Genomic DNA, 72,089 nt, shown 5'->3' with positions numbered 1-72,089 from the left:
CGTCCAGACAGAACGCCAAATCAAAACCAGCTGATTAGCCGCCATTTCTAGTTCTGGATTTGGTGTAGCGAGTCGCGGCTGACTATGGAAGTTGTATTCCCTGGTTCGATCCTCGCACCGTTTTTTTTTGTGTGTGTGGCCGTGGTTAGCGTTTTGAATTAGCAAAACTTCATTCCTGCTTTACAAATTATGCGATGAGAGCAGTCAGTCTTGGTTTTTTACTCAAGCGGCCAAACCGCTCCCGCTCGCTGGAGCCTAGGCCGACGTAGCCATTGCCATTTACGCCCCATCTCCTCCAATTATTACCAGTGATTAATAATTAACAGTGACTCTGGCCCGTCAGTGAGCAGAAGCGGTTTGGACGGCTAGGTAAAAATCAAAAGCGACTGCTCTCGCTGACATATTGTGAAGCGGGAGTCGGGTGGTGGTTTGGAGATGCGTCCGGATTGAGCTAGAGTTAGTCCGATTATCTGTTTATTAATAATGATTAATAATTATCAGTTATTCTGGCTAGTCAGTTACCGGTAGCGGTTTGGCCAGTTGGGTAAAAATCAAGAGAGGCTGCTCTCAAGGCGAGTTGTGTTTCCTCTGGATGGAACTTTAGTGACAGGTGCCGTTCCGTCTCGACGGAACGCTAGACACAGCCTAACAATTATGCTGAAGGAGGCTGGAAAGGCTATGTGATGAACTGCTGCACGAAAATGCAAGTGAAGGAATTTTTTTGTTTTTGAAGTCTCTTCTAGGTGATTGCAGCTTAAATCAGGTTCAATTCTCCTTCACACGCAGTGCTTGAAGTCCACATGATGTGTCGGTGCATGCTTTCAACTGGTACCGTCAATATTATGGCAACATTTTTTTTCCTTCATAACATGCAATTTATTTATTAAGGCCTTAATAATTGCCGCGATGTTTTAGGGAAGCATAGGGAACGAGATTTAAGGTTGTGGTCACATTGACATTAAACCCATTCAAACGACTTTCAAAAATGACAGTTTGGTATAGGCCGCAAAATGTGAAACATGACAATAATGCATTTGTGCCAATAATGACAATAGCCTGTGCTTAAAAAATTATTGCGATGCGAAAGAGGTTATCCTCTACTGAAAAATTAAAAAAAAATTTCAGTGTGATATAACCCTCTAAAAAAGGCTGTCCTCTCATCTATTCTCTAGCGGTATATTTTCTAGAACTATATTTATTTACATCAAGTCATGTGTTTTTACAAAGAGTGTACTTGCTGCGCAATGATGCACACAAGCTACTAGAAAGAGACCTTCGGCCTTAACCAGTCCAGAGGAGACCCACTTTTTTTTGAAGCACTTGCTCTTGTGGGGGGTGCACTCATCCGCAGAATCAGAGCCCAATACAAAATTTAACTGAGCAACACGCGTGGCCGCGAATTATTCGGAGACGGTAGTGAATATTGCAGTGCTTAAACGCTCCACATGCGCGGCCAGCATTGCTTATGCCTCTGCACCAGACGCACAATTCGCATGTAGTTTCGACGTCGCAGCAAATTCCGGTTGAATGTGCGTTTTTGGTGCTACTGATACACATGCACAAACATATATGCCATTATCGAATGATTGAAACACCAAAACATTCACTGCACATGCGGGGCTTGCGAGTGTTCTTCCAATTTCAGCCATCGTACCCTCAATCTCAACACAGAGAGCCTTCTTTGTATCAGTGCACTTTACAGAGTGACCGCTTTGAAAAATGACAATCCCTGCAGTGTAGTGTAGACTGCTATGTGCCTCGGTTTAAAGTTACCTAAAGCGTACCACTTCAGTCCAGGTACGACAAATGATGCGAAGTACAATATCGCAATTCCTTAAAAAGAACTACCCACAAAAAAAACGTGTTGCGAACTCAACCTGGAGCGATCGACCGCGCGTATTAGCGATTGGTTGTTACGAGCAACAAACCGTTTAGCCAACGTAGCAGTATAATACTACTTCGCTCAACAAAAAGCCTACAAACAGCCCAAACACCAGGGCCCTTCGATTTACAGACTCGAATTCAACACGGATATTCCGCGGGAGTCCGATGATTCTCCCGAAGCCATAAGGATACTCAAGAAAATCGAATGACTGACTGCTTTCAGGGAATCTGCCGTGACTACGGGACTGTAAATCGAACAGTCCTACTGTTGCTCCTCCCGCACGCAATATCCCCGGTCGAAAGGCTGATCTACGTTACCCTCAAAATCAGTCACTTTCAAAAAAGATTAGTGCTAACCAGCGGCGCAAACGTTTAACACAAAACGGAACAGCCCTGCCCTGTTAAATACAAAAGTTCGAAAAGTAGACTAGTCCCTTTCCTTTAATCACAGGCGGCATATCTTCGTCAAAACAATATCCCAATGTCTTCAAAACAGCCACAAGAAAGCACTCGACAAGCGTGTATAACTCCACCGACTCGGCGGCTAGGAGGAGGAAAGGACGATGGCGTGGCGATGTTGCTGGATGGAGCAGCGGAGTACTGAGGCCGGGGTTTTGGTTTCGGCTGTGCCATTGTTTTTTCGTAACGCAGTTTATAAAAGTCGCAAAATGAACAAAATGCGTCGAAAGAAACTCTGGCTTGAACATAGACACATAAATCAATGTAATAGAAAGGTCAGGTTGCCATACCCAGCAAAAAGTTCAGTTTGTTGGGCTATCCTGTATATGAGCAAGTTGTTGAATAAACCTCCAACACCACTCGGGGGAAATCACCTCTGGTTAGAAACTACCAAGAACAGGCATATTTTCCGTTTAAAGAAAAATCATATCGCGCTGTCGGCGTAAAAAAAAGAAATAGAAACAGCCCCACTGAGGATCGAACGACCAACCTTTGCAACAAAAAGCAAACGTGTTACCACTGCACCACCGCCACGAACGGAAAAGGTGTCCGAACAAGCGGCATTTATTTCGTTTCTCAAACTAAATCACCAATTATTGCACAAATATTGTGCGTTATGTTTACTTCTTCTAGTATATAACCCATTCCGGCAGTCTTCAACTTCTTGGGCACGCAGCGGTCTCCAAAACGAGGCTCACCTTAAACTGTGTAGCCAGCTATATCAACCTAAAAGAGATATCACACATCCCCGTCTCCCCGACGAAAACCAACGTAGCTAGGAGTGAAATGGCATACGCGCCCAGAATGAAAATTATGTTGTGTAATAATACCGTGGTTGGATCGGTCTCAATGGAGGTGATGACAACTAAGGCGGATCGGTAAAGCGCTAGACCCGTAGTCTGCCGCGGACAATTAAGCCATGCAACGGACGGTTTTGTCTGCGGGCTCAGCACAGCGAAAATGAACGCGCATGGTTTGACCTTGTCACAGCGAAAAAAAGCTGCCCATGTTTTCAATGTAAAGGTCGGCACTGCGCCCCTTACACCAAAAACGGCGAATAAAGGGCATACAGTTTCATACCAGCCCTCCAAGTTCTGGCTTAAAAACAAGAAGCGCTAATCAAAGTAACTTTTCTCTCATCTGCCAAGTTTTCAGCAGCAGCTGATCAAAAAGGCAGTTATTGTTTTTTTTTCTCGAAAATTCCCAATGCCACCGCTATGTTTCTGTTATTATATCAGTCCTTCGCTATCAAATAAATTTTGGCTTGCTGCCAGCATTCGTTCGGAAAATGCCTTTCCATTATCAATACAGCAGTGACGCTTGCCGTCAAACCAACATCTGCCCGTCATTGCACAGCGTGTCTGCCAAGTTTTCGGCAACACCTTTTCAGAAAGGCAGCTTTTGTAATTTTCTCGCGACGGTCAATGCCTCCGCTATGTTTCTGTTATTACCAGCGCTTCGCTCTCGTATAAATTTTGTCTTTCTGCCTTCATTCATTCAGAAAATGCATTTCCATCATCAATTCAGCAGTGAAGCTTGCCGTCACGCCAACATCTACGGCATTGCGCCGCAAACGTGGCAGCATGGGGAAAGGTGCTGGAAGGCACTGGAAAGTGCTGGCAGGCATGCCAGCATGCATGCCATCACCTCTTAGCGTTTCCTTCCAGCAGATTTTATTCCAGTTTCTTACTTGCATCAAGCTTTCCGAGGCGAGCATCAAACGCAATCAAACTTTCCAGGAATGAATCTTGATGGTTGGTTGATGAAATTTTCAACAGGGATATGTGTGTCCAACTATCTATCAGACCCATCAAACATTTCGGCATCTCCGGCACTACGGCGTGAAGCGTGCGATTTCGTTATTCATGGTGATGTTCTGTATAGGCTTATTTACCAGCCCGACGGGTCACAAATGGCTGCTGGTAATTCCCCGCCATCCGCGCTCCGAAATGTGCTACCATATTCATCGTCAACCGCAGTGTGCTCACGCCGGCGTACTAAAGATGTACCAACGCCTGCGACTGTGCTATCGCTGGAGAGACATGTACGGCTTCGATCGCCGATACGTACGCTCTTGCCCAGATTGTCAAGGCCACAAACCGCCTCCTTACGGTATTTCTGTGGCGATGCAGCCATTGCCTAGCCCGATTCGACCTTTCGATCATATGGGGATCGATCTGTATGGTCGCTTCCCTTAAACTATGGATGAAAATCGTTGGGCGTCGTAGCTGTCGACCATTTGGGGCAGTACGCAGAAAACAGTGCCGAAGGGGATGGTACAGCAGACGACGTAGCAACGTTTCTCCGTAATTGCGTCATCCTGTGCAATGGCTCACCACGTGAGCTGCTAGGTTACCGCGGGTGTGTCTTTCTCTCTGACACAATGGAACAGCTGCTCATGACATGTAGAATCCTATACCTCCCGACTACTATCAATCGTCCAAAGATGAATTGATTAACAGAACGTTTCAATCGCACAATCGAGGATGTGCTGGCCATGGATGTGTCATCCCACCATTTCAATTGGAACCGTCCCTCCTTTCGTGACTTACGCATTCCCCACCCCCATGCAGGCCACCACAGGTTACTCTTCCTTGTTTCTTGTGTACGGACGAGAACCGTCGTGTATGCTGCAAACCATTACCTCTTAGAGTCGCTACATCTCAGACTGCACTTTTTTTCCGACAATTTATGACGTGCTGAAAAGTGTCGGCAACTGGCTCGTTCATTCACGTCCCTCGAACTAGCACGGCAAAAATTACGTCACGACGCATCTTAACCTGACCTGGTGTTTTCTACGCACGATCACGTTTGGCTCTGGGTTCCAACCCCACCACCGGGATTTTCAAGTAAGATTCAGTCAAAGTACCATGGCCCTTAGCGTATTATAGAACGCACATCAACCGTGAATTATGTCGTAGAGCCTCTAAATCCTCCCATTGGGATGGTGAATGGACGTTCGTCCCGCTTTTGTGTGCTTTCGGACGAGAAAGGAGGCGACGCAAACGTTGCGAAAAGGGAAAAGGAAACTAGCAAGTTTATCTCACCCACAAGTCGTGAGTTACAGGATGGAGAAAACAAAGTACATCGTCATTTTGCGTCAGTCTCACATGACAAGTGACCGCAAAATACAGTTCGGCAATTCCCGAGCTACTGTCGGCTCTACCCCATACCAGCGTCCCTCGTGAGTAGGGTTCGGGAATATTAAAGCGTCGTCTCACGGACAAATCCCGACGCCTTCTCAGGTCTGTCGCAGTTGATGTGGCCGTCGTAGCGAGCGAGGGCAGGGGTAGCATGACTGCTGCAACTGGATTGTCGCTGGCACACGGCTGCTCTACCGTGTGTGGCGCTTTCCACGGGACAGCACGCCGATGTCTGTTCCTAGCTCAGCTCACGAGATCACGTCCTACGAACGACCCCGGAGATGAGCACGCCACTAGCATCGGCCAAGGCCCGCATTCGGCCACTGCACCCTGGCAGGAGCCGCTCCAGAGGCCGCCCCTCGGTCCTGGGACAGGCCACCAGGACGGATGAGGTAGGCACGCCCTGGCCGAAGGCCGCGGAAGGAACGGCGGCAGGAGCTCTTCCTCTAGAACGTCGCACAGCCCGTGGTTACGTGGCACGAGCCCCTTCACACGTTCCTCCTAGCCCTTGCGGCTTCGTTCTCCTTTTATTTTCTTGTTTTTTGCCCAGCTGCCGTGGCACCAGCCCACCGCCCGTCGTCTTCTCTTCCGGTTTTCACTGGTATCTAGACTCCACTCACGGCCCATGTCACAGTGTAATAATACAAAAGAAAAACACAACACAAAGGAAAAAAAACTAAACTTGTGTCTTTTCCTCACACCCGTAAAAACGTTGCCGTGATCTAGAGACTGTGCACGTAGAACGCCTCCAGCGTTCCTTCGAACCCGTCGTCGAGTCTTGGCCATGAATCACCAGGATTGCGCCTATTCGACCCGGGGAGATTGTAGTGAGGATGAACGGTGTCAATGTAGTTACAGCCGAACCGCTGTGCGCCCTGAGCAGTGGCTGCGTAAGCGGCATCGCGAGTGTTAGTTCAACTACCAGCGTGGACGACGACGACGATGAGCATCAGTCCACAGCTTCGCTAGCCACAATTGCACTAGATTAAATCGGTTCCGTCTTGAATCGCGAATCCCGCCTCTCCTCTTATATTTCAGCTTTAGCAACCCACCTTTTATAATTTGACTAACCTTAAATCATAAATACTTTGGAAAGTACATACCCACGTGTTGAGAAGTTGTATTTAGATTTTGGAAAATTTTCACTAACTGGAAGAGAATGCGCGGTATTGAATGCCGGTGATGCTGTGTTTTTTACAAACAATTAACAATATCTGCTAAGCTTTGTTAATGTCTTGTTTTATTTCAATAGGATAGGAAATCGGTGAGTTATAAAACTACCTACCGGGTGTAGTACCGAACGCTAAATCCCTTGCTTGGTCCAGGAAGGTTCTGGTGATATGAAGCAATATGTCCACACGCTCCGTACAATGTTAAAACGGAAGCTGATGTCGGTTATGGGCCTTTTATAAATGTTGCATTTTCACTAACCTAGGACCTGCAGTAATTCGTTTCTTGCCTTCGCCAAAAGGCACAATCTTAATGCATGGTTCTGTTACACTTCTTTATTTCAGGTTACTTCATTATATGTATTTAGGTTGCGTAGCACGCACGCTGAATTTGCTTGCATTAGATGTAGTTTATTGACAGATAACCCTTTGCCAGCCACGGTACCTTATAGTTTTGCATTATGAATTTTACTGTCACTCAATGGAAGGGGCGACTATGTTTAGAACTGCTGGAAACCGATGGCCGTTCTAATTTATCATTCTCTTTTTTATGTTCGTGTTTTGCTTTCTGAAACTTGCACAAAAATATTTCTCCTGTATTTTTTGTGTTAGAAGGCTCTACATTGCGATAGTGTTCCACTTCAATATGTTTGGTTTACATTCCTTCCTACTTTTCAAGTTATTAGTATATCGAAGTACGAATATTCATATCAGCACTTGTATATTTTAAACTCTTATTACCATGGGAAAGTTTATTTTCATAATCATCTTTAGTGCGTATTTTTTGGTGCTTTCTCAGTGAACTTTCTCCCTTTGTTTTTTCTCCTTTCTCTCCTTTCCTTTTTTATAATGCTAACACAATGTCTGTTGGTTTTGCGTATGTAATCCCCGAATATCTACCTTTCATGAGGGCCTCAAGGCTATCGACAATAAATAAATAAATATATAAATAAATAAACAATAAATAAATAAATAAATAAATATATAAATAAATAAATAAATAATAAATAAATAAATAAATAAATGGGGAAATAACTAAATAAATGAATAAAGGCCATTGGATGATTTGAAATGATACCACCTTAAGGAAGTTAAATCTTTTCCGGTGGGACAATTTTATACACAAATTGGGCTTTTAACACGTTTGAATACAGCCACTTACTAATTTGTGTAATGTGCTTTCTTCTGTACATTTTGCGTGGTTCTTGTAATAGTGAATAGGTATACGCCTTTTCAATCCCCTCTTTTTCGGATTTTGGAGGTGTATGCCCCTATAAAACTGCTCCATGATTTCTTATCAAAGTACTCTAAAATACACAAGCTCCTCCCCTTTACAACATCAAGAAAACTTCACATCCTTGCGGGGTAGCGTTGCATTCCCCTTGGAAGATAGAAAGGACAGGGCAGTCAACACTATTACAGTTCTTAAGCGTGTTCCATGCCAAGTATCCCAGCCACTGGTATTATTGTCACGAAGGCAAAGATGAGGTAGTCGTCTTGAGGGGAAAGCAGGTTTATTGGAGCAAACTTCCGCTCCCCTAAGAACTTAAAAAGTACACAGGCAGCGAAGCAGCAGTCAACAAAGGGACGTGCGTCGGGGAGCGTCGGATAGTAGAATGCATGCCACGATGTCATATCTGCACGATTTTACCTTTCGGTGCGAGTGTTTCTGGAACTGTCGATTTAAATCCAGGATATTGTAAATAAGAGAATATTATTCCAGGCAAGTTGACGGTAGGGCAAAACGCTCCCCTTATTCGAATGAGATAACCCGTTCTGCATAAAAATAAAGGATAAAACTTGAGCTTAGCTTGGGACACTGACAACACCGCCGGTCGCAGCTGGGAAGTAAAAACTAACCATAAATAAACAAACCCAATGCATGGTTTCCGGTTATACCCCCGTCTAAGAGTTCATCGACCTGATGCTAAAAAACTACAGTCCGAACAAGCAAGAACCACAAAAAGTCTATCATCTTGCACAGTAAGATTTGAGACGAACCACGTGGAGGACTTCGGGCTGCGTGCGTCATCGTGATGTGCCGGAAGCACCATCGGTAACCACCTTGTAAGTAAGTTGGCCATCACGTCGTACAATCCGGTAGGGTCCGAAATGTTGTCGGACCCTACTGCGAAAAAACCCACTCACGTTCCCCGGGGTGGTACTCGGCGTGTCGGCGTCCGAGATTGTAGCGTCTGGCATCCACCAGCTGCTTGTCCGTTATACGAACTCGAGTGAGACGGCGGGCTTCCTCCGCACGCTGAAGGTATCCTTGGACGTCGGCGTTGAGGTCGTCGTTTTCTACTTGTGTAAACATCGTGTCAAGCATCCCATTCAGCCGTCTTCCGGAAACAAGTTCGAACGATGTCATCGGCGTAGTTTCTTAGGTCGCTCTATTGTACGCACACGTGACATATGGAAAGACTTCATCCAAAGTTCAACATCAATGTACATAGACAGCATGTCCAAGATCGCCTTGTTGAGACATTCCGTTAGTGCTTTCGTTTGCGGGTGGTACGGTATCGTTCTTCTGTGATTGGTGCTGCTGTAGAGTAAGATTCCTTGCATGAGCTCCGGAGTAAAGCCCGTTACGTGGTCCGTGATTACCACTTGAGGGCTACATGCCGCAGCGCAACTTAGTTCATGAAGTACTTTGCGACCTCTGGTGCAGTCCCCTCGGAAGAGTGGTGGTTTCTGCGTAGTGCGTCATGTAATCTGTCACAAAGAGCATCCATTTGTTCTCGGATCGGGACATAGAAAACGGGCCCAGGAGGTCCATTTCAATCTGTTGGAATGGCTTCGATGGGACGGCGATTGGCTGAAGAAGTTCGGCGGGATTCATCGGCGGCGTTTTTCATCGCCGGCAGTAACGCAGCTCCGTACATAGTTGGTGGCGGCGTAAGTAAGGCGGTGCAGTAGTACTTTGCCATGATTTTTCCAATTGTGCGAGCTGTGCCGAGATGTCCGGAAGACGGGTATTCGTGGCACGCTTCCAGAATGTCGTCACGAAGGTCTGCGGGGATGACAAGAAGATAATTCGTTATGGATCCGAGGCTGAAATTCTTCTTCACTAGGACGGAGGGTTTCAGGCTGAATGCTGATCGGTTGTCTTTGAAGGTTCTAGGAACGACGGTGTTGCATCCTTCGAGGTAGTCAATTATGGCGCGTAAGTCGGCGTCAGCGTGCTGCAGGGTGGAAAGTTGGCTCTCCATCACTATTCCGAAAAACGCGCTCTCTTCATCAGAGAATTGTGGTTGTGGATCGGTGGGGCGCCTGACAGGCCGTCAGCGTCGAAGTGTTTCCTGCATAATTTATATACGATCGTAACATTGAAGTCCTGTATGGTCAAGCTCCCCGGCCCAACCCGGCAAGAGCGCTCCTTCAAATTGTCGAGCTAACACAGCGCATGGTGGTCTGTCACAACCTTGAATGGTCTACCATACACGTATGGGGAAATTTTGAAATTACCGTTGTGATAGTCAGGCATTCTTTCTCAGAGGCGGAGCAGTTTTCTCCTCCTTCAACAGACCACGGCTGGCATAGGCGATTAGCTTGCGGAAACGCTTTGCTTTTGCACGAGGACGTCACCCAAGCCTATACGTTCGCTCCAAAAAAACCTTCCGTGTTCGCTCCAATAAACGTGCTTTTCCTTCCAGAAGACTGCCCCATTTTGCAATGCTTCAGTTGGCACAGAGCTGTTGAACCCTTAGGACCCAGCTCTAAGAGATCATACTACTGCAGCTAGGGCGACTGAATTTGGGGTAGGCTCTTTTTGCATTTGGAGGCCTCTGACTGGGTGGCAGGCTCTCCACCACAGGATAGGAAGACTATCTCGCATAATTTAAATGCCGGTCCCTGTACCAGGAACACTTTTGCTCTAGTTTTTTTTAAACTGTTTTAAATACTTATGTATATCTATGAGTAAACCGAATTTTCTGCTATATAAAGAGGCTATAAGAATCCAAACGAACGCGATATAATGAAAACTGGTTGAGGTAAAACGTATTATTTATACAGAACGTGCTTATCTTGTTCCCTTCTTTTTTTCAAATGATGGTATGTTTGTCACTCGAGACAAAATCACTGACCCTGAGTCAGTCATGAATCCACCAGGCCACTATGTTTTATGATTGCTTGCAACAAGGAGCGATCTGGTAAAATTGGAGAAAGATGTTTTTTGGCACCTGGAATGCAGTAAACGTATAAAAGTTTAAATCAGGCGTTTAAAAAATGGGAAAATGGGGTTCACGTGCGGGATTTCCCGGTACCGATGAGTAACGAATGATTCTCATAGATTGGGACGATTGTGGGCGTATTTAAAAAAGACCGTCGAGAGATACGAATAATGCTGAGTTTACACGAAAGATATCTGCCCAAATTTCTGTTTTCTTGTGCGGTGTTTTAAATCTGTGTTGGAGCCCGTTTAAAAAGATTACTGAATGTACTGAGGACGGACGTCCTTGCCCACCAGTATTTTGGGGCCAGGTTCAGTCCTGGTGACCTAGGATTCATGGCAGCAATGACAATTACAGGTTATTGTGACACCCTCAGTAAGCACCATATCTCATTATTTTAGATGCAAAGCATCTCTTGCTCGGTGCTATGTGCGGCGGCCATCCGTTGTCCGCACCTCTCGCCCTACACTATAAAAAAAGAAATAGTTAGTGGCGCCAGGTTTCGATCCCACGACTCTCTGGCCGCAACGGGAGGCGAGCGGCCCTCTTTTCACTGCGCTACAAATTCTTTTTTTTTCTTTAATGCCGGTCTTCGACACAACACGGAAAAACAAAACAAACTTATTCACATGAGTAACTCGAGCGACAAGCCACCACTCTATGAAGGCTGATGTCTTTCTAAAATTCCCTAAGCGTAGTGAAGGGTTCTATCCTCTACAGCAACTCAGGAGCGCATGCCTTGCGCTTCTGGGCTTCTACGTACTGGGATATAGACTTAAGAAAACACTTCCGCGTAGGGCGGGCGTCCACATCACCGTGGAGCCAGGTCATGCGCGAGCGCCAAATGGTATGCAAGGCCACCAACATAACGAGGTCAATGGGTGCCCCCTCCTCGTTTTCTACCGGTAGATAGCGTATGCCATGAAGGCTCAGCGGAAAATCTTTATGAAGGGCCCTATGGAGGACATCCCAGAAACATACAGCAGCCCAACAATGCAGAAAAACGTGCTCTATCGTTTCTGGGTGTTTACAAATTGAACACTGAGTTCCCCATGGCACAGATATCCCTCTAGCCTGCATCCAGGTTCCAACAGACAAGGTGCCTTTGTGTAATTTGAAAAAAAAAAAAAAAACGTTTTCCCACCAGGGTAAACCTACATTCTATTGACGCGCTTTTGCACATTTTGGCTTGGCCCGGCACGGTAACTATATCTATATATAGGGACGGGGAAAACAACATCGTAAATGTCCTTATACAGTTTTTGCTTGACACAGAGGACAGGTAACCGCCAGAAAAACGTGCGAATAGATAACAGGCCGTCATAACTATTTCCATAAAATACTTATACACGCCACCTGGCATGTACCATGTTGATACTACCTATTCCGGCATAGCACGTGCCAGCCGTACTTGCCTGACACTCTGCAAGAACGGGTCATGAACATCCCTCCAAAACAAAAACCGGTTTACAAGCTGTCGCACATACAAGTGCGCCAGCCCCAAGCCACCATCTGAGTCCCTCCGAAACAGGTTTGTTCTGATGCACCTCTCCCATATTGAGCCCCAAACGAACGCCGCAAATACCCGGCGAAGCCCTTGGACGTTGATTCGAGAACAATGGAGTACCTGCATGATATGCCAGATCTTCTTTACAAAGAATAAGTTACATGCCATGGCCCTTGCAAAAATTTACATCCTTGCGCCCTTCCATTTCCCGGCCTTCTCCCTCAACGCCTGTTTCTGGCTACGCCAGTATGGTTCACTACCCCTGTAATATTCCAATTCAACGCCCAAGTACTTCACTAGATTGGTGACTCAACTAATATAGGCTCCGTGCAGTCAAGTTTGCCGAGCGGGCGTAGCGCCATCTACCGCGCCTCCGCGCAACACTGGGTAGGCCGAGCCGCACCGTCCTGGCCGGCCGCCTGCTTTAGGCACTGTGCGCGCGCCCTTGCAAAGGCTTCTATCAAGTGGTTAGGTGCGCTTAAGCGGCTCAAGTTTGCAGAATACGCTGCAACGGCGACAGGATGGAGTGTTATCGACGGAGAGTCTTTAAAAAGAAACAAAGCGCAGAAGGAAAGCTACCGCCTTCGCTGCCCTGAATCGTCCGAGTTGGGAAGGCTGGTCACAGCCTCACAGGCGACACAACTCCGTGAAAATACTTTTTAGAAAATACAACGGCGATGACTACCAAGCAGATTACATGCTAATGTCAAAGTAAAGTATATCGGTTTGCCAGCTGTTAATACTCGTGAGCTTACAATAAATTTCCCCTCTTAGCAAATACCGCGCGCATTGGCAGTATTTGCACGAAGGTTGGTTTTTCTGCTTTGTGCATGTCTTCCGCGGCGTTTATAGTGAAAATTCATGCGGCACGTAACACTCAGCTGCCGTTTTAACGGGGCTCACAACAGCAACTTCAGAGAACAATAAAAAATAAACGGAGTTTATGATGATTCTAATATTTGGAGGCCCTGCTTACCCCGTAAAAAGGAAGAGGTAGCCTTGCAGCGAAACCCGTGTACATTGTGAATGCATTCACGGAAAAGGAGACAGAAGGCACAGAGGTTGTAGTCTTTCGCTCCTGAGGCGACAATTGACTTTATGCACGGAGCAAGAAAGCGTGCTCGCTCCGTGTTCTTGGGGTGGGACGAACTGGCACCAGCCGGAACGAACTGTCAGGGGCGAGGAGCAAGGCGCATTCTGGGAATGTTTGGCGATAATTCAAGCCGTGAAATCGAAAATCGTCGTCAGGTTCGTTTCCCGGCCGCAGCGGCCGCTTTTCCGAAAGAGGCGAAAAGCGAAAACGTCCTCGTGTTCGAGATTCTGGCCACGGTGAAAGATCCCCAGGTGGTCAAAATTAATCCCGATTCCTCGAAGAAGAAGCTTCAAGAGAACAGGCGTGTCTCATATGAGGTCCTCGGATTTCTTCGCAAGTGGACGGAAATTCCCAGTTTTCGGCAGCGAAGACAAGGAGGTTTTCGCGAAGCGGCAAGGATCACGCAGAAGCAATTCTGAAGTTCGTGAGTGCATTATTTGCCGTTTAACAACGATTTGAAAATCCGAAGCGGACGCCGCCGCGCTAACCCTAGCCCCCGTGGTCGGCGCTTACCACGGGTATGGAGCGCGGAGCGGCGACGGGCGCGACAGCAGAAGCTGTTAGCTCTATCCCCGGCGAAGACAGGACCCAAGACGACGAGATGGAGACGCAAGACCGCTGCGACGGAGGAGAGAATTCCAATTACGATGAAAGGTGGGATAAGTGGATACAAGTAATGAGCAAGTCGGCGAGACGACGAAACAAGGCGAACACATCGGCTGCTGAGCAACCGCTGGACTCAATACTAAAGAAGTCAACCTTGAAACCACGGCGGGAAGAGTCTAGACCTAAGCCGCCGCCACTGCCGGAAGAAGACTACAAGCTGGTGATGCGACCAAAGAACGGGCTCGGACTCGGCTCGGTCAGTCCGGCACTTCTGGCCGAGAGCATCCTCAACGCGGCCCGCCTGTCATGGAGGGACGCTGAAATCCGTGTCCGCATTGACGCGATGCAGAACATCCTCACCGTCAGCACGCCACACGAACAAGCAGCGAGAGCCCTCAGCCAAATTACTCAGCTTAACGTCCAAGGAAAGGTCCACCCGGTGAGTCTCTACGGACTCTCACCTTACGACTCGTGCAAAGGAGTTATTCATGGAATCCCGACGCATTACACGATGGAGCAAGTGTTGGAGGACATTTGGCTCCCAGGATATGAATTCCTAAGCTGCCGCCGCCTGGGAATGTCAGGCTCTGTTCTCGTTACGATACAAGGTCACAAGGTACCCTTCTACATTTATTATAAGGGTGTTGAGATGAAATGTTTCATCTATAAGAAGACCATCCCATACTGCACCAACTGCCACTGTACGGGACACAGGGCGGACGTCTGCGTGAACGTCGGAATCCGCGCCTGTGAGAAGTGCGGCGTGAGAGACCCAGCGCCAGACCATCCATGCGATCCGAAATGCGATCTCTGCAATGGCAAGCACATCACGGCGTGTAGAGAATGCCCAAAACGTTTTCGGGAACCGTACATCATCCGCCGCAAGGCTTGGGAAAAAAGTAAAGAACACTCAAGTGGCACAAGAGAACCATCCAGGGACAGATTGAACCGCTCGGCTGAACACTTGACCTCGTGGGACGACGGGTCAAGACGAAAACGATCATCTCGCTCCAATTCCTGCAGCCGCTGGCCGTCTCTACAGAGATGTACGGGGGCAGCTAAGAGGCGATCCAGGTCCCGCTCCAGATCGCGAACCGACTTGAGACCTAATGGCTCCGATTCGGAAGCCAAATGAGAAACCCGAGCTCGTTCCAGGTCCCGCTCCTGACCCAGATACCGGTCCGGTCTAGGTGCGGACGCCAGCAGCGGCGGAGGCAAAGTGAGGACCCCGTCTTCCGGGGCGCCACAGGTGAGCTGGTCTCAAGTTCTCCTTCCCACTGCTCAACCCCCTAAATCCCAATGCGAGGAATGCAACAAGCTACAATCGCAGATCGAAGACCTAAAGAAAGAAATGGCCCTTCTGAGATCTACAATCGCGCAGGTTGCCTCGAAGGCTAAGCTAAACCCTCCGCAAACGAACGGGGGAACAGAGAAACGGCGTAAAATAAACGATACAAATGAGCAGACTGACTCCCCAAGGCGTACTGAGGCCCTAGAGACGCGGACAAAGGAGGCAGAGGACAAGCTGACGGAACAGCTAAATGCAATGGCGCAAAACATGACGGCTGGCATAGCTCAACTCCAACAGTCTGTCACCCTTATGTTAGGCAGACTAGATGCACTCGAAAGCCAAAATGCGGCAGTTGGCAGAACACCACGTAGGGACAAGCCATACCTTCGGCCGTCCTCGCTAGATAACCACGACCAGGCAGACCCCACCCGAGCTAACCATGGCTAGCCGCCGGGGAAAGCAAGAGAAAAAGCTAATAGTGTGGCAATGGAACGCAAGAAGTATCAAAGGGAAACTTGGGTCACTCTCACAATATATTGATTCGTGCACGGACAAACCGGATGTACTCGCGCTACAGGAGGTAAACTCCTATGCACGACTACCTGGCTACATCACACACGGTGACGCGGAATGCGGAGACACTACCACGCTCATCAGCAAGAGAGTAACAGCAGTGCAACACACGCTACAGCTACCGAGAACAGAAGGGACCCTCACAGAGCTGATACCTCGGAAACCTGGGAAAGGAAAGAGCGTTTTTATCCTTAACGTGTACTGCAGGCCTAAGAGGAAGCAGTCGGAATTAAGGAGTCTGATACAGCAAGCAGTACAGGTGGCTGATGCCTGTCCCTTGCTAGTGTTGGGTGATTTCAATGCGGCTCACCCCGTATGGGGATACCACTACTCAAATAAGCGCGGAAACGAACTAATAGCCTCCTCTGAAGAGCACGAGCTCACGCTCCTCACCGACTGGACTGCACCTACCAGAATGGGAAATAGTGTTTCCAGAGACACGTGCCCGGATCTCACGTTTGGGCGAAACGTCTCTCAAGCCACGTGGGAAAACACCGGGGAATACCTAGGTAGCGACCACGCAATTATAGCTACCACTATCGTTGGGGAGGAGTACAGAGCACGTAATGGCGTAGCCCGCATCGTGGACTGGGCTAAGTTCCGAGAGCAGCGAGAGATCCAATCCGCCTCAGAAATCAACGACATTAGTGACTGGGCTTCCACGATACTAACAGACATTAAGTCGGCAACACAAGAAGTCAAGACCACTGTTCAGACTCCAAGTGTCGATCCCAAGCTGTTACACCTGTGGGAGGCTCGCCGCAGCCTCGTCAGGAGGTGGAAGCGTCAGCGCCACAACAGAAAACTCAAGAAAAGAATAGCCAAACTCTCTGAACAGGCCGCAAAATACGCAGCGGAGCTATGCAGTAAGAACTGGCTGCAGCTCTGCGACGGGCTCTGCGGTACCCTCAGCGCATCCAAAACATGGAAACTGCTCAGATACCTCATTGATCCGACAAATTACAAAAGCGCAGCCTGCAAGAAAATTAACACCATTATTCACAAGTTTGAGGGTTCCCAAGAGGATCTGCTCAAAAAACTGCAGCAGAAATACCTGCCCATACACCCACCTTATGCGGCCCCTGACTACAAGGGAGATCCAAACCCGCAATTGGATGCACCCATTACCACGGCTGAGGTGAAAGCTGCGCTTCAGAAGATCCGCCGAAATACCGCGCCAGGTCAGGACCAAATCACAAACAAAGCATTGGCCAACCTCGACGAACCCTCTATAGCATCCCTCACAGCCTACTACAATCAGTGCTGGGAGAGAGGAGCCATCCCACTTGAATGGAAATCTGCTGAGGTGCGCCTAATACCTAAACCAAACAAACATCTCGGCATCGAAAACCTACGGCCAATATCCCTCACGTCGTGTATCGGGAAGCTGCTCGAACACGTCGTGCACAACCGCCTGCAGAACTTCCTCGAAGACACAAAGCAGTTCCCACCGACCATGTACGGGTTCCGACAGCACCTGTCGACGCAAGATGTGTTGCTGCAACTGAAGGAGGACATCATAGAACGGGCCAACACCCACACACCTAAGGCCATCCTGGCTCTAGACTTAAAAGGAGCCTTTGACAACGTCAGCCATGAAGCCATACTCACTAATCTGAACGAGCTCGGGTGTGGTAGTCGCACATACACCTACGTCAGAGACTTTCTCTCCGGGCGCCAAGCTACCCTCAAGATTGGAGACATTCAGACACAACCGACTCGCACCGGCGGACGCGGCACGCCACAAGGAGCGGTCCTGTCCCCCTCCTATTCAACATTGCCCTCATCGGCCTGCCTAAACAACTGGCGTCGATTCCGGGCTTACACCACGGTCTTTACGCCGATGATATCACGGTGTGGACCGGTATGGGCTCGGTCGGGGAGATGCAGGACCGTCTCCAAATGGCGGCTGATACCGTGAATGAGTATGCTAAGAACTGTGGACTCTCGTGCGCCCCAGAAAAATCTGAGCTGCTTCTAGTGCGCAGAAAGGGCGGTAGGCAAACAGATGTCCCTTCGATGGAGATCACGCTGGACGGTGCTACCATCACCCCGTCTCCGCAAGTGAAGATTCTAGGTATGGTAATTCAAGCTGATTGCGCAAACACCACGATGATAAGGAAATTGGAACACACGACTTGTCAGATTGCCCACATGCTCCGTCGGATCACGACCAAGGGAAGAGGCATGAAGGAGGCGGATACGCTTCGCCTCGTTCAGGCGTTCGTCGTATCGAGAATCTGCTATGTGACGCCCTATGCACTACTAAACAAGGCAGAGAAGAACAAGTTAGATACGCTCTTGCGAAAGGCGTATAAACAAGCCCTGGGTCTGCCTCCCTACACCTCCACGGATCGTCTCCTCAAGCTTGGGGTGCACAACACTGTGGACGAGCTGATTGAGGGCCACCTGCTCAGTCAACGTTACCGGCTAGCAGGGACGGATGCAGGCAGGGCCCTTCTGCTAAGACTGGGCATAAACATCCCTGATCGCCCTCTGGAAACCACAGTAGACATCCCTCGCGAACTACGCCAAAACATCAGAGTGGCCCCGCTGCCCAGAAACATGCACCCGCAGTTCCACGAGGGTCGGAGAGAGGCGCGAGTTAGAGCCCTGGAGAAAAACTACGGCTCAAACGATATGGTTTATTATACGGACGCCGCAGATTATGCCAGACGAGGAGCCATGGTAGCGACTGTGACGAAGAAAGATAGCCACGCCTCGAGCCTCACTATCAACAACGTCTCGACGCTACAGGCCGAAGAGGTAGCTATTGCGCTGGCAATAACGCAGACCCCAGCGGAAGTGATAATCACAGATTCACAGTCAGCGTGTAGGAGCTACCTCCAAGGCCGCATCTCGTGCATCGCCATGAAGATCCTCGGCCAGAACCCTCCGAGGAAAAGGGTGTCGATTGTCTGGACACCAGCTCACGCTTCCCTCTGCGGTAATGTCTTTGCTCATGAGACTGCTCGAGGTCTGACCAACCGAGCGCCGCGAGAAAGTTGGCTTGAGACAGCGATCCCTGTAACGTCATACCAGGAGGTGACCCAATTCTACAGGCTCACCAGGCTTATGCTACCCGCCGGCCACCCCTCCCTCAGCAAGGCAGAGGAGCGCTCCTGGCGTCTCCTCCAAACCAACACGTTCCCCCACCCGACCAAACTCCACTTATTCTGGCCAACAATATACTACTCACAGTGCCAATTCTGCAACGCGCCCTGCACCTTGTATCACATGGTGTGGGAGTGCCAGCTTAACCCCTCACTTTCCCCGATATCTAATCCCTCGATTGAGCAGTGGGAGGAAGTGCTGGCCAGCTCTAGCCTCGAAGACCAGCTTCGGCTGATCCACCGAGCTGAGGCGGCTGGACGCTCCAACGGGGTCCTGAACTGAGGAAACCGCCCGCTTGACTCCTCTCATTAAATAAAGTTCATTCTCTCTCTCTCCCGATTCCTCCGCTACGGCGCGCCTCATAGCCTGTCTGGCGTCGGCGAGTTGAACCGCACAATCAATCGAAAATCTCCCCCAGTTGGTGCGCACTTCCCGATGCTTCCCACCCGCATGATCCACACTGGAGCCCGCGTATTTAAGGTAATTTTACTTGCTTTGAAGTCAATGCTACTAGCACGTAGCGCAGCGTTCAGACCGCACTACACCCAAACAATCGATCCTGTGAGACGGGCACCGTACCCGCGAAACCACGGCGGTTCGATTTCAAGTATGCGAACAAAACGGCTTCTTCCCAATGCTGTGAGCAGCTAATTAATTTGTGCTTTCTAGTGGAAACACAAATTCACTGAAAAAACTATGTGGAAACGTGAAAACGTGCGCACGAAAGGCTCCACCTGCGTTCTGGCTATGCATGGCAAAGTCAATATCGCTTGCTTTCCTCCCCCGTACGCGTAGTCAACAGCTCCCTCCTTCAGTCTATTCCTACCCCGGTGCGGTAGAATTACAGTACTATGTTTTAATTAATATAAAACTTAAAAATTGCGTATACTACATTTGATCCGGTGCCGCCAAGCAGGAGCGCAACCGAAACCCGAGCACGCTGGCGAGCGGTGGCCGACCCAGTGTTTTTCTTATTCCCCGATGGCGGCGCTGGGTGCCGCGGCTCAGTGTCGCCCTCTGTTCACTGCACGGCGCCTATTAGCGAAAGTTGGCGGTGTTGATGACCATTCCCCATGCCACATTTTTGACAGTGTCAACTACCAACTGAACGCTTTCTTCGTTCATACAAAAAACGGCCACGTCGTCTGCGTAAGCCAGAAGTTTAACTTACGACTCATGCAGTCGGAAGCCTTCGATGCCACTATTTGTGATTATACTCATACAGAGGGCTTCGATGTATATGCAAAACAAAAGGGGGCTGAGGGGGCAGCCCTGGCGCACCGAACGCTGCACTTGAATTGGGGCTCCAAACGTTTTGTTTACGATCAGCCGCGTAGTGCAATTGCGGAACTCCTGGGCGACTCCCTCTTGAATTACAGACCCAACGTTCACATAGCCCAAAATACAAAACAATATCTCGTGTGACACACAATCAATGGCTTTTTCCAAGTCAGTCTACAGAGCTTCCACCCCCGTGTGCAGGGCGTCGCAGCACTTGAGGACACACCTTGCTTTCTGGATATTTGTAAAAATATTGTGGCCCTCAATTCCGCACGTCTGATGAGGCCCTGCTATTTGTTGGACAACACTTTGAAGCCTTTGTGCCACAACTTTTATAAAGAATTTGTAGTCGACGTTTGTTAATAATATTGGCCGGTACGACTTGACAAATTTAAATTTCTCCGCTTCATCTGTTTTAGGAATGAGGACTGTGTGGGACGTGGAATATGATGTGGGCAGTGTGTAATATCATATGCTGCATTAAACATCTTCGTTAGCACGGGTACCATTTCGTATTTAAACATCGTATAAACAGCAGCGCTTAACCCATCTGGTCCCGGCGACTTTCCCGGGTTCAGGCTTTCAATGAAAGCACATTTCGCTTCGTCTTCCGAAATAGGTAGTGGAAGCCAGTCCATCATATCGTCTTCCAAACGAGGCAGCCCATCAATAAAATACAGATTGTAGCTTTCTGCGTCCACCGCCTTAAGAGCGAACAGTTCTTGGTAATATTCATAAAAAGCGTCCTTGATTTCGCTTTTTTCACTCGTTACTTTACCCATGTAAGTTACCTCCTTGATCTGATTGCGTCGTGCATGTGCTTTTTCTGTTCCGAGCGCAGGCTTTGTGGGCGCCTCACCTACTGGCTATTGAGCTGTTCTCGCGCGTTCTAGGGCACCGCGATAGCGTTCTTCGTCGATAAGTTCAAGCTTAGGCTTTATCTGTGCAATATCGTCCTTAAACACACCGGGCATTCTGCCCTCCTCTAGCGTTAATTTTAGTAGGTTGTTTCTAAGCATTCTTTTCTTTTTGGTTTCTTCATATTTAATACAGCTACAGCGTTGTATGGCTTTTAGTTTTATCTCTTGCTTGCTTAACTCCCACAGCGCCCTGCTGTCACTACGTGTTCTTTAAAGTTCGGCGGTTTTTTGTATAACAAACGCCGTAAATGTTTCGTCATCCAAAAGTTTACAGTTTAATTTACATAGGTACCATGTAAAGGGGGACTCTTCTTTCTTGCACCCAATCCTGCACGTTACCAAACAATGATTGGAAAAGGAAACCGCGTGCACATTATAGCTTTGACATTCTGTATTAAATCCAGCGAAACGTAAATCCTATCCAGCCTCGCGTGGCTGAAATCTTGAAAGTGGGTGAATGAGACGTCTTTTTCCCCGTCTAGACATTGCCGACATCCTCAACAATTTTGTCCATTGTCCAATTTTTGTCCAATTTTTGTCTATTGACAAAATTGTCCAACAATGTTTTCAATAGACATTGTCCGACATCCGCAATAATTTCGGATAACAAATTAGTACTGGCATTTCCATGCGCGTTGTCACTTGTTTTATACCGGGCAGAAAGCACACAGTTCAAATCGCCTATTTTAATGAGCATTCTGTCTGTATCGACGTGTTGGCTGAGAGTCGAAGAATGTTTTTCCTCTCTATTACATTATTTGAAGCGTATACACAGACAATTCGAAAGTTCACATTACCAAGGCTGCAATCACGCGCAACCAGCCTGCCCGAATGGCACTACGTCACACCCTCCACAACCAGGCTCGGCAGCTTCTTGAGTCAAAATACACATCTCACGGCAGTCTCCAAAGCATGAATTACGCAAGCATAGTACCCCGACTTGAAACGACGCACCATGGCTTCGGTCTCCTCCTCCTACTCGACTAACGTCTCCTGAACGGCTACAACGTCAATGTCCTGCTCTGTGAACCGACGGTAAACCTGACTTTGCTTTGGACGTGTCGGCAGCCCCCCCGGACATTTATTGTTGCTACGCTCTTGGAACCACTAATTGCCGTTCACTTATGAAGGATACAGACCGGGCCCATGGTGCTTACCTGACACGTGAGGACTACGCTACGCGTTCTTAAACGCCGCGAAAGCATCTGGCGAAAGTTGCTTCACCGGCGGCGTCTCTCGAGGCCCCCGACCGCGATGGACGTTCGTTCCAGGCTAGGATAACAGCCGTCAGCCCTGGATTGTTTTCAGTGGCGGCTCCTCGCTGCTGGTTGCGGCTTCGTGGCCGCCCCCTTCACCCGACTTATAAAGGCTGCGCTTGAATGCCCCTCCTGTAGCACCTAGCGTCTCTGTGGGCTGGTGCTCGGCGTCCCTCGTTGGCGGATGAGACGCTGCTGAGGCCGGTTGCTCGGCGTCCCCCGTTGACGGCTGAGATGCCGCTGCGGCCGGTTGCTCGGATTCTCCCCGTTGGTGGCTGATACACCGGTTGGCCTTGGTCCTCCTGGGTCCTAGGCTCCAAGCTCTCAGAGAAATCCGTTGTGCTTGTAGTCTCTTCCGCAGTCGACTGGTGTCCCGTGCCTTCTGCGGCCGCTTCCGCCTCGACCATGTCCATGAGGTGCTCGTCAAGTTCCTCGCGTTGCACAGTCCCCGGGACCGCCGCGTAAGTGCGAACGCACTGCGCTTCCGAGTGGCCGAAACGCCGGCACCGGGAGCAGCGTGGCACATTGCGGTCTCTGCGGACTCACCCGTTCCCTGGCAGCGAAGGCATTGCATCGACCGACCCGGTGCGACGAGGAAAGCCCGCTCTCCAGCCACCCGAATTTGATGGGGAAAATCTTCCAAAGTCACGCTAGATATTAGCTTCAGCGTCACCACCCTTGTCGTAGACCCTTTGTCAAGGACACCTTGTACTCGCCATCTTTCTTTGGTGATCTCGATGGCCTTGCCGAAGGTAGCGAGCGGTGCCCGGACGTTTTCGTTATCAACGCCGTGCAGCAGCCAGTGTAGCTTAAGCCTCAATTGGTGGTCTTCGGGGCGATGACGAGACACCAGCGTCCCTTCACCTCCTGCTCGCAGGCCGCTTTCGTTTTCTTTGTGACCTCGGCACTCTTGAAGGTCAACGCCCTCACGTGGTTGATTTGGTACGCCCCCAGGGCAATCACATCGGGGAGCATATCAACACGGCGAGCATGTCTCTTAAGTCCTCTACACGAAACGGTCGGGCTTTCACGTCGCCGTCAATAAAAACACGTATTTGAAACAATACGTCCTGTAGGCAACTGAGGCAAAATAACTTGATACTCACTATCTCCCTTAGCATCTACCCCGTTTCCGTGGCCGGCCTGGGCCGCTGTTACTTCCCCGACGGAGCACATGATTCCTCGTCCGCACGCAACGGTGGCAAGAGGTGGAATCACTGCGCTATAAATCCGAGACAAGAGCAAGTGCTAGGAACGAGACATATGTTATTGACTCATTCAAACTAGGTCAAGAAGGTACTGATACAAGGAAGGCACGCGAAAGCTGAACGTCAACGGAAACGATGAACTGAAAACTTTAGAGGAGGATGTTAGCGTCTCTTTCTCGGGGGATGTCCTGCGTCCATGCCCCGTCCGCAGCGCCTCTATGATAATTGTGGCAGGTTGCACTTAGGGACTGGCCAACCAAAGACTCCATCACGAGATAGCTTCGCGTTCAACCACCGTCGGTCATCTTCCAGTAGGGAAACCGCTGAAGACCAAGAAGGAGAAGAAGACAATGCTGCGAAGAGGAGGGCGTGTACATTGCTCTCGTCCCGTCCGCAGCACTTCTGATGATTGTGGCCGGATGCCCCTAGGTAATGGCCAACCAACGAATCGATCACGAGGTAGCTTTGCGTTCAACCACCGTCGTCATCTTCGCGTGGGGGAGCCGCTGAAGAAGAAGAAGACAATGCTGCGAAGACGGGGCGTGTACGTTGCTCTCAGTCGGTGCAGCTCAACAACCTTTACCTTGCCAACGCTGACGGAGATTACCAATTCTACCGATAGCGCACGCACTGCTCCTGCTCTCCCCCTCTCCACGCCAGCTGCGCTATAAGCGCGCATGCCCGCCTCCTCTCTCATCTTCTCCTCTCCACTCCATCTGCTCTATATAATAAACCCGGTCCGCGCGCTGCCTCCTCAGTTGCTGCTTCGGTTGAGACACGCTGCGCCGTCCGATGAGCTAAATGGATGCCAAGAATTCTGCTTTGCAGCACCACATAGTTCCCTTCGGGGAGATGGTGTAATTTTTTCTTAACACTGTATTATCAGTAGCTTTTGGAGAGATACTACGTGGGTATCTCTCGGGGGTATTTTACGTTGGCCTACGTGAGACTATGAAATTAACTGTGGTTTGGTTTGGGAATTTTTAGTGCGATTCGCTTGCATGCTTTGTGGGGGGTATAATTTTCTGAAAACGTCACTTTCTTCTTGTTACATAGCCGGCGCACACACGGTGCGTGGACGAGAGACGAGACAGCGCTGGGGACTGAACCATTTATTCGTCCGTGAACACAGTATTTAAAGCATAGCAAGGGAGAGGGAGTTGGGAAGGCAGAAAGGGCGAGGAAAGACATGACGCTGAGTTGATACGTCACACGCCTGGCTCAGGCGGCGGGAGATAACAAAGCAAGCCGATTTACAACATTTCTCCTCCCTTAGTATTGAAAACGCTGTACAGGCTTTCTTTCCCGAGTAGAGCGTCGCAAAACTTGCGGTGGTTCCTGCGCCTTCTGGATAGGCGGTGACGGTTTTGTGGGTGCCACCAGGTCTGCAGGCTGCTCGTTCAAATCGCCTTCGTTGTCGGTTGGTGTGGGCGCAGCTGCAGCCGAAGTGCTCCCCTCGTCTTGGTCTCGGTGAACGCCGCTCCGAGCGGATGCCGGGCTCGGCCTGGAACGCACTTGGTCTATGTGACGTCGAACCACTCCAGCGGGCGTTTGTATGATGACCATGCGAGACCCTGTTGTGGACTGAACTTTCCCTGGTGTCCATTTCTCCCCCTGGCCGTAGTTACGGGCGTACACGGCTGTGTCGGGCGGCAGTGTCCACTCTTCCGTCTCCCGGGTTGACCCTGGGAAAGGTGGGAAACAAGAGTCCAAACAAGAGCGGATCAGGTAGCCGAATAGAAGTTCGGAAAGGGATTTTCCCTCGTGGCACGGCGTTCTCCTGTAGTTGAAAAGAACTTTCACTAATTTCTCTTCCAATGTGCCTTCGCTTATCTTCTTTAAAGCTTCCTTAATCGTCCGAACAGCTCGTTCAGCGAGCCCATTAGATTGTGGGTGATACACAGCCGTACGGAGGTGTGCGATGTTATTGTTCTTCGCAAAAGTGGCGAATTCTTCACTCGTGAACTGCGTGCCATTGTCCGTAACTATTGTGCGTGGAACACCGAACCTGGCAAAAATGCTGCGTAAGCTGGCAATTGTGGACTGCGTGCTTGCATGCCTCATGGGCACGGCTTCAATCCACTTAGTGGCCGCATCCACGACCACCAATATCATACTGCCTGCGACCGGCCCGGCGAAATCGGCGTGCAGCCTCGACCATTTTTCCTTAACGGCTGGCCAACTCATTGGTTGAGCAGAGGCTGGCATAGGCAGGTTTTGCACGCAGTTGTGGCATGACGCTGAGAGGTGTTCTATCTCTCGGTCTAGTCCCGGCCACCAGAATGCCGATCTGGCGACAGCCTTCATTGCCGATGACCCTTGATGTGTCTCATGCAGCATATGTAGCACCCGTTCTCGTGCTTGTGTGGGAACAACAACTCTATGACCCCAGTATAACAACCCATGAGCCACGGATAGTTCTAACCGGCGGTCCGAGAATGGCATCAGCTCTGTGTCCTTTACATGTTTCGGCCAGCCATTCTTGGTGTACTCAACGACCTTCGCTAGTAACAGGTCCCGCGCAGTGAGCTCTTTGAGTTCTTCGACAGACACAGTACCATCATCGAAACTTGCTAGAGCGTAAACATACTCTGGGGGTTCGCTTCTCGCTGGTGGTGCTGGAGTCTGCAGCGGTAGCCGGCTAAGGATGTCGGCGTTTAGTAGCAGCTTACCGGGCGAATACTGAAGCTTGTAGCGAAATCCGCCGAGGTAGAGAGCCCAGCGCTGTATTCGAGCTGCGGCCAACGCTGGCGTCGGCTTGTCCGCTTTCAGCAGGCCCAGAAGCGGCTGGTGATCTGTGACCAAGGTAAAATCTCTGTTGAGGAGATAGTCGCGAAATTTCGACACCCCAAAAACAAGGGCCAAGGCCTCACGTTCTAGCTGAGAGTAATTCCGCTCAGCAGTGGTCAGCGTTCGCGAACGGAAGCCTATGGGACGGTTCACTTTTCCATCTGTATGAAACAGCACGGCACCAATGCCATGCGGAGAAGCGTCGCACTCCAGTTTTAATGGCTTCGCGGGGTCGTAGTGAACGAGCACCCCTGCCGCAAGTAGGCACTGCTTTGCGCTGGCAAAGGCGGTGTCTTGAGCTTCTCCCCAGAACCAACGCGCATTTTTGCCAAGCAACTGGTACAAAGGTGCAAGCAAAGATGACATATTCGGAAGGAACTTGGAGTAATACGACAGCATGCCCAGAAATGAGCGTAGTTCCTGCACATTTGTCGGGCTAGGAGCCTGGGCGATTGCTTCCACGTGTTTCTCAGTGGGGTGTAGGCCGTTTTTGTCGATTTGGTGCCCTAAGTACGTGACTGAAGGCTGACTAAATTTGCATTTGTCTAGACGGAGTTTTACACCATGCTCACGGAAACGCTGCAGTACCGCTCGCAGGGTCTCGCTGCTCCCCTGTCGCTCCGCAACCAACACATCATCGAGGTAAGCTTGCACGCCTGGTAGCCCCTGCAGGACTGTTTCGATTTTTCGTTGGAAGATGGCTGGAGCAGACGCTATGCCAAAAGGCAGCCTCTTGAAGCAAAATAGCCCTCTATGCGTGTTAATTACGCATAGCTTCTGCGATTCTTCGTCAAGCGGTACTTGATTATACGCGTCACGCAGGTCGAGAGTGCTGAAGTACTCTCCCCCGTTTAGGCACGCAAACATGTCGTCAATCACCGGCAATGGGTACTGCTCCAGTTCGCATACAGGATTTAACGTGATCTTGAAATCGACGCAAATCCGAACGGTTCCATCTTTCTTTAAGACGGGCACAATGGGCGTAGCCCACTCCGCATGCGCTACCGGTGATAACACCCCAATTGCTACCAGTCTGTCAAGTTCTTGAGAAACCTTATCCCGGAGAGCGAAAGGAATGGATCGTGCCTTACAGAACTTTGGTGTAGCTCCTTCCTTGAGTTGAAGGTGCACAGGGGGACCGCTGATGCAGCCGAGTTCCGCGCTGAAAACGTCTTGAAATTCGCTGACGATGTCGTCCACGGCCGGCAGACTCGTTGGCGATACGGCTTCCGCAGTCAAGTTAAGAACAGGTGACCCTGCATTGCTCAGCTGAAAAATTAGGTCCCGCCCGCATAGACTAGGACCGGGGCAATTTAATACTACCAAGGAGCAGTCTACTACGGCACCCTTGTAGGCTACCTTCATGTCCAATTGTCCTAGGATGGGGAGCTTGCCAAGATAACAGGAAAGCTTGATAGATGAAGGTTGCAATGCCGGCCATCTCTCCCGGTTCTTTTCATAAATTTCGCGTGGCACAACGCAGACGGGCGACCCCGTGTCTATCAGCATTGGCATGTCAACGCCGCACCAAATGAATGTCCTGTGAATTGGGGGCTCTAATTGCCACTTCCGAGATGAAGTCAAAGTCCAGAGGTGCATAGCTTCGTCTACGTTCCCCTCCGCACAGTCTTCCGCCACCGCCAGTGCTCGTCCCCGCATGCCTTGCGTCTGCACGGTTTCGCGTTTCCTCGGAGCGTCGCTCGAACACATTTTCGCAAGATGACCCGGCCTACCACAGCGATAGCACCTACTCTTGGCCCAGCCGCACGCGTGGCTGTTATGCTTCTTACTTCCGCAGCGTCCGCATTTTAGAGTAGGCTCTTTCGTCAACACGCGCTGCGCGTCAACCTTCAGTACGGTAGTTGTATCGCCCGATATCTTATTTGAGTCATCTTCTGCCGTTTCGGCTGATAAGGCTATCGCTTCGGCCTCTTCCAAAGTCAAGTTAGCTTTTGCCAAAAGCTGTTTTTGCAAAGCCTTTGATCTGACACCACAGACTATACGGTCGCGGAGCATTCGTTCCAGCATGCTGCCTAAATTGCAGTTGTCTGCAATGCGTCGGATGTCGACAAGAAAATGTTGCAAAGGCTCACCGTCATGCTGACATCGATTGAAGAACCGGAAGCTTTCCGTTATCTCGTGGCGCTTCTGGTCAAAATATTCATCCAGCGCTGCAACGACTTCTTCGTAGGTTAGGCTGTTCGGTTTCTTCGGAGCGACTCGTCCAGCCAGAATCTGCACAGTCCTCGTGTTTAACGCTGCTACGAGCTACGCCCTTTTTTTCGCTGTGTCGGTAACCCCCGTTGCCTCGAAATAAGCTTCTGCCTTGATGACGTACGCTTTCCAATTGTCCCTCTCGCCGTCATACTCGGGAAGATGGTGGTGAGCCATGGCTGCCGTTGTCATTGCTGCAGGTTCTTGAAGGACCGTACCGTGGTTTTGCTCGCCGTTCTCTTCTTTTACTTCATGGGTTCCTTTCTTGCTCGTCGCCACTGTTACATAGCCTGCGCACACACGGTGCGTGGACGAGAGACGAGACAGCGCTGGGGACTGAACGATTTATTCGTCCGTGAACACAGTATTTAAAGCATAGCAAGGGAGAGGGAGTTGGGAAGGCAGAAAGGGCGAGGAAAGACATGACGCTGAGTTGATACGTCACACGCCTGGCTCAGGCGGCGGGAGATAACAAAGCAAGCCGATTTACAACACTTCTACCGGCCTCTAGGACAGGGGGATATTGTATGCGCCAATAAAGAGCGCAAATGCAGTCTAGGTTCACATCTCATCTGCCGTAGTCTGTGCCGGAGCTTGATCTGTGTAAACTATACTTTTGGCAATACTTTAGCATAAATAACATGCGTGACACGTTGTTCTGCGGAGCGAAGTTCTGCGGAGATCGTATTGTGACGAGTTAATTTACGTTTACCAATTTAGCAGAAAACCTTTTCTGTGCGCATTTATAAAATGTTTTGAAGAAAAGGCATCCACGTGACCGTTACTTTTTAAAAAATTTAAAAATTTTTAAGTGGTAAAACAGTCCTGTGTTTTGAAGCGATATCGGTGTCATCGAAACGCCGATGCAGAATGCCAGTTGATACTCCCAACAAAGTACGTACGTCTTTTGTTAGGTTCTCGCGTTTATCTTAGCGTAAAAATCTGTTTGAGCGTATTGTGTGGCATAGCTTGGACATGTGATTTTTGCGGTAATTATCAACTAACAGAGCATCCCGGGTTCTACGCTAGACTTCGCAGTGAAAGTCGGAATTGTTTCAAAACAATAGGGAGAGTGGTGTTATGGACTACTACAAACCTTTTGTTGTGCTCTTTATTTATTTAGTTATTTTTTTAAGTACCTACATTCGCCCGAGGGCATTACAGTAGGGGCAATTTTCACAAGGCATAAAGAAATGCGCTTAACGGTTTGAAATGCTACAGTCAGAAAAAAGATTACAAAGAAGGAATTAAAACGTACAAGCAAACAACAATATGAAAACAAAAAGCATAAGCACTGCAGTTAACAATTGCACGTTATGTGGTAAGAAGTGCTTGCAAGGCACGAAAGAGAAGATAAAAAGTCACCAGACATGGCTTAAAACAGGGCATATACAAGGAAAATTTTAAATGCAGAGAATTTCTTTAACTCACATGTAGCGTCCCCCGTTCGTCCGCAACAGCTGAGCGCGCATGTCCGCCCTCTCCCCCTGCACTATATATAAATAATAATAGTTATCGGCGCGTGGTTTCGATCCCACGACCCTGTGGGCTGAACGAGAGGTACGTGGTTCTCTTCCCACTGCGCCACAAAAGCGACACAGAATCAAAGGGTACGAACGCGCCTTATATCCTTGACTCATTCAAACTACGTCAAGAAGCTGCTGATACACGGCAGCAGTTGCATCGATCTTGTCTTCACCAGTTGCTGCAGCGCACGGCCACTGCTTAAAGACCTCTTAACAGTACACTTTAGCGATCACGAAGCCGTCGTTCTCAGCGTCCAATACAAAGACAACAGCAAGAAATAAATAAATAACGACTCACAACAACCTACTCCTTGCCTTCACTTCTTGCGTCACAAAAAAAAGGAAAATTGGGCCCATCTCTCCACGAGGGTGGACTCGAGTCGCAAAATCACGAAAGTAATAATTAATATATGAAAGAAATAATAACCTATAATACTAATAAGCAATAACAGTTAACGCATTGACTAGCACCCCACCACCACCCCCCAAACAATAACGTTAACGCAATACACCCACCCCATACTCGACGCATTTACTCGAGTCCGCGCTCGTGGGGAGATGGGCCCAATTTTTAAAATACTGCAAGAAGGGAAAAGCACAACACAGTACTACTGACTGAGTAAATGTTGGGTTAAAAATTCAAAAAATTATCGTCGCTTATCATCCCCATGACGTGTTGCGGAAGGTTGTTCCAATGCTTTATGGAACGGGGAAAGAAAGAATTCACAAAAATTGACGTACGCGCAGCTATTTCTCTTATCTTAAATTGGTGGTCTCGCCGAGTAGATACGTTGTTTGGTGGTTATAAGTATAGATTCCTGGTAACGGCATTGCGCTGAAGGTTTACATCACGAAGGAAACAAATGCGAAAGCGTGTCCGACGCAAAGAAAGGTTGGGCCAGCGAAGCGAGTTCTTTATTTGAGTAATGCTAGTAGGAAACTGGTAATTATTAGTTACAAATCAAGCAGCACGATTCTGAATTGATTCTAGACGGTCGATAAGGTTTTGAGGGTGGGGATCCCAAACAATGCATGCGTACTCGACTATGGGCCGAATGTTTGACAAGTATAGCCATTCCTTAATTTCCTGAGGTGCCTGTCTATAATTTCTACGAATGAAGTTAAGAGTTGACGATGCCTTAAAAGACACAGCTTCAATGTGAAGGTGCCACGTTAGATCAGCTGAAAAGATTACTCCTAAATATTTAACTTCGTCTTTTTTGCGGAATAAGCGTGTTATTCAAACTGTATTTTAATGGGAGTGGCACGTGTTTCCTAGAAAATCGAATATGTTTGAATTTACTGATGTTCAAGGGCATACACCATGTGCAGCACTATGAATGAATTTTGTCGAGATCTGATTGCAGCGCCAATTTATCCGAATGGCCATTAATCTCTCTGCATAAAACGCAGCCATCTGCATCAAGCCGCACTTTTGAATGAATGCCCTGGCCTATATCATTAATAAATATCAGAAATAACAATGGTCTTTGCACTGACCCCTGAGGACCACCAGAAGAAACAGAATTTATGGCTGATTCGGTTCCATTGACCGCCACTTTTAGTAGCGTCCATCGAGGTAGCACCGGAGCCATTGAAGAATATTTTCGGGTAATCCCAGAAAAGACAGTTTGTGCATAACAAGTGTATGAGAAACCTTATCGAACGCTTCTTGAAAGTCCAGTAATATACAGTCGGTCTCACGGCCACGGTCGCAAGATTGCAACACGTCATGGGAAAATTCCATCAGCTGAATGGAGCAAGAATGCTCTAACCTAAAGCCGTGCTGATAATCTACAAAAAAGGCATTATTTTGAAGTGACGAAAAATGCTGCAATACAATACGTATTCTAAAAGTTATCAGTATACGCTTGTCAACAAAATCGGTCTATAGATTGATACGCAGTTACGCGGGCCCCTTTTGTGCAACGGGACAATGTTACCAATTTTCCAGTCTTGTGGAAGAATGGAATACGTTAGAGATAAGTTGTATAACAAAACAAGATACATAGTCAGAACTGGGGCACAAGACATAATTACTATGTTTGGGATACCGTCTGGGCCTGGAGCAGCGTTAGTGTTCAGGTTCTGCAGAAGCTTGAGGACACCGCCACCGTCTACTATAATGTTGGGCATGAAATCATATGAAGGGCATGAGTAGCCAGGAATAGCCTGGGGAACAGCCTTTGAAAAAACAGACTCAAAGTAATTACTTAGACAGTTAGCCTTGTCAGCATCAGCAGAAATGGAAATGTCATCGTACGTTAGCACTAGAATGCCGGTATTATCATTACGATTATATTTAACCAATTTCCAAAGCTCTTTTGGATTATGTTTTATTTTTGAACCAAGAGAGAGGAAAAAATCTTTCTTGGACGTTTTGACCTTAAGCTTTATTTCAATGTTCACCTGCTCTAGGGTAGCGTGAATGCCTTCTTCCTTCTGAGAATGGTATTTCTTGAATGAGCGTTTTCTTTTATTTATTAGAGTTTTTATTTCGTTTGTGAACCACGGTTTATTTTTTCTTTGTTTACCTGAAAGTATTTTAAACGGGATATGTAGGTAGATAAGAGTTAAAAGTTTATGTTTGAGCAGTGACCACACATCACCTATATTGGACGAAGCGCTAAGGAATTCAAATGTTTTAAAGTATTCCTCTAAGGCCAGCGATATGCTACCAAAGTTGCCCCTGTCATACAAATAAACGTTTCTAGGTCGGACAAAAAGCGCATGAGTACACGTACAAACTATGCGAGCCGTTACGCATTCGTGTTCACTAATACCGGGTATGGTTAACGCGTCCCTATTAAATCCGGTGAATTGGCAAACAGAAGGTCTAGAGTGTTGCTTGTGGAAGGAGTGATACTGTAGGGGTTTTCAACACACTGAAAGAGGCCATGACTGATAATTAAATCACCGAAAGCTTTCGAAAGGGCTGACTCAGACGAAAACATAGGCCTTTCATTTCGGCAACAAACATATGGCATGTTAAAGTCGCCACCTAACAGAAGGTAACCTGTGGAAACTTTATGCAAGATGTTGGAAAGTTCAACAAGAGGTTGATTGCTTTGTCACAGGGTGGGCGATAAAAGGCGCCAACTGAAAGATGTGATATAGAAGAGAGCATGACTCTACACCATACCGACTCGGAGCTTATATTACCAATATCGAAATACAGGCTGGGTATATGCTTATTCACAAGTATGAATACACCACCACCATGAGCGCTTCTATCATGACGGTAAACAACGTAGTTATCAGGGAAAACCTCAGAACTGGAAATTGTATTATCAAGCCACGATTCCGATCCAACTACCACATGTGGGTTAATTGATGATAGCAGTGCAGCCAGGTCATCTGTTTTATTTTTTATACTACGGCAATTGACAAGTAGAACATTAATACCCGGCGATTGTGCATTAACACAGGAACCCGTACGGCTAACACTCGGACGAAGAAAGTTCACCCGTTTTGCTGCTTTTTGACTGAACGATACAATCGGACGCAGGATCATAAACATACACGCTTTCCCCGATGATAAGCTTGTCGTGACGTACTTTGCATATTTGAGGCTGCTGTTTTCTGAATTCAAGAAGCCCTTTTTGCAGCATTCGCAGCGAACGAGACACATCTTGGCGAACAGTAAAATCTGTTCCTTTCAGCTTTACACATGCGATAACACCGCATCCTTTTCCCTAAATCGGGAAAACCTAACAACTATACGGAGGTCTTTGTTATGTTAAAAGGCGCCAATCCTGGGAGCACAATCAATGTTAATCGGGTCTATGGTAATTTTACCTTTTCAGAGCAGAAAGCAATAATATGGTCTTCGGACTACTACCATGTTTCAGCCCGATCATCCGAGAAACCAAAAAAACAGTAGATTGTTCCGGCTTAGCCTGTTCTCCGCGTCTTCCGTACGTCTTCGTAGTTCATTTATCTCGGATGTCTGTGGCAGCAGCATGTCTGCATCGGGAGGAAGCCTACCCTTCTCTAACGAGGCCACAAGGCGGAAAGGTACAGTATCGCCTCTTGAGTGCTCGCCTCTCTGAGTTGAATATTAGCTCATTCAGCCAAAATATTTTCCTGTCCAGGTTCAACTCGGTTAATGACCTGTAAAACCGCGGAGACGTCAAACGTATCTGTCTGAGTACCAGAATAAGAGACGGGGCCGGGGTTTGATTCAACGTCTCTGGACAGCGCCAAAAGCAACTTTGAAAGTAAAACATAATAGAAAGCAACCACTGCATGCACTAATGCAACTAAAGCCAATGCAACTGGTCTTTCAAGTTAAGGCGCACGACACCGCAATGAGAAATCGATTTGACGTTTTTAGACAGCAGCAATCAAGGTAAATAACCTGCAGCAAGAACACTGATGAGTACATTGCGCAGTGACCGGTGCCGTGTCCCGATGGTTGCATCTCCGCCAGGCGTTTATATATGCATTCGACTGTCTCTGGTTTCCAGGCTAGAAGGGCCGTACTGTCCACGTGGGGTGCGCAGAAGGAAGCGCAGGAGGCCCCGAGCAACGCCGGGAAGACGGGTAGTGCGCTTGCGTCCAGTGGAAGATCGCTTGTCGTACATTTGATAAGATAGTTGTCTGAACTTGAAGGCCAGGCACACAAAAGGAACTGCAGCAAGAACACTGATGAGTACATTGCGGAGTGATCGGTGCTGTGTCCGGCGTGTGGACTTGGCATGGGTAAGAGTTGACTCTGAAAACAAAGAGGCAGGTGTCCTTGCGACTAGCTTTGCGTAAGAGACTACTCTTTCAACAAGGGCTAACGGCTGTTAGTGCCTGGTCAAATATAGGGTACATGCGACACGCTGTGTCAGCTGAAATACGTCCTGCACGCAGCGTTTAAATAATTTTTTTCTGTACTGCGTGTGTTCCGAGGGTTACATTGTGCACCAGACTCACTGTATAATTCTTTGGACAACAATGCATGCTGTATTGGTCGCATCGAGCTTGGCCAGCCGTTACTTACAAATAAAAAAACGTTTATACGTCCTCTGTTTCTTATTGCCAGGAACTGTGATCTGGTTTGAAATTGGCGCCAGCGTACGGGGGCCAGCGCGTGGAAAAATAGCGGGAATCTCGGCGTGATGGCACGCGGAGGAGACAGACGAAGACGAGAAAGAAGAAGGAAGATTCTTGGTCGCCATGTTAAAGCTTGTTTTGCCCTGTAAACTGTAAATACAGTTTGCTTTTCTTGCTTTCCGTTCGCCTTTTAGATTCTTCAACAACTGGTGCCGAAAGACCGGGAGCTGTGGAACGCCCTACAGTGAAAGAGACAGCGGAAAAGCTTCGGGTGTCCACAAGGAGTGGAGCGGTTCGACCGGTGTTCGGAAGCAAGGATGAACCTTCTGAAGGAGAAGCGGTCTTCTCGGCGGCAAGCGAATATTCGCCTCGTCAATGAAGCAAAAGCTGTCTTGGATACGACGGACATCGGCTTGCTGGCGTCGTTGCGTGAAAGACTGCAGGCCAACAACGACGAATTGGAAAGGCTGAATGTTTTGTTTAAAGAGCACCTCAAGGACGAAGAGGTCGCAGCGGAAATGGAGGCTGTACTGAAGTACGAAGACGCTGCTAAGGGTATGCTCGCTCAATTAAAGTCAAGAGAAGCAATGCTTCAATCAAGCCACGTGTCACCTATCCCAAGTAACCCGTCACATGCGAGGGTGGGTCAATGCGAGGAACTCGCACGAAGCAGTTCCGTCAAGCCTCAGACACTCAAACTGCAGTCCTTCGACGGGGAGATATGCCAGTGGCCTAGTTTCTGGGAGCATTACCAGGCGTCGGTTCATACCAACGACTGTCTAACTAAGGGAGAAAAGTTGCAGTACCTACGTACGCTTCTCAACGGCAAGGCAGCTGCGTTTCTCGCGGGCCTTCAAGCGACGAGTGAATGCTACGATGACGCCATCGACATTCTTAAAAAGCGCTTTGGTGACACTCGACGCATCGTTCAAGAGCATCTGGATCGCTTGAGGTCTCTGCCCTCGGTGCAAGCATCGGACTACGTGAAGGGTTTGCGCAAGCTTATGGACAACGTGCGCTGCTACATGAGGGGACTCAGAGCCCTGAACATCAGTTCGGCTACCTATGCTACCATGCTGACGGACAGCATACTGGAAGCTTTACGAAGCGACGTCGTCGTTGGCTATCATCGACTGGTGGTGACTTCTAAGACCTCATCCACGTCGCGAACCGAACAGCTAGAAGAAGGCGGGTAGTCGCTATCCCCGCCAACTTGCGAAACAGGCACGGCAGAGCGTGAGCTGCAAGGTCTTCTTGATTATCTGCTGGTAGAGGTAGAGAGTCGAGAGCGAAGTGGGTTGGCTGATCGCCAAGATAAAAGAAGTCCTCGAAGTGGATTTGACCGCAAACAATTGGCGCACCTACCAACTGCAGCCGTACTGTATACTGTCGCCCCACAGGAAAACAAGACCTGCTTCTTTTGCTGCTCTCCAAAGCATTCTACCGAGCACTGTGATATAACTATCACGAAAGACGAAAAGTTCAAGAAGCTCGCCAAAGACAACCGATGCTTTCGGTGCACTATGCGTGGGCATCGTTCAAAGGATTGTCGCCGGAAAGTAAAGTGCAGCAATTGTCAAGGGAGGTATGTTTCATCTATGTGCGATCCAACGTGGCAAACCAAGAAAGCTGAAGCCACAAAGAGTGTGAACGCTAACAGCCTTCACACAAGCACGTGTTCATACTTGACTAACGAGGTACTTCTGCAGACGTTCCGGACTTGGGTTGTCGGAAGTAAGCGTTGCGCGTACATTCGTGCAATAGCAGACGGTGGAAGCCAGAAAACGTTTATTCGGGAGGACATTTCCAAGACCCTATGCCTGAAAGAGCTTGGAAGTACGGGTCTCCAGTTGAATACTTTCGGACAGGCGGCTGCGACTTCACAGCGTCGGCGCCTCGTGGAAGTACATCTTCGCCGTCAATACGATGGTACGGAGCATCTTATACAAGCCATTGAAGTCCCATTCATTTGCCAAGATGTTGTCCAAGTGCCGGCTGAACATCACTTCCTGAAGACACTGGAAGATAGAGGTCACAACATCGCCGACAAACTTTATATACCGGGTATGGCAGCCGTACCTGGTATTGGGCTGCTTGTCTGCTCTGATCACCTCTGGAAGCTCATGACTGGAGAGATAAAACGCTAATATGGTAACACAGCCATGGTGGCTCTTGACTCCGTCTTCGGATGGATGTTTCAAGGACCTCTCGCATTGAGTACATCAGTTAATTTGACGATGAACACCTGCGTTCTACGAGTGAGTGCGTCTGCGGAACCAGCCGACAGCATCATGCAGAAGTTCCGGGAGCTTGAGAGCATAGGTATTGTGGACCAGGACAATACAATAAATGAGGCCTCGGACGTTCTCTGTGAGTTCAGGCGTAACGTCAAGTTTAAGGAGGGCCGCTACGAGGTTGCACTCCCATGGAAAGATAATGGTGGTCGCTTGGACGATAATAAGACGCAAGCTATGAAGAGACTTCTGGCTCTCGGGACGAAATTGCGGCGCCATCCCGAATTCGGGCAGCAATACGACTCCACCATTCGGTCCTACATCACTTTGGGACACGCAGAGCGGGTAAAGGAAATCGGACCATCATCCTTTCCGGTGTATAAAATGCCGCATCATGCAGTGATTCGCAGCGAGTCCACGACTACCAAGGTCCGAGTGGTTTTCGACGCATCGTCACATGGGCCGGAGTACACGTCCCTCAATGAACATTTGGAAAAAAGGCCCAAGGCTTCTGGAAGACTCGACCACACTGTAGATAAAATTTCGGTTTCAGCCCATCGCTCTGACCACAGATTATAAAAAGGCGTTCCTGCAAATCTGCATTCGAGAGCAAGACAGAGATGCACTGCGGTTTCTGTGGTTCAAGCAAGTTCCCTCGGACGAGAATCCTAAACCTGAAGTGTGGAAGACTGGAGGATGACCAGAGTACCTTTTGGTACCACAGCAAGCCCATTTTTGCTGAAACCCACCTTACAACATCACCTGAGACTTATCAGCGGTTCCTTTAGGGACACGGCTGCCCTACCCGCAAAGTCGTTTTACGTGGACGACTTGCTCGTGGGAGGCGACACTGACCAAGAGGCGCAACGTGTTTTCACGGAAGCTAACGCTATACTAGATTTAGCAGGTATGCGTCTTAGGAAGTGGACCTCTAACTCGACACACCTACAGCAGTTGTTCGAGCAAGAAGGAGGCATCACTTCTACCGACGGAACACTCAAGATTCTTGGCATGGTATGGGAGCCCCGTAGAGATCTCATGACAATAGCTTCAAAGTCTATACTTAGGTTTTTTGACAAAGATCTAAACTCCAAGAGATCAGTGCTCCATACAGTGGCACGAATTTTCGATCCTCTCGGAATTATCGCACCATTCACAGTTCAAGCCAAGATATTATTCCAAGAGATATGGAAACGGGATGTCTCTTGGGATGAGGATCTTCCACTTGACATCGGAGCGCAATGGCGACGTTGCCGATCGGACCTCCAGGAACTTGGCAGCGTCAAAATACCTCGCTGGGTACATTTATCCCCAGAGACTACGGCAGCTCAACTGCACATATTTTGTGACGCGAACCCGAAAGCATACGGAGCATGCGCCTATTTAAGGCTTCAAGACAACAGCAATTGCGTGAAAACAGAACTGGTGATGGCCAAGTCAAGAGTCGCTACTATGAAGACGTTGATATTGCCGCGACTGGAGCTCCTCGGCGCCGCCCTCGGGACCCGTAGGTCACATTTCTTGGAAGCATCTCTTGCCAAAGTACCGTGCAACGTCGAAAGTATATTTTGTACAGACTCCCGCATCACTCTGCATAGGATTACGGGTAGTCCATCACAATGGAAAGAATTTCTCAAAAATGGAGTCACCAAAATTCAAAGACTGACGGCTAGGATACAGTGACGGCATTGTCTCGGAAATTGCAATCCTGCCGATCATCTCACTCGCGGGGTGTCATTGCACATTCTGAAAACCGATGAACGATGGTGGCATGGACCCCCGTGGTTACTGAAAGACCCTAAAGATTGGACTACGGAAGAGTCAGAGATTGGGTTGAAAGGCGTCGACGAGGAAAGGGAGAGATTTGTGCAAATCTGCTTTGTGAGGGCTGTGAATCCCATCTTGGACTTGGCGCGGTATTCCAACCTGTTGCGAATTCTCCGAATCACCGCTTGGATTCTGCGATTTATGCGAAATTGTAGAAATGTTGCCAACCGGATATCTACATCCATCTGAGCGGAAGAGATTAGGGACGCGGAATTGTACTGGATCCGCGTTGTTTAACAAGGCAGTTACGGTGAGGAGCTCGAGCGGCTCTTGAATCAAGCTCCTCTCGACTGCCGATCAAGCATTCGGATGCTCAGTCCGTTCCTTGACTCAACGGGATTGATGCGTGTACGAAGCAGGCTAAAGTTCTCTCAAGGAGAACAGGAAGTCAAGCACCCTCTCTTACTGCCACCTTCTCAGGCGTTCACCGAACTTGTCATTCGCGATTGCCACCAACGAACCCTTCATGGCGAGACTCAAGACACATTGACCGAGCTAAGACAGAGATTATGGGTCCAGCGCGGAAGACAAATAGTAAAAAAGGTAATCGGCAGATGCAATGCTTGCATAAGATCACGACTAAGGCCAGCCAGTGCACCTGTAGCCCCTTTACCTGGTGATAGAGTGCGCCGCTCGGATCCCTTCGAGGTAGTAGGGATAGACTTCGCTGGACCTCTTTATGCTCGCACTCAAAGCTCATCTGCGAAAGTTTACATTGCCTTGTTTTCATGTGCAGTTACGAGAGCCCTGCATTTGGCGTTGGTTTCGAGACTGTCGAGTGAAGCGTTTCGTCTAGCCCTACGAAGATTCACGTCTCGCCGTGGACTCCCGGCTGTCATCTCCACGGACAACGCACGAAGTTTCAAAAAGGCATCCAAAGATATTGCATCGTTGGAAAAGGCGTTCCTGGACGTAAAGTTTCAAGATTACTGTGCTCAAACACGCGTGCAATGGAAGTTTATTGTAGAAAGAGGGGCGTGGTGGGGCGGATTTTGGGAGCGTATGGTGCGAACCGTAAAATACTGTTTACGGCGAGTCCTGGGGTAAGCTGCACTGACGACTAAAGAACTGACGACTGTACTTCAAGAGGCAGAGGCAGTAATTAATTCACGTCCGCTCACGCACCTTTCTTCAGCACCAAATGACCCAGAGGTACTCACGCCAGCACACTTCCTAATAGGAAGGAGGCTTGTTGCGATACCTGCGGGTCAACCACCAACAGCGGAAGCAACAAGAAGCCAAGTCACGGGAAGGTGGCTCCATCGTAAACGGCTTGCGGAACAGTTCTGGAGGAGATGGCGTAAGGAATATTTGTTGCAGTGCGCTCTTTCCATCATGCGAAAAATGTGCCCATCCACGAGCTCAAAGTTTGAGATTTGGTGCTTGTGCACGAAGAAAAAGCTCCTCGACAAATGTGGAAGACTGGTCGGGTTATACAAGTTATCATGGGACGCGACCACAACGTCCGAGCCTGCATTGGGAGGATTCCTAGCGGAGCTCCATTGCGACGACCGGTGCAGTACTGTACCCAATAGAGCTTACTGCAGCGTAGACGGAGATTACAACCCTCAGTGCTGGTGCCTGGAGGGTGTTTCTTATTGCCAGGAACTGTGATCTGGTTTGAAATTGTGGCCAGCGTGCGGGGCCCAGCACGTGGAAGAATAGCGGGAATCTTGGCGTGATGGCACGCGGAGGAGACAGACGATGACGAGAAAGAAGGAAGATTCTCGGTCGCCATGTTAAAGCTTGTTTTGCCCTGTATTTATTGTAAATACAGTTTGCTTTTCTTGCTTTCCGTTCGCCTTTGAGATTCTTCAACATCCTCAACGTGCTGTCCGCGTGTTTGCGGAATCTAAATAAGCAAATGGCAAACATGGGCGCCATTGCGTGGTGACAAGGCAGATGTATTATGTATTGAATACACGAGGCGAGGCAAGGAATGGAGGCAACCGTTATAGGCGCTGACGCCAGAGCGCAGCCCGACTACAAAAGAAATGCACAGCATGCCATGCTGGTGAAGAATCTGAAACACAACAGTCAGTTATTCATCGTTCGGAAAATAATAAATGAGGAAGCGGACGAGTACAATTTCTTTACCAATTTCACCCACCAGGCCAGCCACGTAGCAATTTACGTCAACCTTAGCAAGACGCTAAAAATTCATTCATTGCACAAGAACGTGTGTAAAGGTTACTGTACGTTGACTCCAAAGTGTAGGTGAGACCTGCTTAACCCCCCACCCCCGTTTTTATTCCCGTCAATCCTCTTTACTCGGCATCGCTTCTTTGCTTCCCCTCGCCACCGTTGACGTATGTTTCACCACTGCAGCCGCGCCGTTGCTGCCTGATGTCCCACCTCGTCGACTACTTTTGAATACCCCCGACCGCAAGCACGTAGCTTGATTGAACACCGAATTAAGCCATTGTTCCTTCTTAGGCAGTATGAGCTTGCGAAACCACCTTAGGTATGGAGTCGTTAATCCCTATAGTTTCGGGAATCACCAGTTGGTGGGTGATGCACGCAAATGGGAGTAGTATGTGCAGAACGGACATGGTGGCGTACCTAGTTTTTATACCAGAAATAATAAAATGCCCTTTTCGGTTGCCTACAATTTAATAAAGTACTGTAGGCAGGTTATGTTGCTGTGGTGCACCAACCTCGTCTGATCTACAAGAACCATCTGCTGGATCCATCCCTCGCGTAGAGATACATCTCTGCTCGCTACATAGACAGGAAGAGGCCTACGATGCGGGAGAGAAATGAACAGGCCATATTTCTCCAGTAAAATGAGGTTCAAGACATTGGAACAGTCATTAGTTCACTGCCTAGAAATTTGGCTAAATCGCAAATAAAATAAAGGTATTTTCTTTCGTGCACATCTTCTGAGGTGGGCAGTATCGCTGTTCATGCTTCCTAATAAAGAGAAAGGACAGCGAATGTTTTGTGTTTTTATTTACCATGACTTTTTACCGTTTTTTCGAGGTGATGACGCTTCTGAAGATCTTTGTTAGGAGTGGCCGAACAAGAGTACAGGGGAATATGAGTATCTAGTTCCTGCCCCTTAAGAAGATTTCGGTTAGTGCAAGCTAGGCATGCTTTCTCACGGCAGCCTTGTTGTTGTTTTAAAAAGATCGTTCCCTTCTATCATGGTTCGTGTCGCCTTCATCCCGCACTGATGTAACGTCCTTTGTGAAGTGGCCCCTGCCACAGTGCGTAGCCTATGATGGGGGGATCTTATGGAGCCGGCGCACACCAATGTTATCATACTGATTCTTAACAACGAAAAGTTGTTATTCTATATTGTTCTTTCATCTCGCTACTCTACCGCAACTGCAAATTTATTGTGACCTCGATCAGGATGGTTGGCTTAAACAAGGGGCACTATTACAAGATAAAGAAGCAAAAGCTGCACTATGCTCCATTTTTCCATCAACCGAAAAAAGTGTGTGGGCACATCACATTAAAACTTTCAGAAGACCGCCTTTGTAATGTTGCGAAATCCTATTCTCTTTCATTCGTTTGTGTCGGGTTCCGTACTGTGTCACGTAACAATATAAAGCATCTTCCGTAAGATCTTTACCCTTCATACCCCAATTTGTGAATAAATCACAAGGTTGACTGCAGAATTAGTGCTTAATAAACCTTGTTTACTGACCCAAATTGAGGTTGACTGCATTGGCATCAACAAATCCTCGTTGGCAAAAACCCTGTTAGCGTTGATATAGGGCTACATGCTGGCGACCCACGGCACCCGCAAAAGAGGGAGAGCGGCTAGCGTTCCTGGTGAGAAAAACCAGGCTTGTTAGATATATAAGTATCTCCGAAAAAGATCCTGTGTAGACTCTTTTGCACTTTGAAAACTACGAAGATGACCCTGGCAATATTCAATGCACTCACCAAGTCCGGCGAAGGAAGCTTAACGTACCACTAGAGGAGCTCTTCATCATTAGGTGGGTCGGACATCATTTTGTTAAGCTAAGTCAGAAAAAGTGCATAAGGCTTCACTAAGCTAACTATCGGGCTTATTCGGTGCTACAGTGCACCCAAAACGAAGCTATACTAGGGATAGTATTCTAATCTACAGGCAAATAGCAGAGATCATGGAACAGCTTTACAGCACAGCGTGAGATTCCGGCTGTTGTAATTTAGCTAAACCTACAATAAAGGTGAGATAGTACAACCCGGTGCGCCAACAACCAGCTGTTAAGACAAAGCTGCAGACAGACAATACGAAAACGTCAAATGGACAATTACCAAGGCAACAACAGTGTTCGCGATTGTCCTGGGAGACTTTAACTCAAAGGTTGGTGAGTTTGTAATGAGGGCAAGGTCAGAGAAAAATTTTCGTATGCACAATAGCAACAGTTGAGGAGATAAATGGGTGGAATCCGCCGAAGAAAATACACTGATGTTAATGAAGACAGTCTTCTGCAAATATAAGTATAAGAAATGGACACAAAAAGTCCAGATGGTAGTAAAACAAAGAACATTGTCTTGATGTTATGTGACAACCTAGGCATTTTGCAAGACAGATTCGGAGCAGCGATGGTAGGCTAGTTAGATGCAATATAAGGCTCAACCTCAAAAGAGAAGACGGAAACTCGTGAGACATAAAAAACCCTGCAAGCCGTCAGTCACAGCCAGGTCGCAGTATTATAGCTAAGCTGTTGGCCTGTCGTTGGTCAGCAAATTTTGTGTCAGAAATAAAAGATCCCGCACAGGACACATCAGCTCCCGCCCAAGACGCCAAGCGCATAAGTCAGGCTAATCAGCCGTGCAGCGTGGAGCTCACTTCTCGGTTAAAGGAAGAAAACTAGAAAACAAGCATTTAAACCATATCAGGGATGATAAGTCACCGGTTAACAATAAGAACCCCCCACCGTGTGTTCTAGTAAAGGTTAGGTTTGCAGCTTCTTTCGAAAGGGTGGGAGGGTTGACGTCATTCGTATGCTAGCGCATGCGTCAGGCTATGCAGGACCCAGTAGTGCTCGCCAATGCGCGTAGTGCATGCGCCAGGACCCAGAATTAGCCGCCAGAGAAGCCGAGTGGGAGCGACAAGCCTGCCAAGACAAGGGGGAACATTTCATACCCTCCCCAATTCAGCATGTGTAGTGCTTTACAACTGGTGCGCGGGATATCTACTTTCGCAGGGCGGGATGGCGTTCATTTTTCAAACACCTCTTCAAAACAAATTCGAGCTTCTGAAAAAGCAGAACGAAGATAGTGTTGACAGGCCACTGACAATTTAATGACGGCAATTACAGAAGAAGCAGCAGATGTGGCAGAAGCAATATGTAGGGAACAAACTGAAAAACCTAATAAAACCAAATGACATATTTGGCAAACGTAAGTACATAAAAGTGTCAAGTATGATTAAGCCGAATAATTTATTTATGGTATAAAAAGTGAATAAAATTAAAACACGGGGTATTCGGGGATAAAACTAAGCCGAAGGTCGAGGGAGTGCTGCAATAAGGAAGACGCTTGAGGGGAACTAGGAAGAAGCCAACCATCGGCAAGGACACGATGTGCGCACTCAGAGAAAGCAGGGAAACATAACGCACAGCTTCGCCGATTTAATATATGTAGCAGATATTCTACACTATGCTGTATGCCAGCGACCTTAAACAAGGGGAAAGTACAGTGAGTACAAACTAGATTTTCGTTTGCCCACTTGAAACTAAAATGAAGTTGGAAAGGTTCTCAAACTCGTAAAAATGAAAAAGCTGCAGGTTCCGTTGGAGCAACCATGAATCCATTATTCAAGGATTGGGAATTTGTAATAAAACAGCTTTCTGTGCTATTTTGGGAATACACGAAAATTCGAAAATACCCATAGCCTGCAAAAATGCCAAAATGTTTCATTCATAAGAAGGGAGAGCCAAGTACCTCATGAAAACCGTCCCATAAGCCAACACTTAGTTCACAAGCAGTTTATAAAACTACAGTTAGCCACATAGGTGACCGCATGGATTGCCGAAACCCCACAACCATATCATCAACCATTTGAAAGAAAAATCAGCAGAATGCGCTTAGCCCCTTTAGATAGAATTTATAGACTTTGGGAAGCTATTTCATTTCCCACTCACCGCAGCTCTTCTGGCAGCAATAAAAGAGCACTGAAAATTAGATACCTCAATAAGACTTCTCGAAGACTTATTTATGAAATGCGCGGGCAGGGTAATCCCACCACAAGAAAATCGATCACTTCCCTATCCCAAAGGCAGTAGGAAAGGGACATACCATCTAGCCCAAACTGTTCACAGCATCCATGGAGGGGTGATTGAGAAAGCTTGAATGGGACAACATAGAACTAAGAATAAACGAGGTATACTTCAGAAGTCGGGCAGTGCCGGTGACGAGCAATGGACGACGATCTCATTCACCCGTACCCTTATCACAGTATTCACCAGCCAACAAGATATCTGAACCGCCAACGTCGCACAGTGTGGGTGATCTGCGACAGCGGTCTCGCAACCCGGTTTCAAGGCAGTCTTAGTGTGGCGGTAAAGGACAAAAGGCTTCGATCTGATCCACCCGTACCCTTTTCACAGGTTTGTTCCTGAGGGATCGCACCCGCTGTTTCGGCTCTTCCTCTGCCTACCACCGCAGCAGAAAATACAAGGAATCACCCTAGACAAGCTGCTTTTTTTGGAAACCCAGGATTTGCCGGCCGACAAGATTCCCAGAACGACAACATTTTGCATTGTGGCAGATCTGCAATAGGGGTATCTCCCACCTGTTTCAAGGCAGTACGGCAGCGGCGATGGCCAGCAACGGACGTCGATATGTATCACCCGTATCTTTAACACAGCTTTGTTCAAAAAGTTAAGATCATTTACTTTTCTGTTACTTTTTTGTTCCCACTGCTGTTGCTGACAGGCCTGTCATTTGTTTCAACTGTGGATGAACTGTGATGTCTTTCGTTGAAGCAGAAATCTGTTTTTACGGCAATAAACCCATAGACGAGGCTGACAATTTAAGAACGTGAAAGAATGCAAGTACCCATACCACTTAGTGGGCAGCTCCGGCCTACCGGAATCACTCGAGGAAACAAGAAGTGACCGCTCTCCTAACGCATATACGTGTCCAACATGTAGAGTGGCGTCTTGCGTTCAGCCTCAATGTGACAGGCCAAAAAAACGTTCAATGTAGCCGCGGCATTTGCCGAATTTAGTAAAGCGCTTGAATTTTAGCTGCCCCTTAGAGAGCAGGTAAACAACATCGAAATATTCATGCAGACCATGTAAAACCACTGCGATGAAATTGTGGAGCATTTTGGCAGCCGGGACAAAAAGAGTGCACATCTCCGCATAAGGATTGAAAAAATGGAAACAGCGCGGCAAAAAGAGCAGCTTCTGCCGTCGGACGCCGACTTGGATGCGCTTAAGTTTCGCATCCAGAAAAGAAACCTAGAAATTCGTGGTGGGGTTTTCTCAGAAAAAGAAGTCCTCATTAGAAGGTTAATGACGTTGCCGACTTGATTGACGTAGCCGAAGTCAGTGACTTACATTGATACTTGTCACAGGCTGCCGGGAAAGCCTAACAAAGTGACAAGGATCCTCATTCGGTATGAAAGGAAGGGGCAACAAGAGATCTATCGCTCAGTAAGAAAAGCGCACTCAAAGGAAAAGAAACAAATATTTAAATGTCTGAAAACCTGACCCGGAGAGAAAAATATCTGTTACACACAACCAAAGAATGGGTCCAAACCAATGGCTGCAAATACGGTTGGCATTCAAACGGAAAGGTCCGGCTTCGCAAGAAGCAAGCTGATATTCCGCGTGCGATCACAGACGTGAGAGACAGAGAGACTTGCATCGTAACCATTATATTTGCTATAGATTCAAATAACAGAGCTTCACCTTGTTATGGTTTCATTCCGATACTCCTTACCCTGTAAACTTAAACAAACTGAACCCCAACAATGGCTGTGTCCTTCGATATCCAAATGTTTTTTTAATTTACGCTTATTAAACGAGTACGACAATTTCAGTGTACTGTTAGAGAGCTTAGGATGAGTATATTTAGATATTTATAGCTCTAACGGGGTTTGATTTTGATATTGATTTTCAGATACCCTCGTTTTCTTCTTTTACTGTCAATCGATGTGCATGTCCTGGTGCTGGTGCATGTATTCTGCATAGAAATAGGTTTCACGGTGATATGATACAGGAATTTTGTTATATCAATGCTAATGTTGAAATTGTATCGGTAGTAAACAGCATAACAGTTATGTCTGTGTTCTACAGAAGCCCAGGAGTAATATTTATTCTTTCCTGGAGTTGATGGAATCTTATTTGTGTTACATTACTCAGAACTAATATGAAGCCATATTAGGTGGTGACTTCATTACAGATATGTTACCTAATACCCCGTTTAGGAAACATTTTGACGTGCTATTGAAATGTTATGATTTCCACATTACACCTGAGGTGCCGACATGTATCACTTTAAAGACGGAAAGATTCATTGATTTATTTATTACAAACATTGACCCCTCTTTTGTATGGTTTGGTGTTACATGCGGCGATTTCAATGATCACGTGTGTGTTTATCTCTTATGCAATGAACCTATCTGTAAGAATAAATAACGTTATGTATACACAACTCAAAGTGTTACTCAAGATAGCCTCGAGAACTTTCGTGCTGAACTTTGGTCAATGAACTGGAATGATGTGTACACTCAATCAGACGCAAGAAATTTTTATAAAATATATATGTCTTATTTTATCAAGATATACAGCAAGCCCTTCGCCAATGAGAAGAATGAGAACAGCCTCAGTATTTCACCAACAAGCCTACTGACAGTAATAGGATGTTTGAAGGCGGAGCCTGTAGTCATTGTAGAAACTGCATTTAATACGAACCTGGGGAGAACAAAAAGACACAAACAGTCATCATTACTCATTCTCAGCAGGTAAACCCTTTTATATCTCCCAGCCTGGCCAACAACGAGAACTTTATTGTTTGTACGGAGATATTACGAGCATAGCCGTTAAATCTTGAGCTACGTCCGGTAGCGTATGAAAAACGAGAAAGACGACTACGCGGTGCCTTATGGCAAGGGATCTGGCTCTATTTGCATCTGCAAGATCAATACGATATTGGCTCGTTCAGATTCACTTTTATTCTTTGAAGAGTACCAACGTTTAGAGTTTGGGTGGAATGTTCATTTTTGGGGTTCTCCACAATGCGAGGTTACCTCCACCGAGCTGCTCTTCAGAATTCCAAGGCCTAATTTCTACCTCTTCTTATCAGGACTTTCACGTACAGAAATATGTGTTCGGTGCCAAGTCCCAAATCAATAAAACATTTTTTCTCGATAGTCGCTGTTTCTCAACAGCTAGACAACTGCTTTTCAAGGACCTGATTTGCCGTTTGGGGTTGACTATATCGATTGCACTTATATTATCTATTAGCGCATGAAATTTGGGTTTGCAAAAAGAGATATATATATACTTGCATTGAAAATTTTCTTTCTGATCCAGGTTTTTTGAAATACTCTACAGTGCTGAATATTGGTTAATACGGGTTTTATTCACAAATAGGTTTCCTTTTACAGCCTCTTTCCGGAAATAATTTAGTATTTTGAAGTCCCCTCATATTTCCACAATTGATTTAGCCCTGGCCAATCCCCCCTTGTCGGAACGTGCCAAAATCTTTGAGGACATCAGCATTATCATCATACAGAGTGCGAAAGCAGACCGCCTCAGCAAAGAGTAGAGGTCACGCGCTTGCCCCCCAACCAAGCGTTCTAACAGTGCTAAACTTTTGTCAATCCCAGTTACATCAGCGTTGAGAGCTATCGTTGCAGTCGGGCTGAACTCTACTCAAGGAACACGCGCAATAAAGACAGTCCACGGGCGCACAAAGAGAGATAGCGGTGCGCGGGGGAAGCGAAGCTTCGTGTTCGTGACACCGTGTCGGCGACACACATTTCCTCGCGTCTCCTCACCTAGCACATTGTTTAGACGACCGCGAAACATTGGTCAGCCGAATAAGTCGGTAATTCCTGTGGAAGAAAAAGCACAGCGTTAACGCCATTGTGCGCTGCTCAAGAACAATATATAAGTCGTGCTATCCAACCAGGACGATTGCGCCAAAGCTGCTGTGACAAGTTGGCAGCGAAGAAGGGCAGATCCCGAGTACTGTGCTCGTCGGTCCCCACACGGACAGCGGGTCCCAGAAGGGATGAAGCGAAGTCGACTCTCAGCTCTGTTTCACCAGCCTTGCACCACTACTTCAAGATCCGCCACTTTTTAGCTCGCTCAAGTTATACAATTTGGACAACAGCTTCCCATTCAAGTCAAGCATTATGAGACAGAGAAAATGGTTTGAGTGGGAGATCTGTGTACACCTATCGCTAAACCTGCGTGTGATTGTAAGTGAAGAAGCTGGTTTCCCCACACCTGCAAATGGCACAATAACACCTATAGTGCTACGTTTCTATGTTTCAATGCTAATTACGCCCATCTAAGCACGTGTTTTAAAACAACAAATGCCCAAAGAAGCTTTGCCCAATCTGTCATCGCGCCACCAGAAAACGCAATCCTGCTTTTACATGCAGCCATAGTCCCTCCTTGTACAAACGTGGTTGCGAGCCAGACAGGGTGACTTTTGATGTGGCACATTGGAGAACCCCAGGTCACTTTCAACTTGATCAATAAAAGAGCGCAAAAGGACTTGATCGGAAGTGTGAAGGTACTGAAACCGGAACAGCATCAGCTTTACAACAAACGTGCACCACGTCAGTTGAGCAATGGCCTACTAATAGTCTGTGTGTGGGCTTAGGTTTTTGGCCGATGTGACTTTGCAAACTCGCTCACCTTTCTGCGCGAGTTTACACCGAAACAGATGTCTTTATTAACGGGCCAAAAACTGCCAGTAAAGCCGAGTCCCCCTATAACGATACGTTTATAACAATATATCGGATGTAACGACGAACATCTGTGGCTCGGAAAACATTTGTATTGTTTCTACTCTAAAATAAACCGCTTGTATCAATGCTCCAGCGCCACGATATCCGGTATAATGATTGAATCCGGTTATACTGCGCACCAGAAATGCAACAGTGATTACTTTCATGACGCGGTTGCGCAGCCTACTCAGGTAGTGTTATTCAAGGAGGCCCAATGCGTGACACACCCTCGGTGACGTCGTTTCCCCCAAGGACATTTACATCAGCTTGGTGAAGTACCTACAGATGCTCTGGCACAGATTTGCGGTAGCTTCGCACGCGGCAAACAAAGTGGACTGACTGTTGCTTCTTTTCCCAAAAGTAGCAGTAGTACGGCCTTGCTGGCATGCGAATGAAAAGCGTTGAACTCTTTCCCGTCTTTTTATTTCGCTACCCGCTTATAACAATTGTCCGTTATAACGATGGGATTTCCCTGGCCCTTGGATATTGTTATGAGTGGACTAGAATGTATTTTTAGGGCACCTCATGCCCAAGTTATGTGCAGGTATACCGCGGGTATTAACCAGGGTGTAGTGTTGACAGCGGTATGCTGCACAAGCACAATTTCGACTTCTATCCGCAGCGAGAAAGGCAGGCTTCGGCCGACACAATACACACCAATTCGCGCGTGTAAACAACCTCGCGTGATGGGAAATAATACGTATCCCATTATGCAGGGCAAGCATCGTAGACAAAGTGTAGCTTCAGCGTCATGTGACGCTTACTGCCGCGGACACTGTTAACTGGTAAAACCCAGAACGCCCAGACAGTATAAAACGAGTTTGGATCTACAGAGTTTCTGACCCGAATCACCCGATATCGCTCCAAAAAAGCACGTTTTTATAAAACCGCTCACATACCCAAGTGGAAACTGCATTTACAAGGTAAAATGTTTTTTGACTGGGGTGTTCAGCTTGCGAATACAGTACACTTTGTTCGCACCCAATGCCAGTGACGATTGTTTCCCCGCTCTTTCGTGGCGGACGGCGGTGATCGTTCTTCCCATGCTTCAGTGTTCATCCATCGCCTCCTGTATTTTGCAATTTCAAACGCATCCCCCGTTTCCGAGTGGCACGCCCGCAGTTCCCACATGTCGTAAGGTGGGGCCCCGAACTTAACCAAGATTACCCGACAGTAACTGATTTCGAGAGCAGCTTATGACTGGTTACCAAGGCAAACAATTTTTGAGATTGCCAAATTGCGCTCCCGCAGCGCTAGAAACCTCCGCACCATGGCGGAGAACGTTTCGCGGGCGTTGCGGCTTAACAATACCCGCCGCCACGAGAGTATCTGGTCTCGTGAATAAAGCACTGAGAAGGCTAGTAGTTAGGAGAGAGTGGCCCGAGTAGTAGAAAAGGACTTCGTTTGCCTCTGGGGCTAATGCGTTTGGCGTTGAAAAACTAGACTAAGCGCGGATTCAACACAAGCGTTGGTCGAAAGGGTAGGCATCACCCTAAATTTTTATACAATATACTTTATTCTACAAATAAAGGTATCGAAGGTAGATATCCCAAGAAAAGGCGCCAGCATCGAAAAGACGAACGCACAAAGAACACAGTAAAAGGTAGTGGCCGGACTGCAAATGGAGCATCTCTATGTTTTAAGGAAGTCAAAATATTGGTACTATCGGTAATATTTTCGGTAATAATATAGAGCATGGTCGGTACAGGCGACTTTGTCTCGGGCATAGTCGGAAGTTGTTACTGAAGGCAGCGAGAGTGTCCAGTTGCGAAGTTGGCTCGTGGCCGTTGAGAAAGTAAAAGGGAGAATATCGAGCGGTGTCGCGACGGGATGAATGGTACGCAAATCTCACGTGCAGTAACGCCAAGTACAAATCACGATGATCGTCAGAGACATGCATTGATCGCATTCGTGTAAGTGTTCAGTTGACTTTCAGTGAGACCATACTTCTGAGGATGCTAAGAAGTCGTGATTTTGTGTCACATCGAGGAAGCACGAAGAAAATTGGTGAAAACCTGGTCAAACCAAGGAGCCGTGATCAGTGAGGAGCTTGCGAGGAGAGCCACAATGAAGAATGACATTCCGAAGAAAATGGCACCGTCTGATGCGCAGCTGCTGTGCGGAGCGCGTGTGATGTAATAAATGTGGGGTACTCAGTGGCGACTGCGATCAATTTGGTACCCGAAGAACACACCGCGAAGGGACCAAGGAGATTAACACCTACAGAAAACAAGGTTCGGGGGATATGTCCAATGGTTGGATGATGCCTGCCGGGGGTGCCGTAGGCTTCTTACGGCGCTTGAAGAGGTCGCAAGAGGCGAAATAAAATCTGACCGATCCGTAAAGCCCTGGCTTAAATTAGTGAAAACGCACAAGATCGTAGAGATGTGTGATACCGAGGTGACCTGAAGTAGGCAAGTAGTGAAGTTCTTGGAGAACTTCCAAGCGCAGAAGTTCAGGGCGGACGGGAGGCATCTTTGGACCTTCGGAACGGCGGTTTCAGCGACAGAGGATCACATTGCGTAACTTGAAGAGGCGTACTGAACTCTCGGGAGAGGCACAGTTCAAAATGTTGATAATTGCGCGTAGACAACCATTGCGGCGCTGCTTGCCCCAAGGGGAAACAAATACGTTATTGCGAGAATATTACTAGGGTGCTCGAAACAGCAGGGTCGGGGTTGTCGACCGTGAAACAGGACAGGCAATCGGCGTATTGATGTCACCGTCCGCACTTACAAACTATGGTGTTTAAATACACGTGTAGACGCAAAGCTCATCGACCTAGCTGTGCTGTTGGACCTTTCAGAGAAGAAATACAGCAGAGTGCGTGGTGGTCGGTTGTTACCGAAAAGGGGCGGCCATACTGATACTGCGAAAGTTTGCTACAGCCCACACTAGTGCCGGAAGTACATCTTCGTGATTGAGTAGTTCTGTGCAGAGAATATCACGAGGCAGCCAGCGTATGCAATAACGTGGCCTCGCCCGTCCTGTCGTTGGGGTAGAATAACACCGATGCACATGCCGATAGTGTCAGTCCGGACTTCGGTGGCTGGAGTCGGGTCGAAGTTCGCCAAGATAGGTGAGGCGGTGAGAGAGGATGCGAATTAAGCGAGCGCGTGTGCTTTAAATGCGTCCCGATTGAACTCAGCACCCATTAAGAAGGCCCGTCAGAGGCTATGAGCTTTTAGCGGATCAGAGGGGCTCAGGGAATTGCTTGATGCATGCACATTTTCAGGGTCGGGTTGAACACCTATATAATCTGACACGATCACCAGGGTCTTCTCGAAATGTCTGGAGCCAAAGCGACACGTGGAGCGGTTGAACTGAAGGCCCACACATTGAAATATTACGAGGATGTCTGAAAACTGCCTAAGAAGCGTTTTGAGGGCTCGTTAAAATTTACACCCTCCAGGAAGCATAGAAGTTGACCATTGGGAACCACGAATAAGAGAGCCCATAATTCGTTTGAACGATGCGAGAGCATGCCATAGTCCGAACAGCGTAACGTTTTACTCACAGAGGCTGCTAGTGTGATGAAAGCTTTCTTCTCTCGGTCCATTTGTAAACAGCTGTCTCCTTGTATCCACATAGAATATCAATAGCAGAGAAATATTGAGCACTATGTAAAGAGCCGAGGGCATCGTAAATCTTGACAAGGGGTAGACGTATTTTTTGTAATATAATTATGGTGCTGTGAATCATTGCGGAATCATCATGTGGTGCCTTTCTTCGTTATTACCAGCACGACTAGTGATCCCCAGGGCCTGCACGAGGGCACAGCAACATCCTTGGAGAGGATCTTGTCAACTTCGGCTTGGATGATGTCCCGTTCAGTACGAGACACGTGTTTCGGGAGCCTGTCTATCGGGGTCGCGTCACCTGTGTCGATGCGCTGTGTGATAAGGATAGTTAGAGCCCAACGGCGGATTTTCTAATTCAAATATGTCACTCTGAGAAGCCAAGAGCATATGAAGAAGGTCGACTTGATCTGGGGAAGGTCTGGGCTGATCGTAGAATCGAATTTAGTGGTGGGCAGAGGTTTAGCGGGCCAAGCAGGCTAACGCGGTATGGGGTCTAGAATAAAATGAGACAATTAAAAATCGATGAGCGGACAAAAAGTGTCGAGAGTCATTCCTCGTGGAGGAACTTCGGTGTGTAATACGAACTTCAGAATTGGTAAAGAGACATGACCCTGACGTATGGGGACAATACTGACTGTAAGTGCGGCGTTGCAGGGTGAGTAGTGGGTCAAGGAGGGGCGCAACGACGTTGTTTTTGTCTGGGACAGGCATTAGTGAAGACAGAGGGACATAAGAAGCAGCTGGAGGCGTAAGGGAGTGCAAAAGGGGTGTGGTCGTAACATGAAGGTCAGGGCTGAAGGCAAAGAAGCCCCGCCGAACGTTCGAATAATGTGGAACAGTGTGAGAGGAAGTCACGGCCAAGAATGACGTGATTAGGGCGTTTGTCGAGAAATTAGAACAGAACAGTTTGGTCGGTCGTCGGCAGTGCTAACCGGGTAGTGCACTTGCCTGTGAGAGCAGTTCATCCGTGAGCAATTTGAACATGGGAAAGGGCAGGAGTGAGAACCTTGAGCAAACGCGCGCGTGGTGTGCGCTCATAACGGAGGTGTCAGTACGATGTATGAGGGAGTTAACCAGTAAGCCATCAACTTCAACTGCTAGCAAATTGTCTTTATAGGGTAACGTAAAAAGAGTGTTGGCGGGGTCCATCGTTGATGCAGCATCACCTCCGGCAGCTACTTCACTTACTTTCACGGAGATGCGCGCAAATAGGGGTGTGGTGACTGTCGACAGGGTTCCCTAGAGCGAGACGGGCGATTCGCAGGAAGGTTGAGCTAGCTGGTGAGGCATCTGAAGATAATGGGGTCTCGAATGAGGGGGGGGGGGTGATCGGTAGTAGGTTAGGAGGTGTGCATCATCGGGGCGGTAGTCGTCCTTTAACGTACTTCTGGACGACCAGCGGTTTCGGCAGTAGCTAGTGACGTTCTTAACACGCCTGCACCTAAACAAGTGGGCGTGTCATACTGGGATCTGCAGTCACCGGGATTTTGGTAGCGTGGTCCGGGAGGGGCATCACTTCAGCGGAGAGCAGGAGGACTCACCGTCAATTCTAGCTGGATCCCCATGTCAGTCAGTTAGTGACGAACGAAAGCTCCTATAAGCGATATGGCGGGAACAGGACTGGCCACGGCCTGAGGGATAGTTTCTGCAGGAGGAGTCGCTTCCAGGTCTTGGCGAGCTATATTTATGACGGTGTATTACAGGGCGTTACGATACGAAGTCGCGGGTGATAACGACTGAAGGAATAGGGCTTCGCCGCAAGAGGGCGACGCGGTGTTGGGAAGCCGTTGCAACTGCTGTGGTATGCAACGGCTCTTCGCTTGCTCGAAGCGTCGGCATTGTTTCAGGATGGCATCGACAGCTGTAAAGTCCTGGCATATGATAAAGTGAAAGGCGTCATCAAATACTCCTTAAGGCACATAGTTAAATGTCCTGCTGAGCCATCTTATCATCGACCGCATGACAGACACCCAGAACGTCTTGAATGTACGAGCTTTATGGCTCGATAGACGTTTGAGCACGGGAGACAAGTTTTTTTGCACGCTGCTAACGGGTGAATAATTGGTTGAGCACCTTCAAAAACATTGCTTTACAAACGTTCCAGCGGCTGGGAGTGACCATCTCGTTCAACGTCAATGCCGTACATGTGAAGCAGAAAACGCCAATGGGCACCATGAGCATTGTGTCCCATGCTTATGCGCTGACCCGCTTGTGAAGTTTGAGCTAATCTTCTACGTGAATATTATCAGCGCCATTGAAGAAAGCTGCCTCAGGGGCTGAGAAAGGAAGACCAACGGAGTCGCCCACTCGCTGACAGCAGCCATTCTGGCAGGATGAATATGACGCCCGCTGCAGAGATACGTGATGAAGTGTTACGAACTCTCGAAAATTGGAAAGCCGAGGCGAGAGGCAGCGGATGTGTAGCAACCTTCATAACGATGTTACGGATAGAAATACGTGAAAATAAAGGTGGTTTAACATACCTATTAACATAAAAGTGAGCACCATGTTGGCCATTGCACGAACCTAGTCTTTCTTTATTTCCAAGGGCCTCACGTAGCCCCAGCACGCCAAGCGTCTGCTTTTTAGCTGAGGCATGGCACATGCCCGCAATGCTCCTACACAGACACTCCTACACAGATACACCGAAACACTGCTTTCGGGGTACATTTCAAGGTTTTGGAGGTAGGCACTTTTATTTTATTTTCTCAAGGAGGGGAAGAACCCTTTCTCTGCCGGGAGCTACCATCTACGGCCCTCCCAATCTGTCTGTTCAAAATTTTTGAAAAGGCAATAAACAGAAGGCTGGTGTACTTTTTAAACAAAATTAGGCTTCTCGAGAGCTGCCAGGCCCGATTGAAGGCGGGGAAGACTATCAAGGATCAACTTTTTGGCTTAGATTCTTATACCAAAGATGCTTTCCTGTACAAAACGTACTGTACCATGGTATTAATTAACATTGAAAGACCTTTTAATAATTCTGGGCTACCCCCAAATATTAACTTATGCTTTTTCCTCAGGCGACCTGAAGTCATTTGATATATCAGGTAACAAGATAGCACGCCTCACAGTTGCATGTCCTAGATATCCTTTCGTGTGAAATTTCCAGTCTCAAGGGAGGTGAAAAAAAAACTCGCCCGTGTGTTTGAGATATTGGCGCTCGTGAATTTATCCCAGGTAGTAAAAATATTCCGGAACCATCCACTACAGCGTGCTTCATCAACTGCGCATGTCACCGTTTTAAACTCCACAATCAATAAATCGGTGCTCTGTCAAGGGCTCATGTGCCCAAAAATGACCTGCCTCAATGCGGAGTTTTGGGCTGCTATCTGCATGCTGTGGAAATTAATTCGCTAAGTAAGGCATTGCCGCTATCTATTTCCTGTTCAATCACTGCAGACTACGTATAAATATGCCTCAAATACTGTCACCTGTCTCTGAACGAGCATCAAGAGCAGGTTGGTGTTAACAAGATAGCTGGCTGAGTGGATAGCAACAGTTCCACAATAGCTAAATTGTAACTTGTTTTTCGAGAGCCACGGCGTTAGGGCGGAGGCAGACATCTAACTTAAGGATGTCTTGATTCCAGGCAAAAAAAAACATGTTTCTAGGTGTCTGAGAAGGCAACTGCACTGATAAAAAACAACCAATATAAACTTTTGTACTGTCGGCAAAAAATAGCGAGACTAAATTCTGCTTTCTACGTAGGTAGGAAGAAAACCTTACTTAGCGTAGCAATTGTCCTTGTTGCCTTGTGTTCGCCTACGAAAAGGCGATGTCATCTACACAACATCGCACGAATCTTTGCCCGCACCAACAATCATAAATAATCTGTTTTTTTCTTGTAGAAAACAAATCGGAACCTACTGCCACACCAAATCGCTCGTTCTGGTGACGCAATGAAGTGTATTGTAAATTATTAGGTGTGATTTTACCTTTTATCTTACAGTATTCTATATTTGTCTGTTATTTGGCCACGCCTGCCTTGCAACCCGTTTTGTCGGGTTTTTTGCTTTCTACGACCCACACTGTTTCTTGAGGTGTTTTCTAGCATGTAGCATCTTCTAAGTATATATAAATATATTAAAGACAGTTATGCACTAAGAGATATTGATTCCGTAAATTCCCTGCTGCTGACATCTACATTGCAATCTTACCACTTTTTATTTTGCCTTTATATATACCCTTTATTTTATCGTAAATGCTTTTATACGCCCCTTCTGCATGAACTACAGCGTATCCCTTCACAAAAAGTTGGCTTTTTCTTTTCAGAATACGGAAGGTTTTTTTCTTGTGAAAGCATTTAACCGTGCAAAGTGCAAATCCTGTGGTAGGTAACGTACGGTACGATAATTCTCACGTAATTAAAAAAACAACGGAAGTCATATTAAGTATACAAGGAGTTTTTTTTGCATTGTTTGAAATATAAGCAATAATATTCGAGAGGCATTCGTATTCACCTGTTAAAAAGCATTATATTTCAATTCCTGCTATTTCCGCCTACAGTTTGTTAAATGCGCTCTAATAAATGTGGCGTTTCCGTCGGTAGTTTTAGTGGAATATTGTGCAGATAAAATACCACATTTATATTTACATTGACTATAAACGGTTTTTAGACAGAAATTGTACTTACGGGAGATTGAGTGCCAACTTTAGTTTACACTTATTTCTGTATTACAATAAGTGGTTGGCGTCTTGGCTGGGAATACACCCGTGCTGTTCATTTCTGGACGAATGTCCATAATGCTTAGTGTCTTCCCGAAAATTCTTACTCTGCAACTAGTAACCACAAAAATTGTATTCGAATATATATCATTTCCTGCTAAAAAAAGAAAAGAAAGTGTCGCCAAGTACCATTACATTCATAATACGCTTGCTTTACAATAAAATACGAAATGTCGTAGCACAAGGTCGGGGGCCAGAATTATTGTCCATATAAAGTCCACTCACGAAATACGCTCATCACACTTCATAAATATTATTTCTCATCTATTTACGCATCTAGAACCGTATCATAAATTCATGGTTAGCCGGGCAATGCACAGGCGTTTATTCGAGTTTTGTCTGCCTCGTGTAGAAGGTGGTTACAACCAAAAGAAAACCAAACACCATACACAACTGTAGGGCATCTTGGAATAAGTAAAGAAAATATGTTGACCATCACAGGCAAGAGCCACTTAGTTCAATTAGGAAACGCATGTTTCCAATATAAAGGGAAGCATAAAAAGCCTGCAACGTTTAACAGAAGTTTCAGGTAGCGCCACTGGTAAGTGTTGCTCCTAAGCATATGTTGAAATTACTTTATTGAGCAAGCATATTTTGCACCACATGTAGTCACTGTAGGCGCCTTGGTAGGTGTTTGTTATGCCCTTTTGAAGCTAGTTGTTTATAGGCCGTGGGATTTCCCACTTGAGCAGAAAAAAGCATCATACTGCTTACCCTAGTAAATCATGGAAAATTTTATGTAACACTAATAATCACAAGGCTTAGGATAGCGCACCAGTCATTAGCGCACCAGAATGCAACTTCGAAGCTTTCGCGAGCAAAGCATCAACCGAATGAAAAAAATGAAGATATCTTTTGACAAGCGTCTGCTCAAGAACTCTAGATACTGTTATGACCAAGCTACTGCGCCGATGGTTCAGTGCACGCAGCAAGACCGACGTTCATGAAAAGGGTGAAACAAACAACCTCGACACACTGACCTGAATCTTTCACTGGTATTGGCAAACTTTCGCCGCAATATGAACAAGCAGAATGAACTACATGCTTTAATTTATGCCTTCATTGTACACGTAATTATCTGAACGTAACATGGCTCACATCACAGATCGACAGTGGCGAAATAGAAATTTCCAAACCTTTTTCGGTTTTTCTAAGGGATAGTGATGGTACGCTAGGAGGAGGGGTCTCAATTACCATAAAACATATTCCTGTGCGGCTAATTCATGTGGAAAGCGTTCGCAAAAAACATTATGGGGTTGTCCTTCACCTACCGAGCGCAACAATAGTTATTGAAGCATGTTACAGGCAACCAGACTCACCTGCAGATTTTATCGAGGAACTACACGACATTATCGTCGGAATTCAGAATACGCGTAGGAACTTCCCAATCATGTTAGCCGGTGACTTTAAGTTTTCTTTTTTAAACTGGTGCAACGTATTAACTGATGGAATCAGGCTCATACAAGAACGTACTGCTTTCTTGGATTTTTTATTATTTTTTCAATTAACCCAGCTGGTGACAATTACCCCGCTACTGGTGACATGTGCAGATTTCATTCTTGATCTTTTTCTAACTACACACCCTGAGCAAGCTGATGTGCATGTACTAGAATGCATCAGTGACCATCGCATTGTTCATTGTTTGTTTATGTCAGTTACGAAAAAGACGCACCCCGGATGAAATTAGTGTGAAAATTTGATAAAAGCAATTTACAAGACATAAACGGAGACTCGTAACAGTTCCTAACATCATTCTCGCAAACATATAAAGCGCGTTCGGTACATCAAAACTCGTTGCTCTTTTCAGAAGAGCTAAGATCGGTACAGAAAAAGTAAGTCCCCAAAAAACGTCTTTGAAACTACTGATGAGCCTTGTTTTTCTAGACACATAAAGAAATGTTTGAATAAAAACAAGCGCTTGTAGATCAAATCAAGGCGTGGCAAAAAAGACAAGGAGTGGAGCGATTATCTTGACTATGCAAAAGTGTGCAAGGAACTTATCCAAGAAGACAAAGACCAATTTTTCAATGTCGACTTACCACATTTTATAAAAAATACCCATAAAAAACTCTGAACAGTTCTTTCTCCGCCACCTTCAAAACAAATACCAAGGCTTGTCTGCGACTTTTATTCGAATCGTCTAGATGTGTCAAATACCTTAAACGCTTATTTTTCAATGTTTATGTGGACGACCTATTCACTAGCCTTCCGCGCAGCATGCCCTGCATTCTAGTCTCATTCGAAAGACTTATAAAAGCGAAAAAGCGGTTGCAAAGGTATTTAAGTACCGGTCGTTATGGCATAGGTACGAAACTACGCAAAGTTACAAAAGAGTACTCAACACTAATGCTTGCACTCATCTTCCAGCACTGTCTTGATACAGGTGTTATACCTGAGGATTCGAATCTAGCGTATGTGGTATCAATCCTCAAAGCGGAGGATAAAAATGAATTCTATAACTACAGGCCAATATGTTAGCGTTCCGTAGAATGCAAGCTTTTTGAGCATATACTATCGTCCCAAATAATAAAATACGTGAGCAATTACAACATTCTATACCCGAATCAGCACGGTTTGCAGCGCGGGCGCTCTTGTGAAACCCATCTGTTTGAACTTACAACTGATATTCGTGAATCTTTTCATCAACTTGAGCAGACGGATGCCATATTAACCAATTTCGAAAAAGCATTCGATTGTGTACCCCATTATCTCCTCATTCATAAAAGAGAAAATATAAAAAGAACACAATGGTATTAGGTGGGTTACGGAATAACTTCAGGATATTCTGTAACAGGAAGTTATTATATACGATGTGGAGTCTTTATTTCAACTAGTGAAATCAGGGTGTTCTCCGGTGTGTGTGCTTGGCACCTCTCTTTAAGTTACATTAATTACATCTGCGCTGTCATTTATTCTTTTCATAGGTTATTCGCAGACCATTGTCTAATTTATCGGTGATAGTATCTAACTATTCTGGTTCTGCTAAACTTCAAACAGACTAAACGGACTTAACTTCAAACGGAAAAGTGGTGTGCGGACTGCAAACTGAACAATATAAAAACTGAAACCTATGTGGTTCACCACACGCAAAGAACTTGTTTGATTTGCTGAACCTGTCAATTCGTTTAAATACTTGGGAGTCCACCTTACCAGCAACCTGTCTTGAGAAGTTCGTATGTATTCAATTTTCGGTGACACTCAAAAGAAACTTGGTTTTATTCGTCGTTCATTAGGTAAAGCCCTTAAAGATACCAACCTGTTCGCATTTACCTCCTTTATAAGATCTAAAGTTTAATGGGCTAGAATATCTGAATCCTTATCAATTGTACTTGGCCACAAAAATATAATCGTTGCAAAACGAGAGCGCCGGCTTCATATCACGACAATACGCACCCCATTAGAGCATCACATTGATAAAAAGGAATTTCGGTCTTCAATCGTTGAAAACAAGGTTCTGAATTTTTAGGCTTATATTTTTTCGTCAGCTCTACCATCACCCTAACAACTTCACTGACTCAAGAATAAAACCAGCACAACATAGTTGCGCACGTGTAGACAACCCTAACAAAAGGCAGCCTGAATTTTCGCTCACCGACCTGCACCGCTTTTTTTTCCTTCCCTTAGCCGTTACTGAATGAAATGCCTTTCCATAGCGTATTGCCACAATTACTAACCACAAAAAATTTACCGAGAAAATTGTTAAACTGTTTCATTGTGTGCAATAAGAATAGATTATTTCCTGTTCGCTGCCTACGGTGTTCTTTTGGCAGGACCTAACCCGTGAATTTAGATTTAGTTTGGCATTTGTTCTGTTTTTACAGTTGTAATAGTTCCACTTGTTTTTGTACCTCCAAGTGTTGGTGTACCCGGTTTTACCTGTTTATTTTAACCTTCTGTGTATTTGTAACACTTGTATGAGTGAATGTACTTTCTGCTGAATAGAGACTCTAAGCAGCAGAAAATACATTCACTATAAGTGTTACAAAGTACACATCAGGTTAAAAAAAAGGTAAAACCGCTTACAAAAACATCTGGAGGTACAAAAACAAGCGGCAGTATCACAACACTGATTAACAGAACAAACACCAAACTAAATTCACCGGGCACGTCAGGCCAAAAGTAGGACATAGGAAACATTGCACACACTCAAACAGTTGAACAATTTGCTCGGAAAATTTTTTGTGGTTAGTAATTTTGGCAATACGCCATGGAAAGGCATTCTATTCACTAATGGCTAGGGAAAGGAAAAGAGGCGGCGCAGGTCGGTAATCGAAAATTCAGACTGCACTTTGTTAGGGTTGTCTACACGTGCGGAAATATGTTGTGCTGTTTTCTTCTTGAGTCAGTGAAGTTGTTAGGGTGATGGTAGAGCTGACGAAAAGATATAAGCCTGCAAATTCAGCGCCTTGTTTCCAGCGATTGAAGACCGAGATTTCTTTTTATCAATGTGATGCTCGAATCAGGCGTGTATTGTCCTGATATGAAGTGGGCCCTCTTGTTCTGCGACGACTCTATTTTTGTAACGAAGTACCATTGGTAAGGGTTCCAGATTATTCCAGCGTACTCAACTTTTGATCATATAAAGGAGGTGAATGCGAGCAGTTTCGTATCTCTATTGGCTTGACGTAACGAACGAACGATGTAACGAACGAACGAGTGCATTGTGAAAATCTGTTGTTCTCCCCCTCTGTAATGCCCGCAGGGGCCTTTAGGGTAACAAAAAAGAAAAAAAAACAGCCAAAGTTTTTTTGACGGTCTCCACTGACAAAAATGATCATGCATTGATGTTTTAAGCTTGTTACGTTTCCATAAACTTCTTACTATAGAGTGAGTTCTCATGAATTATATTCAATGCCGCATCATAAGCAAGTGCTATTTCAGCTGCTGATGACGATCTTTGTACGTGCATATAACGAAGAAGAATCAAAGAAAACGTGGGGTTTGTGAGGTACCGGAAATCACAGTCAACATTTAAAGCTAGCCGTTACACTATAAGAGGTCTACTCAGCGCCGCACTCATAGCCTATCCTTAGGTCAACAAAAACTGTGTTTCTTGTAAGGGCGCTACCGTCAGCCTTCCTACTACTACCTTCTTGGATAAGTGACCCAAGTGTCCTGTGAAAGTATTCACATTAACTAGGGTCCCCCATGCAAGCACCTCAATATTATTGCCTGTATCGCTCTACCTTAATTCATACACTTTAGTCAGGAACCATTACACCCTACTTTCTTGCTGCGTTGTTTATTCCTTGTTTTGTAGGATGCTCCTCACTGTGATGTCTTTGGGCTAGAAGGTGAAATAAAATAAAATACCTCGTGTGACTGTGATTTCCACAACGTGAGTGATGGCTTTACTAATGTGGGGTGACGCTTTGCAACATTCTGGTCATTGACATGTAAAAGTGGGACTTTGCTCAGAGGGACCCTATAAGATTGCTTAAAGAAAGAAATGTTTGTGTCCCATTCTCGTTAAGACATATCATGGGGGTAAAAATCACTATGTTATTCTTTGCGAGCCCTGATTTTAGTATATAGGACGTTGTATCAACGAAAGAGATGTCCAATATTTGGTGATTGGCCAATTATGCAAGACAATGTGTGCAGCAGGGCACAGCATGCTACCCGGCGTGAAATCACGGAGACCAGTATATGGTGCTCCTTTCTTATTTGTGTTTGTTGCACTGGTGAAAAACTCGGTCGGGGGGTGGTAAATATAGAAGTGCTTTCATTTTCTTACCGCACCTACACTTATCCGGTTGTTACATGCCGCGGTGGCTCAGTGGCTCTGGTGGTGTGCTGCTGAGCACCGGGAACGCGGGTTCGATTCCCGGCGGCGGCGCCCGCTTTTGGGAGAGAGCTGAAAAGCGAAAGCCCCAAGAGTTCGAGATTTCGGCGCACGTTAGAGATCCCCGGAATGTCAAAATGAATCCCGAGCCCTCCAATACAGCCCGTTACACGGCTGTGCGGCGTCGGGGCGTTAAGCCCTGCAATCAATTTAATTGACCGGCGGTTAGAAGACATCTAAAAATAGTTGCAGTGTAATTTACACTGCCTAGGAGTATCTAGCGTGTCCGAAAACGCTTTGCAAGTTACATTTTTCCACGCCATAGAAACAGCCTTAGCAGTTAAAAATAAACTGAATTACCCAGCACGTGCAAGTACTAGGCCCCCTCCCCTCAATCATGGATGCTTTTAAATTCTAAAAAAATGCCCACTTTTCGTAGAGTACACCTGTTTTTTTTTTATTTGGTGCGTGTTTTGTATGGGAGACATCTGTAGTGATGGCTGATTTATTAATTGCACCACTTAAACCTTACTTCGTGGGATCACTTGATGCTCAGGCAAATATTAGTGATTACTAGCAGTCATTGGTATGTAGAGTAAATGAATTGTGTTGGCAAACTGTAACTACTTGAAACCATTTGCATTGCTTTGTAGATTCCTATTAAGTTGACTGTTGCAATATAATAACAAAACAAAACAATTTCATTAGGTTGTACGATAACAATAGTTGTGTTCAAATAAAGGCCATTCAATACAGGGACTTCAGGTGGAGACAAAATGTTCAACGAGTTAGTGGAAACATACTAAAGTATACCCTGCAGAAGCACAGGGAGATGAATAGTTTTCTTCGTTCTTCCAGCAGTATCGGGAAGCTCGAGTTTTTTTCACGCATTTTTTACTTGTGATTTATCTTCCCCATTTAATTTTTTTCTGACTGGCTTGTTTATGACCGCATAGGTTCCCATTCAGAAATACATCTTCTTTCTTTGGAAATATAAACAGCTGGTTCTATGCCAGTTGTCCCTTTGCGTAAAATGTCTGTATCCGCCTAAAGCACCTCTATTAGGCATACCTAGAAGCAAAGGCAACCATAAGGAAGGCGAGTGTGATGCGGGTTGTTGTGTGGATGAGGAGGTCAAGTTTCACTGGCGAAGAAGAAGCGAGGCACGTGGCGTCAGACAAGGACAACGTATATTAACGGGACAGAATTTAAAAAATACACAATTACTTATGACCTAATCTAATCAAAGGACTAGATGTCCGACAAGACACTGTTAACTCAATAGAGTTCCCGCTCACGTCTTGCAGTCTTGCAGTACTCGGCGGTAGGAAGCTGTGGCGGTACCATCGATCGGTGTGATGGCTGCAGGCGCTGTCTCCTTGACGCTGGCGCTGGCCGCCGCAAAGTCGCGTCCCGTGCGCTAGGCTCGGGGAGCTGCCGCGGTGCCCTTGTCGATACCGGTACTGGGACTGATGAGTGCTTCGGCCCGGGTGCTCCGTGGCCAGTCTCGGCTGAGCTGCCTTTGTAGAAAAAGAGGTAGAGGAATAAAGAGAAGAAGAAGAAACTGCTCGGAACGGTGGCCTCCTGCCTCTCTGCTTCTCTTCGCCCGCCCCTTTCTTAACATTTGGTGCCGAAAACCCCGTGCGGCAACGATTGACTTCAACGCACGACCTCAAGGGCCCGTCTTTCATCTGCTCCGCCCCTTCGCGCTGCGAGTGGGGGAGGAATCGTTTAACGAAGTGGTCCTGGAACGTCACGGCTGGGGGGACGATTAGGTGCAGCCTACCGCGTAATGGAGCGACTGAAGAGCAAGATTTCTCCGCGAAGAGCCAAGAATACGAGGCTTATAAAGGAAGCTCGCTCGTTGCTCGACGCTGGAGAAATCTTGCTCTTCAGTCGCTCCATTACGCGGTAGGCTGCACCTAATCCCGAAACCCGGGATTAGGTGCAGCCTACCGCGTAATGGAGCGACTCAAGAGCAAGATTTCTCCGCGAAGAGCCAAGAATACGAGGCTTATAAAGGAAGCTCGCTCGTTGCTCGACGCTGGATGTCAAGACATCGCCAAGCTCACGGGCTTGCAAGATCGACTCATGGCCAACCACGCCGAGCTCTTGAAGATCAGCGAGGAGCTCGAGGCCTTCCTTACGGCGGAGGAACAAGACATCGAGTATCAAGCGGCCGAGGAATACAATGATAGGACCCTCGACACGTTGGCGGAAATTCGATGCAAGATCGACTTTCTTGAACGAGCCGCTCAGAACGCCCCACATTCGCCGGCTGTTAACGAAATGGTCCCGTTCAGACAGGAAAGTGCGGCCACGACCTCGGGACCTCGGCTTCCGCCGCTGGACGTACCGGTCTTTCGAGGTGAGCTTCAGCTTTGGACGGGTTTCTGGGAGCAGTTCGAGCAAACCATCCACAACAACAACGCTCTGACGCCCACGTCGAAGTTTTATTATCTGCGCCGTTACGTGATGGGGGAGGCGGCTGCAGCAATCGCAGGCTTACCGACCACAGACGCCTGTTATGCGGATGCTATAGAAATCGTCAAGCAGCGATACGGGAACAAGCGAAGGATTCAGCAGCATCATCTTTCCGCACTGAGGAATCTGTCGCCTGTAAAATCGTCTGCTGACATACGGGGGCTCAGGCAGCTCTACGATGCGGTGCAGCTGCATAGCCGCTGCTTGAACTCTCTGAAGGTGCCCACCTGCAGCTTCTCTGCCATGCTCGTAGATATATTGCAGCACGCGCTCCCACACGATATTGTGCTGAATTTTACTAAAGAGAAGCGGCATCGAGAGCTGACCTCCTCCCCAGGGTACGGCCCTCCTCCAGCCAATTCATCGGGAGAGCTGAACCCTTCCCCAGCAGACGAGGCACTCCCAGCCCGCTCATTGGCAGTGACAGCTGAAGCGGACGATGAATTGAAAGAGCTGCTCACCTTTGTGAGGATGGAGCTAGAGAGCCGCGAGCAGTGCTACGAGTTGCCCCAGCGACAAGTTGCGGGCAACCGACCAGAGAAGCAGCGAAGTTGCCCCTTCACGGCGTCGGCATTACACGTCACTGCCCGCAAAGACCGAAAGGAGGGGTGCTTCTTTTGCCATTCCCAGAAGCACAGCACGCGTTCATGCACCGCCGACCTCTCGCTGGCTACTAAGAAAGAGCATCTCGCAAGGGACAGAAGATGTTTTAGGTGCACGACCAAGGGTCACCAAGCGAGAAACTGCAGGGCCAGATTGAGTTGCGCGTCGTGCCACGGGAGGCATGCAACCACCATGTGCGACCCTTCGTTGAAAGGCAATAATGCAACCGAGGGTGCACCGGGAACAACGGTCTGCGTATCGGCCCCGGTTCAAGCGTCTGGAGAGAGCAGCAACGAACAGTCGAACGATCGTTCTAAAGACAATGGGGTGTACCTTCAGACGTTCCGAGCATGGTTGAGCCACGACGGGAGGAGCCGACTCGTTCCCGACTCGTTCGAGGTATACTCGACGGCGGAAGTCAGAGGTCGTTCATCACCGAAGACCTCGCAACCAAGCTGCGTTTGAAGGTTGTGAACGAGACGACGGTCGCATTCAACACGTTCGGGAATGCTTCTACTCCGTGTGCGCAGAAGCGAAAAGTCGTTCAAGTTCCCTTCGGAGCCAACACGCTACAGATGTCCACTCCATCGAAGCGATAGTGGTACCTGTCATCTGCCAAGATGTATCAGCACCATCAGCTGATATCTCTTTCGTAGAAGATCTGCGAAGGCAGGGCAAGGTCTTTGCTGACCAGCAGATGTTCATAGGAGTAGATTCAGAGCCCGGCCTCGGTCTGCTCATTGGATCCGACTACCTTTGGCGTTTGCTAACGGGAGAAGTTATTCGGAGCCCGGATATCGAAGGCCTGGCGGCGATAAACACTATTTTTGGGTGGACGCTTCAAGGTCCGTCTCGGCAGAAGGCATTCCTAGATGGGGGAACTCACCTCATGGTCTGCGTTCTGAGGGTGAGCAGCGTCACGGAGGACGAATTCGCGTCAGAGCTCTTGCAGGTTTTCTGGCAACTGGAATCAATGGGCATAGCGGGCTCAAGCGAACAATCTACTGATTGCCTGGTACAGTTTAAACAAACAATTCAGAAGAACAACGGAAGGTACACTGTTGCACTCCCCTGGAAACAAGGCTGGAAGAATTCCTTGACGGACAATCGTGACATCGCACTGAACCGGCTGCAGAGATTAGTAAAGCGACTTTCTCACCAAGAAGGGCTGCTACAGAGGTACGACACAGTGATCAGGCAGTACTTGTTGCTCAACCATGCTGAAGTCGTACCCAAAGTAGTTCCTGACGATCGGGTGGTTTACTACATGCCGCATCGCGAGGTCGTGCGCGAGGAGTCACTGACAACCAAGCTGCGAGTTGTTTTTGACGCGTCCTCGCATTCACAAGGTGCACCATCCCTCAATGACTGTCTCGACAAAGGAACGAACCTCAACCCAGAGTTACTTCAGGTTCTGCTGCGGTTCAGGTGGTATCCCATAGCTATAAACTCGGACATAGAAAAGGCATTCTTTCAAATCGAAGTGCAAGAAACGGATCGGGACGCTTTCAGATTTCTCTGGTTTGAGAACATTCCCACCAGTTCCACGGAAAAGATGGTCGAATGGAGAATGACGAGAGTGCCATTCGGCTCAACCTCAAGTCCCTTTCTGCTCATGGCCACTATCCACCATCATCTGGATACGGTGAGCGAGGACGACCATGACTTCGCCAGAAAACTGAAGAAGTCGTTTTACGTGGATGACTTACGCATAGGAGCGGACACATACAACGAAGGATTGGACGTTTACGAGAGATCGAAATCTATAATGAGTAAAGCTGCTATGAATCTTCGTAAATGGAAAACTAATAACAAGCAGTTTCAGAAGGTTTTTGACCAGAAAGAGGAAAACGTTGACGGAGCATCAACTTCTGGGACCGTGCTGGGAATGCTTTGGAATACAGAGCATGATTGTTTTGACTTGTCGCCCAAAGCAGTAACCCAGTACTTGGCTTCGGTCACATCTAACTCGAAGCGTTCTTTGCTGAAGGCGGCGGCCAGGATCTTCTATCCACTTGGAGTTCTCGCGCCATTTACTGTCACAGCTAAGATCCTGTTTCAACAATTGTGGATGAGGCAGGTGTCATGGGATGCTGAGCTACCCACCGATGTAGCTATGTTGTGGAAAGCCTGGTGCGCCGATTCACTCCAGCTGGTTTCGATTAGGATCCCACGGTGCGTGAGACATGGGCTTGACACAGTAGTGAAAGCTGCTGACATTCATGTTTTCGTAGACGCCAGCTTGAAAGCATATGGAGCGTGCGCATACCTCAAGGCTTCAGACACCAATGATCATGTTGTCACTTCCTTGATTATGGCCAAATCTCGAGTGGCACTGATGAAAGCCTTGACTCTTCCGAAACTGGAACTGATGGGCGCAGTGGTAGGAACGAGAATGGTGAAATACCTGCGAACATCGTGGGATACGTTGTCGCTGAGCGTTGTCATGTGGACGGATTCTACAACCGTACTCAACTGGATCCGAGGGCATCTGAACAAACAAAACCAGTTTGTCCGGAACCGAATACTTGAAATTACAACTGTAACCAAACCAAAGGACTGGATATATTGCCCAGGTGAAGATAACCCTGCAGATTTGTTGACGAGAGGTGTGTCGGCGACTACTCTACGTGAGAGTCGAATATGGTGGAGAGGCCCAGAATGGCTGCCGAAACCGCGTCCTGACTGGCCTACTGACCCAAGCAGATTGAAAGACGCTTGCGGGGAGGAGATGGTGACCCCACAGCCGGGTGATAAGGTCTCTCAGTTTGCAGGGGTGCTTCTTCAGACACAGGGAAATTCAGAGCCCATTTTATGCCTCGAGAGATTTAGCAGTCTGCAAAAGCTGCTGCGTATCACAGCACAGGTCTTCAGGTTCATGGAACGTTGTCGACGTACGCAAAGGTCGTTTCCTGCGTCGATCACCGCCGAGGAGATGGACAGGGCCGAGATTTTCTGGATACGGCATACCCAAAATGAAGTTTTCGACCGAGAGATCGGGAAACTTCGATGTGGCCATTGTGTCGACAAACAATCTGTCCTGCATAACCTCCACCCATTTTTCGACAACAACCGAGTTCTTCGTCTAAGTGGTCGTCTTCAGGGAATGAAAGCTGCCTACGAGGAAAAGCATCCGGTCGTACTACCCAAGCGGCATGCCTTCACAAGGTTAATGGTTGTTGAAGCCCACTGTCGTGTATTTCATGGTGGCGTAGCGAGCACTATGGCCCAGTTACGTCAACGTTTTTGGGTTATTCATGCTCGGCAGGAGGCGAAGAAGGTGATTCGTGCTTGCTTCCTCTGTAAACGATTCAGCAGCAGACCGGTTAACGTACAACATGCTCCGCTGCCTGAGGACAGACTACTGGCTTCCAAACCATTTGAGGTAACTGGACTCGACTTCGCCGGTCCACTTTACGTGAAAAACACACCGGGCGCAACTACTTCAAAGACTTATGTACTGCTGTTCACGTGCTCTACCACAAGAGCTGTGCACCTGGAGTTAACAACCGGACTCTCTTCGGACGCTTTCCTTCTCGCTTTTCGTCGGTTCCTGGCGCGCCGAGGGGTACCGTGCACTTTGTACTCCGACAACGCGCTCGCATTCAGAAGAGCTTCAAGAGATATCAAAGAGGCACGGAGGATAATGGGCACCTCTCCATTATCCTCATTTCTCGCCACCAACCGGATTAAGTGGAAATTCATAGTCCCAGCAGCGCCGTGGTGGGGAGGTTGGTGGGAGAGGCTGATTCGCTCCGTAAAGTCAGCCTTGCGGAAGGTGCTTGGAAAGACGAGCCTGAGCGCAGAGGAGCTGACCACGCTTCTTACACAAGTAGAAGCTGTCATCAATTCAAGGCCTCTTACTTATACGTACACCAGTGCGGAGGAGCCCTCGCCTATATGCCCTGCGCACTTTCTCATTGGAACTTCCTTGCTGAGCATACCTGGCCCAGGCAATGAGGACGCCTCCTACATCAACCAGGTGACACGTGAAACCACAATTAGCAAGCTTCTGTACCGGCAGAAGCTTTTGGACCACTTGTGGAATCGCTGGAGAAGAGAGTATATCCTTGAGCTGAGGTCCTTTCATCATCATCCAAGTGCGTCCAACCGAAGTTTACAAGTTGGGGACGTGGTCTTGGTGGAGGCAACTGGCACCCCCAAGAGCCTTTGGTTGCTGGGCCGTGTTACAGAAGTTTTTCCTGGACGAGACGGGCTCACTCGGGCCTGTAGCTTGAAGACGCAGGATGGGAAGATAATTAAGAGACCGGTGCAGGCACTTCATTTCCCAGAAATGGGACCTCCATCTTCTGGTGGGGGGAGAATGTAGAAAAAGAGGTAGAGGAATAAAGAGAAGAAGAAGAAACTGCTCGGAACGGTGGCCTCCTGCCTCTCTGCTTCTCTTCGCCCGCCCCTTTCTTAACAGCCTTGATGTGCGCGGGGAAGATGCGGCTCGCAACGGAGGTTCCCCGAACGTTCTCGTCCGGCAGGTCGCTCCTCGAACCTCGTTCCTTCCGCTCTCGTCCCACGATCCTCCGCTTTTTCCTCTTCCTCTTTCTCTCCCGCGCCGTTCTTCCGCCTCCGCCCACACCTCGTCGTCTTCGCTTTTACCTGCCGACTCCTGTCCGGTGAGCAGCGACTCCTCACAGTTGCCCCCATCGGAAGAAGTGTTTTGGG

The 72,089-nt window shown here is 47.6% G+C and overlaps 1 protein-coding gene across 1 annotated transcript; it reads right to left on the bottom strand.

The window, feature by feature from the left end:
- Nucleotides 1–24,815: 24,815 nt before the first annotated feature.
- Nucleotides 24,816–29,027, bottom strand: LOC144160969 (uncharacterized). Its single transcript, XM_077692039.1, has 3 exons — nt 27,561–29,027; nt 26,352–26,474; nt 24,816–25,364 (listed from the first exon to the last, which is right to left on the bottom strand). The coding sequence occupies exons 1-3, from the start codon at nt 28,495–28,497 to the stop codon at nt 24,952–24,954; spliced, it is 1,473 nt and encodes a 490-aa protein (XP_077548165.1). The 5' UTR covers nt 28,498–29,027; the 3' UTR covers nt 24,816–24,951.
- Nucleotides 29,028–72,089: the final 43,062 nt, after the last annotated feature.

The sequence above is a fragment of the Haemaphysalis longicornis genome, unplaced genomic scaffold (assembly GCF_048455015.1).
Source record: "Haemaphysalis longicornis isolate Haplotype H1 unplaced genomic scaffold, Haemaphysalis longicornis Haplotype H1 scaffold_11, whole genome shotgun sequence".
Taxonomy (NCBI): Eukaryota; Metazoa; Arthropoda; class Arachnida; order Ixodida; family Ixodidae; genus Haemaphysalis; species Haemaphysalis longicornis.
The sequence above is the reverse complement of the archived record's forward strand: the minus strand, read 5'-3'. Positions and strand labels throughout refer to the sequence as shown.

What these genes read in the sequence shown, in the direction of transcription:
- LOC144160969 (XM_077692039.1), bottom strand. Translation starts at nt 28,497, where the DNA reads ATGCTGGAACGAATGCTCCGCGACCGTATAGTCTGTGGTGTCAGATCA. An exon ending in AGGAGCTACACCAAAGTTCT is followed by an intron (nt 26,475 to 27,560) that starts GTAAGGCACGAT and finishes CCTTGGTCACAG; the next exon opens with ATCACCAGCCGCTTCTGGGC. An exon ending in CAAGCTTCAGTATTCGCCCG is followed by an intron (nt 25,365 to 26,351) that starts GTAAGCTGCTAC and finishes CACCTTTCCCAG; the next exon opens with GGTCAACCCGGGAGACGGAA.